This window comes from Lithobates pipiens, unplaced genomic scaffold (genome assembly GCF_037356315.1).
Source record: "Lithobates pipiens isolate NorthernLeopardFrog02 unplaced genomic scaffold, aLitPip1_a1.2 Scaffold_10, whole genome shotgun sequence".
NCBI lineage: Eukaryota > Metazoa > Chordata > Amphibia > Anura > Ranidae > Lithobates > Lithobates pipiens.
The window spans coordinates 80,433,398-80,505,486 of NW_027507686.1; the positions used below are offsets into that span (position 1 = coordinate 80,433,398).

At 44.4% G+C, this 72,089-nt stretch overlaps 1 protein-coding gene across 1 annotated transcript; it reads left to right on the plus strand.

The window, feature by feature from the left end:
* Positions 1-376: 376 nt before the first annotated feature.
* On the plus strand, positions 377-40,288 carry MRPL11 (mitochondrial ribosomal protein L11). The gene is made up of 6 exons (XM_077456177.1): positions 377-542; positions 10,776-10,900; positions 17,444-17,539; positions 17,935-18,028; positions 22,639-22,798; positions 39,932-40,288. Exons 2-6 carry the CDS (start codon positions 10,778-10,780, stop codon positions 40,035-40,037), a joined length of 579 nt encoding a protein of 192 aa, XP_077312303.1. The 5' UTR covers positions 377-542; positions 10,776-10,777; the 3' UTR covers positions 40,038-40,288.
* Positions 40,289-72,089: the final 31,801 nt, after the last annotated feature.

The following is a 72,089-nucleotide window of genomic DNA, read 5'->3' on the forward strand; positions in this document are numbered from 1 at the left end:
ATTTTGATGGTTAATGCCAATGGCAGGCTGTACGCTTCACCAGAGCTACCTCAGCAATTACGCTGAACTGACCCAGCTAGTGTGCAAAAGCCCTAATTGCTTGCTGTTAATAATACACTTCACTTTGTAAAATTCAGTAAACCCTTATGGTTCCATAAGGTTCTATACTCAAAAAAAGCTGGCTAGGCTTCGACAATATGGCGCCTCTATTGAAGACCCAAAAATACCAAACAACCTTCCCTCACATTCTCCTGTGACATCCCGTGACCAATCAACACTCTGATATGATATACCATGACTCAGAGGCTCGGCGCTAGAGGTTTAAATAATGGATGGATCATCCTATCAGAGTTAAGTGTGCGAGCCCCGCCTCCGTAAACCTTTCCTAGAGAGCGAGTGAGCCGCGTTCTCATGCTGGTTTCCGGTCCCCAGCTCCGAGCTCACTGTGCCATATGCTGGTGAAGGTCGGAGAGGTGTCAGCCTAAGTTTGGATAGGGAAGCGGCGGCGGGTACTACTCGAGACCCGGGCTTTTAGAACGAAGGTAGGTCACGTTTAGGAAAATATTGTTTTTGTTTTTTACAGCGCAGATTCGAGTCCATTGCATGAAAAGCAGTCTACAGACTCATAATGTACCAACTGTATGCAATGCTAAAAAGATGTCACCGCATCAAAGTTCCACAGGTAAAGATGATGGAAACACCCAATGAAAAATATTTAGGTGCATATTTAAAGAGTTTGGGGTTAGTCCACCTTTTATACTCCCCTATGTATTCCAGCTTCTTTTGTAGATTGAAAAGCAGATCTCCGGTATTGATTCTCAGTCTCCTCTCTGTAGCTGTTGACTTTTAATAACAGAACACTTACCTGTCCAGGGAACCAGCGCTTTCCTAATCCGGGACGGTTCACCACTGGTCTTGGGTCCCTGGTGGCGACATATTTACTTTTGGGAAGCCGGAGTTCTGGCGAACAAATGCAGATTGTTGCATAATGCCTCCGACAAATGGTGTAGTAGTGGCGTCACTCGAGCTGGTGTGCCGTCAACACTGTCCATGCACAGATTGTCGGGGACTTTATCTGATGATCAGCAAAGCGTGGAGGCAGGATCTGATAGTTGGATTCTGCCTGCTCTCTCTGCAAGTGGTGTGTTTGCTGTTTTATAAGGTCCTTGTTATTACTATTATTGTGCATATACATGATGCTGGAGGCCGATATATAATAGGACTGGTTGAGTGATGACACGTGAACCATGGCAGCCCAGTGTTGGCCTGGTTCTTTATACTTTAACCACTTTCAGACCGAACCATTTTTCTGGCTTAAGACCAGACCACTTTTTGCGATTCGGCACTGCGTTGCTTTAACTGACAATTGCGCAGTCGTGCAACGTGGTTCCCAAACAAAATTGACGACTTTTTTTTTTTTTTCCCACAAATAGAGCTTTCTTTTGGTGGTATTTGATCGCCCTAGCGGTTTTCTTATTTTTTGTGCTATTATTTTTTTACTTTTTGTTTATAATAAATATCCCCCAAAAATATATAAAAAAAAAAAGGAAAAAAATTTTCCCCTCAGTTTAGGGCGATACGTATTCTTCTACATATTTTCGGTAAAAAAAATCGCAATAAGCGATTATTGATTGGTTTGCGCAAAAGTTATAGCGTTTACAAAATAGGGGATAGTTTTATAGCATTTTTATAAATTTTTTTTTTTTTTTACTAGTAATAGCGGCAATCAGTGATTTATATAAATTTTTATTTTATTTTTTTGTGACTGCGACATTATGGCGGACACATCAGACATTTTTGACACATTTTGGGACCATTGTCATTTATACAGCAATCATTGCTATACAAATGCAGTGATTCCTGTGTAAATGACACTGGCAGTGTAGGGGTTCAGTGTTCCTAGGGGCGTTTTACTAACTGTGGGGCTTTGTGTTAGTGAACACTGATCTCTGTTTCAATCACATGGAGCAGAGATCAGCGTCACTTGTTGCTAGGCAGAATGGGGAGATGCTGTTTACAACGGCATCTCCCCGTTCAGCCACCCCGTGAGACAATCGCAGGTATCCCAGCGGCGATCGAGTTCCCGGGACCTGCAAACGGACTCACGGGGGTCCCAATCGGCATGCACGCGATGGCAGGGCGGCATCTAAAAATGGACGTACCTGTACGCTAATATGCCTGCCCGTGCCATTCTGCCAACGTACATCGGCATGCGCCGGTCGGGAACTAGTTAACCTCATGGAATTCTGTGACACATATTCACTATGCTCTGTGAGTAGGCACTGCTGTGTCACACATTTCAAAGAACCTGCCTTCTGAACTACAGAGGTGCCGATTCATTAGAAATGGAAAGGAAATGGCAGAGGAAAAGCTGCAAAGCATGCAGGGATCCCAGGGAGTTGTAGACCGAGAGCCTGCTGCCATGCAGTACTCACAGCATGGAATGAGATTTCCGATTAAGTTTATTTTGGATTGGCAAGAACAGACGTAGCGCATAGATCCTTGGTGCTCAACGTGCAGGCCACATGCCACCCACTGGCTCTCTATGTGGGGCTTGAAACCTGTTGGGCACCTTTACAGACTTTGGAAAGTGCCAGGCACTGAAACTCTCTGCATTCCTACTGTCAGACAGTTATCCCTGTTAGCTCCCATTCACAATGGTGCAACCTGTCATGTGATTTGACAGATCAGTCACATTCTATTTCTGGCTATGCAACTGTTCAAATTGGTGTGACTCCGACTGGCACTGACTATGAAAAGGTTCCTGCACTATATTTGACAATTTCATGTGCGACTTGCATTGACATCTTTGCATGAAGTCGCACAGATGTCGGTAACCTGCACGTGAAATTGCACTGACCAGTGACATTGAAATCGCACTGAAGTAGTGCGATTTCCAACCCACATTCGCACTGACCCCAATGCTGGGTATTATTGAAGTCTCTGACACCAATTCTGGGAGTTGTTGTTGCACCTAGAGGTTGACCAATATAACCGCCGATATATGGCCATTTTGGAGAAATCGGCTTTTGCCAATTATTATCCAAATTGGGCCAATATTGAATACTGGCCGTACCTCTGCCAGCAGAGTGTGGAGGAGGGACGTGGGGTTGGCAAGGTAGTGCTACGGTGTGTGTGAAACGAGAGAGGAGCTGTCAAAATTGAGGTTGGCTGTCGCGGTGGGCGGGTCTCTGTCTCTCCCCCTCTCCCCCCCCCCCCCCCTCTCTCTCATATCATCACCCCAATTTCTAAATATCAGCATTGGCCAGAGAAACCCATATCGGTCTACCTCTAGTTGCCCCACTGACGTCAATGATCACTCATTGTGCATTAGGCGTGCAATGGATCGTCACTGATCTGTGATCCGAACGGGTCACCTTGTTCGGATTGGCACACCACGCAATCTGCGGAGCGCTCCGCTGATCGCATGGCTTAGGAAAGGCCGTGGCTTCGGCTTGGCTCCAGAGTGGCGGCCATCTTGGTCTCACCTAAACTACTGCAACTTCCTCCTCCATTGGATTACCTTTTACATTGACTATCCCCCCTTCCGTCCATAATGAATGTTGCTGCAAGACTCATCCACCTTACCAAACATTCAGTGTCTTCCTCCCCTCTCTACCAATCCCTCTACTGGCTTCCACTCACCCAACTAATAAAATACAAAGTACTAACAATATTTTACAAAGCCATCCATAACTCTGCCCCAGCTACATCGCTAATCTAGTCCAAAATACCAACCAAGCTCTCTTTGGTCCTCCCAAGACCTGCTCTCTAGCTCCCTTGTCACCTCCTCCCATGCTCGCCTCCAGGATTTCTCCAGAGCGTCTCCCATCCTTTGGAACTACCTACCCCAATCTGTCAGACTGTCCCCTAATCTATCCATCTTTAGATGATCCCTGAAAACCTCTCTCTTTAAAGAAGCCTATCCTTCTTCTAACTAATACACTGTTTTACTTCCATCAACTCATCCCCCACAGCTATTACCTTTTTTGTATCAATTGACCCTACCTTTTAGATTGTAAGCTCTAATGAACAGGGCCCTCTGATTCCTCTTGTACCAAATTGTAATGTAACTGTAATGTCTGCCTTCATTTTGTTAAGTGCTGTGCAAACTGTTGGTGCTATATAAATACTGTATTACAATAATAGTAATTAGCAGGGCACATGGAGAATGTGACGGGTAGCAAATGTGTCATTTTCAGTGAGCTGCTAATCCAGTGAATGCACAGGCTGGAGCTCTCCATAGTGCTGAACTGTGTTTTTACTCTACCTGCCAATCCAATATCGGGTCTCAAACTAACACATTGGGGCAAATGCTCAGCCCTTTGTATGTTTTGATTCCTTCAAAAGTAATAACGTATTAGTGAATCTCAGATGGTATAGATTGAGGCGATGTTTAGAGCAGGAGTGCCCAACCTTTTGAAGAGACAGGGCCACTTGCGCAACTTGATAACCAGTTGGGGGCCACAATGAGCGGAGCAGGTGAATGACAGGTCCGTGTCCACTTTGCATATGCAGAGCAGATACGGACAGAGCCCACTCTACTCTTTGGGCTCTCCAATCCGCTCAGACGGAAGGGGACCGATGCCTTTCCCCTTATATTTTTGTTTTTTTTTATCGGGACTTTTAATTGAAGGTTTATAATTAATTGAGTAATTCATATTTAGTGGTTCATAGCCAGGGTATATATGGTAATAATACAAAAATTCAATTCATTAATGGCAATGATACAAAAATGAACAATATGCATGACTGAACATATAAAAATACAATATAGATAATCTAATTTGGGGCCTCTCTTAATCCCCCAAAATTTTGATTCACAAGATTATACAATAGGCAATACAGGGTCCAACGGAACACACACACTAATGCCCCATTGTGGGGCATCATAGATACTAGTTAAAACATCCCAAAAGGGATTGACCTAGACACCCATGGAACCTATTATCTGAGGTAATAAACAAGTAGTTGGAATGGATATGACGAAGTACACGGCATCTGTAGCTCAACATGTTTCATGGCTGTAGCCATGGCTTCAGGAGTGAGGCACATGAACTGGATCTTGGGTAAAAAATTATAATTTTATATTGGTTAAAAAAAAAAAAAAAAAAATTTTTTGGGGCAATACTGATGAAATGGCAACAATCGGGTGGATATGAAAAATGTAGTGTGGCACTGGAGGTCGCGAATCACCCAGAGAAAGCCATTTCTGGGGAGCTGTAGTGGCACACCAACAGATGGCCAACGCGGGACAACAATTAAGGTGGGTATAGATCAATGACAGTGGTTGGGTAGATGAGTGCAATCAGTCAATAATGGCTCCTGTGAAAAATAATATAATAGATGAAATTGTGTAGATCAAAATTGTGCAAACTGGCCCAAATGCATGGTTTGCCAGTAATACGGTAATTATTCAACAGTGACTTAAGAGCCCAACTACAAGGTTAAAAATAAAGTGGGGACCTGGACGGAGGTTCTTGAACCTACCAGGCCATTTCCTAATTTAAAGTCCCAAATTCCAATTCCTCTCTTTTCTTATAATGCTCCATAGAGGTGAATGAAGTGTTCTGATTGGGTCTGCTCGAAAAAACGGACAGGCAGACCCCATCAGACCGATCATGTGAAAGGGGCCTAAGTCTGCTTTCACGCTGATGCGCTGCTTTGGTGCGCTTTCAGAAAGCACACCAAACCTGCAGCTGATAACAGAAGTCTATGGTTTAGTGCAGGTAACCAGCAGGTGCACTAAGCTGCACCTGCGGATCAATATAAAAGCAGCCAAGTAACCACTGCAGAACAGTTATGCCCACATATATACTGATTTTTAGTAATAAACTGACTTTTTAACAGTCTTCTATTCAGGTATTGACGGCTGTTGCTGTCCCAGGCGGGAGTGCATTTAGTATCACTCCACCTGTGACTGGAGCCAGCGCTATACAGAAAGCATCAGCTTATGCAGCTCTGCTCCTTCCACAGCCATTTACTTCCTCTACCGCCAGCTCCATTCATAACACTGATACTCTGGGATGGTGGGTTGCCTACCCGCCTTCCCAGAGCCAGGAGTTTGGGGGCCACCAGTTGAGCACTCCTGGTTTAGAGTGCAGGGAAGACCAAAGACTGATTATCATCCTCTTGCAAAGCAATTTGTTAATTTTCCTAGTATAAGCAAAATACAGGTTTGTTTTAAAAAAGGATTCCAGGTATGATATTTTTTTTTAGAGTTGCATAGCTTGTTACAATTCATATACACCTGATAAAAAAAAAAAAAAAAAAAAAAACTACTGTAGGGGAATTTACTGAAACTATAGAGTGCAAAATCTGGAGCAGCTGTGCATGGTAGCCAAGCTGCTTCTAAGGCCCCTTTCACATGGACGTTCCACTTGGGACCGCCTGTCTGTTTTTCAGACGGATGCAATTGGAAATTCATTATTTTTTATGGAGCGATGGGTGTAAACAGCCTATTTTCAATATGATCTGCCAAAAAAACTGACGGGGATCTGTTCCCTTACTACCTAGCGCAGGGGTCTCCAAACTTTATAAACAAAGGGGACTTTTTTTTGTCCTTCAGACTTTGGGGGGCTGGACTGAAGGCCAGCGGGAGTGGAAATTTTCCTGTCATCAGTGGGAGTAAACATCGCCACATTTAGTATTAGGGGAAGAATAGTGCCCCATCCTTATCAGTTTCAATGGGAGAAATAGTGTATCTCTATCTCATCAGTGGATGGAATAATGCCCCAAGGGCCAGATAAAGGCAAGCAAAGAACCGCATCCGGCCCACAGTTTGGAGACAACCGGTCTAGCAGATTGGAACAGATGGCAGTTGGGTGTAAACAGACAGGTAGTCCATTTACATCTGGCCACCTATAGAGGAGAGCTGTCATCTGTCTATGTCTGTGTCTGCTCTGCATAAGCGGAGTGGCAGGAGATCTGTCATCAGCGGGCGGATCACACTCCGTGTGAAGGGGGATTTATTTCAGCTTGTTCAATTAAGATTTGACCCAAAAAAAAAAATGGAAGCTGATTGGCTTTTATGCAGAGCTGGACCAGATTTTCTTCTCCAGTTTTAGTAAATTAGCCCCTATGCATCTATCATACTTGTGTTCACAATGCTACAGGGTAGTCGCTCAGCACAGGACTCCGAAGTGAATGGAGAGCTTTGGAGTAGCGGTGTCTACTAGGGCTGCAACTAACGATTATTTTCATAATTGATTAGTTGGCCGATTTATTGTTTCGATTAATCGGTTAATAACCTTAAAAAAAAAAAGTGTGGTGTATAATTTTGTTAATTTGTAAAGTAAAAAAAATAAAATAATGGAATCCACTCTGAGAATAACAGACAGAACATATACAGTGGGGATCGAAAGTTTGGGCAACCCAAGCAAAAATGTGTATTAATGTGCATAACGAAGCCAAGGAAAGATGGAAAAATCTCCATATGGCATCAAATTACAGATTGGACATTCTTATAATATGTCAAAAAAGTTAGATTTTATTTCCATCATTTACACTTTCAAAATTACAGAAAACAAAAAAATGGCGTCTACAAAAGTTTGGGCACTCTGCAGAGTTAATATCTTGTACTACCCCCTTTGGCAAGTATCACAGCTTGTAAACGCTCTTTGTAGCCAGCCAAGAGTCTCAATTCTTGTCTGAGGTATCTTTGCCCATTCTTCCTTACAAAAGTGTTCCAGTTCTTTGAGATTTCTGGGCTGTCTGTCACGCACTGCTCTTTTAAGGTCTATACATAGATTTTTCAATAATGTTGAGGTCAGAAGATTGTGAAGGCCATGGCAAAACCTTCAGTTAACGCCTCTTCATATAATCCCATGTGGATTTTGAGGTGTGTTTAGGATCATTATCCATTTGTAGAAGCCATCCTCTCTTTAAAGCGGGGTTCCACCCTAAAGTGGAACTTCCGCTGATCGGAACCCTCCCCCCTCCGGTGTCACAATTGGCACCTTTCAGGGGGGAGGGGGGTGGAGATACCTGTCAAAGACAGGTATTTACACCCACTTCCAGGCATAGACTCCCGTGGGAGTCTACGCCATTTCCTGTCCTGCCGCGCTGTCTGCTGGGACACACACGGGTCTCAGAGACAGCGCGGACAATTCCTATTGTGCTGCGCGACTCGCGCATGCGCAGTAGGGAACCGGGAAGTGAAGCCGATGCGCTTCACTTCCTGATTCCCTCACCTAGAATGGTGGCGGCAGGAGCCGAGCGATCGATCGGCCTCGGCTTCCGGCATCGCTGGAACCCGGGACAGGTGAGTACCCATTTATTAAAAGTCAGCAGCTGTAGTATTTATAGCTGCTGGCTTTTAATATATATATTTTTTTTTTTTTTTGTAGGTGGAATCCCTCTTTAACTTCAGCTTTTTCACAGATGGCATCAAGTTACCATCCAAATTTGCTGAAATTTTATTGAATCCATTTTTCCCTCTACTCGTGAAATGTTCCCTGTGCCACTGGCTGCAATACAACCCCAAAACATGATTGATCCACCCCCATGCTTAACAGTTGGCCAGAGGTTCTTTTTCATTAAATTCTGTGCCCTTTCTTCTCCAAACGTACCTTTGCTCATTCCAGCCAAAAAGTTCTATTTTAACCTCATCGGTCCACAGAACTTGTTTCCAAAATGCCTCAGGCTTGTCTATATGTTCATTTGCAAAGTTCAAATGCTGATTTTTGTGGTGAGGACGTAGAAGAGGTTTTCTTCTGATGACTCTTCCATGAAGACCATATTTGTACAAGTATCTCTTTATAGTGGAATAGTGTACCACAACTCCAGTGTCTGCCAGATCTTTCTGGAGGGATCGTGCAGTCAAACGTGGGTTTTGAATTGCTTTTCTCACAATCCTGCGAGCTGTTCTGTCTGATTTTTCTTGGTCTTCCAGATCTTGCTTTAACTTCCACTGTTCCTGATGACTGCCATTTCTTAATTACATTCCGAACAGAGGATATTGACATCTGAAAATGCTTTGCTATCTTCTTATAGCCTTCTCCAGCTTTGTGAGTGTCAACTATTTTCAGTTTTCTAGGCAACTGCTTAGAAGAACCCATGGTGCTGATTGTTGGGGCAAGGTCAGATGAGTCTGGCCATTTAAAACCTTTGAGATTGACATCACCTGGTCTTCCCAGACGATGATTGAGAACAATGCATGACACTGGCAGGTCTCATCTTTGCAAAGGGGGCAGTGCATGCTATAAATTCTGCAGGGTGCCCAAACTTTTGCAGACGCCATTTTTTTGTTTTCTGTAATTTTGAAAGTGTAAATGATGGAAATAAAATTGAACTTTTTTGACATATTATAAGAATGTCTAATCTGTAATTTGATGCCATTTGGAGATTTTTTCCATCTTTCCTTGGCTTCGTTAATTAATTAATTCCACATTAATACACATTTTTACCTGGGGTGCCCGAACTTTCGATCCCCACTGTATATACAATTAGAGGATATATACTGTATATACTATTTAAAGGGTGAATCCGGTAAATATCATCCGATCAAATTTTTTTATTTAAAAACAAAACAATGTCTCTCCTTCAAAAAAAAAAAAATATTTTAAGAACATTTGTTCGATTTTCTAATCGTTAGTGGGGTCAAATCGACTTTCATTTTCAACCACAGTGATGGGAAAATTTGTAAATGGAAAACTTCTTGGTTAAAGGAATTTTCAGACAGTGTATGTGGTTTTCGTTCAGAAATTACATTAATTTTAAAAACAGAATGTTAAAAACAAGTGAAAATTTCAAACAACATTCTTTCATTCACTGAATGTACAACGACTTTTTGCCTGACTATTTTCTTCTGAACATTTTATCTGTGTGGCCAGCATACGGCTCGGTACACACCTATGCAGCTTCCTTTTGATCCGTTTCTGCAGTGCTTTTTGCTGTGTTACTTTTTTGCGCATGTGATTTATTTATTTATTTTTTGTGCGATTTGCGTTTTTTGCATATTTTTTTTTTTTTTACCAATTTGTTTTGCTGCAAAATTGAAGTATATTGAACCAAAAAAAGCACTGTTTTGCATTAAAAAAAAGTCCCTGACCTTTTCCAAATAGGCAGCAACTGAAAAAAGCATAGATGTGAACGTGTCCTATAGGAAACCATGTAAATGAAGTGTAGTGCGTTTCTGCAAAAAGCACCAAACACACAGGCGTGAACCAGGTCTAAGACATTTAGTAACATAATGGGGTTAAAAAAACTAAAATTAGCCCTTTTATAGTACAAAAAAAAACAGATAACTATTGTAAGGGGTTCATTTTTTTTTACTGTAGAACTGTGAGTAATATTTACAGTAGCGATTTGCTCTTTTTGTACTATAGAAAGGGCTCATTTTAGTTTTATTTTTTACCCCATTATGTTACTGATCGATTATGAAAATAGTAATCGATTATGAAATTAATCGATTCGTTATCGATTAGTTGTTTCAGCCCTAGTGTCTACAGTTATTTCCAGCTTCTAGAGCATGATCTCACAGATATGGTGTGTAACCTATTTTTTATTTCTTTAGTGAATGATAAATACAGATTTTAGATGCAGTCTTCACCTGTTTGGTCAGTGTCCCAGCATGCCAAGGGTGGGGCAGTATTTATAGCCTGCTTGCTGCCCATTACTGGTAGTGAAGGACCGTGACAAGCGACAAGTGTCAGTGATAAGCAAATGAGGTTGTCATCTGAGATTTGCATATATATTTACTAATTTAACAAGGCAGGTAACATTATAGGACATATTAGCTGACTCTTGACTCCCATTTTTGTTTATTTACATAGCCATGTCTAAGGCTTCCCGGGCTGTTAAAGGTGTGAAGAAAGTAGATGTTTCCGGTGTGATTCGAGCAGTCATAGGTGCTGGGCAGGCTGCACCAGGACCCCCTCTAGGACCAACCTTGGGACAGGTAAGTACAACTCAGATGAGAGTGGTGCAATGCATAGGTTAATTTTGTAGATAACGTCATAATTCCACCAATGGACACAATGACCGAACTTCAAATATTGATGGAAGTTCACTGTTGCATAATGTGTTTTTCTCTATCATTCATTGACGGACACAGCAGCTCTTCTTGACCTTAGGGTTATATCGCCCTTTTAGGGGAGGACTAGGCAGCAAGTGTCAAAAACAGCAACACTTGCACAGTACCGCCCAGGGAGCGGTCCTACTGGCTATAACCCCTCACACTGCATCCAGCACATCCAGCAGCTCAGTTTTTTTTTTTTTTTTTTCCCAGCATTTTTTTGATTCCTTTTGATCTTCAATCAACAGCCGGGCTGGGTGATAGGCTGGATAATATAGATTAATATAGTCTCCCCAGCCTGGCCATCGAGTGTGAGCAGGCCCTAGCTATGCGCTGGGTCGGCCACGACATGCCCCATCTATTCCAGGGGTGGCTGGTGAGCTATATGCTTCGGGGCACACATATGACCAGCTACTGCTGTCTGTGTCGGTGTGCCGTGGCTGGCAGCCACCCCGTACTGCTTGGGTGATGGGTCTGTCTGTGGCACGTGTTCAGCAGTTCCTCCAGGAGGGGTAAGTATGGTTCCACCTGTCTCGGCAGGATGGAGCAGCTGGGTATTTCCTAGGAGGTTGACTAGGGGGTCTTTCACTCTCCCTTTCTTCTCTCACTGTCCTTTCCCTCCTCCCCAAGCTGGGCCGCTGTTTGACTGACTGGGCACCGGGGGGGGGGGGGGGGTGCGGTGCAAATACCTGGCCAGGGGGCTCTGGGTCCTGGCAGGGGGCTGCACTGGGTATTGTGGGTCCACTCATCTCTTCCCCTTTTTCTGGTCTACGGTGGGTGTCTCTGCTGTGTGAGCCATGTGGGGAGGCCGCCGCCCGCTCTGTGGCCATTTTGTGGTAGCCACAGCTAGTTTTTGTTTGCCTTCAGTCATTTTCTAGTAGTTCGGCCATTTTCTAGTAGCCTCTGGTTGTTTTGCCTCTAGCACTGGGTGCTTGTTTCCTTCTAGAACAGTGGGCTTCCACACAGACACCTCGTGGATGGCACACGGGAGAGTGGACAGCAGCACAGCGCAGTACCTGGGTCAGGGTGGTGAGTCCTGCGGGGGTCCCCTCAGTCTGTGCAGCTAGGAGGGTGGACTCTTGTGTGACTTGTTTTAGGTCCCTAAGTGGTGGCAGGTGAGTGTGGGTCAAAATGGCTTTAGAAGCGGACACTTCTTCCCCAGACATCGCTGTAACTGGTTCCCCTGCACCTGTGGTGCCTATGGACGCTCTGTCGGCGGTCCTGGAGGCCTTTGTTGCCAAGGTGGAAGTGGCGTGCGGGCGCAAGGGGGGGGGGGGGGGGTAAATGCCGCCCACCGTCTTCTGGGGAAAGCTCTGATTCAGACTGGGGCCCCGCAGTGACTGGTGGCCCCTGTTCTGACGTATCGGAGGAATGCGGACCAGGACCGTTCGGACAGTGAGAATGACTCTGTGTCTGGGTCAACACAGGAAAAGATGCTTGTAGGAGCACTTATTACAGCGGTGCGGGATACCCTAAAAATGGAGGATATGGCGGGGGCATCTACAGAGGTGTCGGTCCCTTTTTGGGTCCCACATCTAAGGGGTTTCCTTACCTAACTTATTTTGATGATACGTTTATTTACACGAAATGGGGAAAACCGCAGCGGGCCTTTTCAGTCCCGAAACGCATGGCGGTGCATTACCCCCTTTGCGCAGAGTTTTCTGAAGAAATGGACATCTCCTCGGACAGTTAGTGCAGGGCCTTAAGTATGTCTGTGACGCGGCCTTAGATACGACCCCTTGCTCTCTAGAGCCTCAGTATCAGCAGTAGTGCTACGTCGCCTGATTTGGTTGAAATGCTAGTCTGCGGACCAGGCATCTAAGAAAGCACTGGCTGACTTGCCATTCCAGGGAGAGAGGCTATGTGGAGCCTTGCTGGATGACATTATTAAGAATGTTACTGGGGGTAAGAATACGTTGCTCCCACAGATATGAATAAGCGCCATGATAGGGCGTGAAATGCGTTTGCTATTTGCCCTGTTTTTACCCGATTTATGTGGTGACTGTATTTTATTATTTGATAAAATAGATGCCTTTTTTGATGTGCGGCCATACAGGACTTATTATTCTCCTCTACCTTGCTCTCACAGTCCTGGAAAGTTAAGGAGCCACGCCGTAGGCAAGGGCCCTCCTTTTCCACTGGGAAGCGGGTTTTTTGTCCACCCGGGTCGGCAGGTAAGCGTTCCCAGTCCGACAAGGTGCCTGCTGAATGACAAAAGCGTCCCTGGTTTCGCAAGCCTGTGAACAAATACGTTACCGCATGAAGGTTTGCCCCGCCTGACTCTCGAGTGAGGGGGTCGCCTTCAGGAGTTTCCAGCTCTGTGGACCTCCCCTGCATTCTGACCAGTGGGTCTGTGAACTGGTTTCCTCAGGATACAAGATATAGTTTCTTTCTTGTTCGCCAAACAGATTCCCCCCCCCTCCAATCTTCTTTTGGCTTGTCGGGAGGCAGTCTGTTTGGGGCAGTACAGGACCTGCTGCTGCACGGGGTGATAGTACCTGTACCGACACTGGAAAGGTTTCAGGTGTTCTACTCCAATCTGTTTGTAGTCCAAAAGGAGGAAGGGGTCCGTCCTGGACCTCAAGGCCCTCAACAGCTTTGTGAAAGTACAAAGGTTCAGGATGGAATCCGTTCGCTCAGTGGTCGCTGCACTCCCTCAGGGGGATTTTCTGGCATCCCTGGACATCAAGGACGCATACTTGCATGTCCCATATGCATCAAGCATCAGAGGCTTCTGCGATTTGCAGTCGGGGATGAGCACTACCAATTTGTAGCTCTCCCTTTGGGCCTGGCTTCGGCACTGAGGGTCTTCACCAAGATGCTAGCCCCAATTTTGGCTTTGCTGAGGCAGCGAGGGATCGCTATTATGGGGTACCTGGACGACCTCCTTCTGAGGGCCTCAGAATTAAGGGAGAATGTGGCAATCGCCGTGAAAAATCTTAGGGAGTTTGGGCACTGAACCTACAGAAGTCGGTGTTGCCGACTCAACGCCTGGAGTACCTGGGCTTGCTTCTGGACTCCTCCAGAGGCGAGAGTCTTTCTCCCTTCGGACAAGTTGCAGACCCTATAAGCTGTGGTAAAGTTGTTGGTGTACCACAGGTGGTCGTCGCTACGTTTTTGCATGCAAGTCCTGAGTCTCATGGTAGCCACTTTCGAGGAGGTACCGTATGCTCAATTTCACACTTGAGTCTTGCAAAAGGAGATATTGTCCAAATGGGGCAAATCTCCATCGTCCCTGGATTGTCAAATTCGGGTGAGCCAGCTAGCCAGGGATTCCCTGCTCTGGTGGCTGAGGTCGCCGGTCCTTCCTTCCTTCCTTCCTTCCTTCCTTCCTTCCTTCCTTCCTTCCTTCCTTCCTTCCTTCCTTCCTTCCTTCCTTCCTTCCTTCCTTCCTTCCTTCCTTCCTTCCTTCCTTCCTTCCTTCCTTCCTCTTCATTGGATGGTGATCACAACGGACGCAGCCTGACTGTTTGGGGGGAGGGTGAAGAGTTTAGGGTGTACAGTCAGCCCAGGGTCAGTGGACCCAGGAGGAATCCAACCTGCCGATCAATGTACTGGAGCTTTGGGCAATCAGGCGGTGCCTCTCCGCAGGGGCGTCCAGCCAGGATCCAGTCAGACAACTCTACGGCAGTGGCATATGTCAACCATCAAGGAGGAACAAGGAGCTCGGCTGCAGCACTGGAGGTCACTCATATCCTGCAGTGTGTCGGCTGTGTACATTTTGGGTGTAGAAAACTGGCAAGCAGACTACCTAATTTGTCAAATTCGGGTGAGCCAGCTAGTCGGGGATTCCCTGCTCTGGTGGCTGAGGTTGCCGGCCCTTCGGTCTAGGAAGTCGTTCCTTCCTCTTCATTGGATGGTGATCACTATGGACTAAGGGGAATGGTCGCTACATCCGGATGTTTTTCGGCTCCTTTTGCCTAAGGTGGTGCACAATGTGGATCTCCTGGCTTCTCGACTCAATCGGAAGGTACTATGTCTGCTTCGCAGAGTGAAGGCCAAGGGGATTCCGGTGATTCCGATTGCCCCAGATTGGCCTCTGTGGTACACCGACATAGTACGAATGGGGGGCGGATGTTCCTTGGTGACTGCCGATGTGAGAGGACCTGCTGTCTCAAGGTCCAATATTTCATTCTGCTTTACCGTCACTGGCTTTAACGGCGTGGCTGTTGAAAGCCAGGTGCTAAGGGATTGAGTTTGTTGGATTCTGTAATATCCACTATGTTCATCTTATCGGAAAATGTATCATTGTACGAAGGCTTACATCTCCATGTGTGTTGAGCTGGGGTGGCGTCCGCGTACGTATTCACTTTCAAGGATCGTGCTGTTTTTGTAGCGAGGAGTGGATCAGAAACTTGCATTAAGCACCATTTAACCACTTAAGGACTGCCTTCTGTACATATACGTCGGTACTTTAAAGAGGGCTATCTCGGTAACAGCAGCAGCAGCTGCTGCCACAACCGAGATATTCCTTTTTACAGGAGGCGGTCCTGTTTATGATAATGGTGGTCTCAGCAGCGGGTTCGCCGCGAGATCACCATTATTGGCGGTGGGAGAGGTGCCATCCCCCTCCCGCACCCTCCGCCGCTTACTGGAGCTGTCGGTAGCGGCGGAGGCGATCGGGTCCTGCACACTGCTGGGTATAGACACAAGTGAGGTTAAGATGACCCCCACTCATCTCTATACCATAGGAGGGCGGAAGCGACGTCCAAACATCACTTCCACCCATACCTCTTAAAGGAACTTTTATTTTTTTTTCCCCATGTCATTTTTTCAAATGACTTGCTTTGCTTAAACAAAAGTGTAAAAATAAATAAAATCAAGTAAAATGAGAAAAAAAAAATGTTTTTAAAACGCCCCGTCCCGACGAGCTCGTGCGCAGAAGCGAGCACATATGTGAGTATCGCTCACATATTAAAATGGTGTTCAAACCACACATGTGAGGTATCACCGTGATCGGTAGAGTGAAAGCAGTAATTCTAGCCCTAGACCTCCTCTGTAACGCAAAACGTGCAACGTGTAGAATTTTTTAAAATTACGCTTATGGGGATTTGAGGGTAAAAGTTTGACACCATTCCACAAGCGGGCACAATTTTGAAGCATGACATGTTGGGTATCAATTTACTTGGCGTAACATTATCCTTCACAATATTAAAAAAAATGGCCTAATTTTACTGTTTTTATTTATTTTATTCAAAAAAGTTTACTTTAATTTAATTTCTAGCAGAAAAAAACATTTTAAACATCTAAACACCGAGTCTGAAAAAAGAGGCCTGGTCCTTAAGTGGTTAATGGGCAGATATCAGCTTTGTGTTGGTTTGTGTTTGTTTGTTTTTTTTTTTTTTTTTTTTTTTTTTTATTATTTATTTATTTTTTCCAGCGGCTCATTCATTGATGAGTGCGTTTTTGTTCAGGGGGTTTGACATGTGTCCCCTCCAATTTGGCCACCACTACCTCTGTGGGCTTTGAATCTGGTGCTCTGTGCTTCAGAAATCGCTGTTTGAAAAAATTAGGGAGATTCCCTTATTGACACTCTCTCAGAAGGTGGTCTTTCTAGTGGCCTAGTGTCTTGCAAGTCTTCCTACTTTGTCTTCCACAAGGATAAGGGGGTGCTGCGTCCGCAGTCTTCATTTCTTCCAAAGGTTGTTTCAGCCTTCCATTTAAATGAGGACATTGTGCTTCCATCCTTATGTCCTCAGCCGTCACACCCTAAAGAGGTGGCTTTGCATTCCCTGGACGTGGTCTGGGCTCTGCGGGTGTATCTGTCTGCTACGGCTCCTTTTCGGAGGTCGAACTCACTGTTTGTATCGGTGGCTGGCCCGAAGAAGGGACTGGCAGTCTCATCGGCCACCATCTCTCACGGGCACCTCCCTTTCCTGTCACGGTGCATTATACCAGGGCAGTTGGTGCCTCTTGGGTTTTCCAACATCAAGCGTCTGTTTTCTCAGGTGTGTAAGGCGGAGACTTGGTCGACTGTTCACACTTTTACTAAATTTTACAAGGTTCTTATGTTAAAAAAATAAAAAATTATTTTTTACTAGGTTGATGTGAGTGCATCTTCAGATGCTTGCTTCGGCCACAAGGTTTTGTAGGCGGCTGTTTAAGGTTGCAATTCCTCCGTTGAGGAGCTCTGGTTGTTATGGGTGGAGTTGTTTGCTGTTCCAATCCCTTGTTTCTAATTTTGGTTCTCCTTTTGCTATTTGAATACAGTGTAGCAGGGATGCATGTGGCAGCTTGAGGCCTCGTTCATACTATGTGCAGAAACGTCAGTTTTTCTGCAAGGGCACAAAAACAATTAGTTTTAAAAAAAAAATAAAAAATTTGTCTCTACAAGTGAAATCTGCACATCAGTTTTAATCAGTGTGGTTTTTATTTATTTTTCAAATGTCTCTGAAACCCTTGACTTTGTATTCCTTTGTCTTCCAGAGAGGCATACCAATTGGACAGTTTTGTAAAGAGTTTAATGAGAAGACCAAAGACATCATCGAAGGAGTCCCTTTGCGTGTGAAGATCTTTGTTAATGTAAATATTTTTTGACCTACATTCCACTACTTTGCAATTGTCCTCTCCGCTCCTCACAATACCTCCTGCTCTCTAGCTAGCTATATATGTTGAGTGGGGAATTTTATTTGCTTGGGTGTAACTTTAACTTTTTTTTTCTTATTCCCCCCCTCCCCCAACACATAGGGGACATTTTGTCCCCTATGTGTTGGGTGTGTGTTGTTTTTTTTTGTTTTTTTTTATTTTTAATGACAGATTCTCTTTAATGAGACATCCAGGGTCTCCTCTTTTCTCCTCCTCAAAAAATACATTTTTGGAGGTGTAAAATCAATTTTAAGATACTTTTTGTGTGGTGTGTTTTTTTTTTTTTTTTTTTTTTTTTTTTTAATTTATTTTAAATTTATTTTTGTTTTTAGCCTGATCGAACATACCAAATGAAGATTGGGCTGCCACCTACGTCATACTTCCTCAAAGCTGCTGCTGGCATCGAAAAAGGTGCTTCACGGACAGGTTTGTAATGACTACAAATCTATAGTCATTGTAAAAAATGTAGATTAACTTGAGCCAGGAAGAGGAGTCGAGATGACTTTGATAAGGTTTCTTCATATAGAATTAAATCTGCATTCAAATAATTTTTTTTTTCTTTTTCTCCTGGGAGTAGAGAAATTTCCGTTTAAAAAAAAAAAAAAAAAAAATATGAATTTTTTTTTTTTGGTCTTTTCCATACTGCCTGCACACTTGCTAGTGTGGGCAGCATCCATTTAGGCTACAGTGAGCCTTGATGAGGGGGTGGTGTGAAGTGCTTTTTACTACTTTTTATTCATGTCATTGCGCAGCAGCTCGGTGCATTGCGCTGCTGTGTTGTGACTTGCGGTGCCTTCCTGTGCGCTGTGATAAAATGCCACATATCTGTATGTGTGTGGGGTGTTTTTTATTTTTTTGGCTGAATTACCTCATTTGGACAGAATCTTAAAGCATTTGTTAACCCAAAATAATAAAAATAAAGTTCCTGTTCCTTTTTTAAAGCATGTTATACAGTACAGTGCTTGTTCTTTGTATTTTGGCTTCCTGTGTCACCTAAAATACCTGGCTTATCCTGCCAGTTTCTACCCTCCCTCTGTGCGCTGACTTGGCTATATTGGGGATGCTGAGCCTGACACAGTTTCCTGCGTAAGTGCCGCTGTCATACGCTGCTATCTGCAGCTCTCCACTGTCTCCCTCTGTCTTCTTTCTCCCCCCCCCCCCCCCTCACTATTGCTGATCCTCTCCTCTTCCCTGCTACTTCAAATATAACTGATCTGTATATCATCCCCTTTGTCAGATAAAAAGCTGTGTCCTAGTGCCTATGCTTTATAAACAAACAAACGATTTCTACCTGTTTTAACAGCTTCTCCCAGCGATCACATGTATCCAGGCTCTCTGCTCCTCTCTACCCCGCATGACTGACTAACGTCAGCAGGGGAATCTTGGCCCTGCCCACTAGAGATATCACGTGGGGAGAGCCTGGAGTCGTGTGATCGCTGGAAGAAGCTGTTGCTGTTTAAACGGTAGAATTTGTGGGTGCTTTTTTTTTTTTTTTTTTTTTTTTTTCTCTGCTCATGCGATTGACTCACTGCTGTTCTCAGCAGTTTTCTTTCAGTGCAACGCTGAGACTTGGGGGTTGATTTAGGCAAATCTGCTGTGCACTGCACTACAAGTGCACTTGAAAGTGAAGTTGCTGTAGAACTGAGGGGAAGCGCTGCTGATTTCTAACATCCAATCATGTGCAAGCAAAAATGCTGTTTATTTTCTTTGCATGTCCCCCTCAGATCTACAGCGACTGCACTCGCATTGCACTTGTAGTGCACAGTGGATTTGCCTTTAGTAATTGAACCCCTTGATGTAGAAGGAAGACCCTTCTACTCCGAAATCAGGAAGTAGAAAGTTGGAAGTAAGTGGAGTTCATACGGAAGTTAGTACACAAAATATCTAACAAGTGAATTCACACTTTCCCAAGTCATCGTATAGGATAGCACATAAGTGAAAGAGCACTAATCTGTTATTGTGTTTCCTCCATCTGGAGGAGACCTGCTACTTGGAAACTTGTGGAAGGAGGCGCCGTTCAGGGCTCTCCATCTGTATTTCTCCACCTACCACCCTTTGTATTTGGGCCCCCTAGGTGGACGTGCCTGATGCAGGCTTCTGGGTTTGTCAATTCTCCTGGAGCTAATCTTCTAAGGCACTAAAGGGATGTCCCTTTTTGGGGACATGCCGGGCACCAAATTCAAGTGGGGTTATTCCACTTCCTGAGCACTGTAGTTCCTGGTTCTGATGCTGTGCAAGGGGAAGAGAAAACTCTTTTCCAGCCCAGTGCCTTGGACAGGCTGAGGACTGGTATGCCTGTTGGGAATAATGGCAGTCTTGGTCTTCATTTCAGCACTTGTGCCAGGTTAGATGTTACTATTTTCTATGGCCATTAAACTATTTTAGCTTTGACAGCTTGTGCATGCAATACGCTTTTAGGGCTCCTGCCCACAGGACGTTTTTTTACAGCTGCTGTTAGGGGCGTCTAGAGACACTTACATTTTTTTTTTTTTTTTTTTTTTTTTAAACACCGCTCCATGTTTAGCCTATGTGTCCATGTACGCATAAACTTTCTGAGGTTTTGGAGGCAGTAGAAAAAAAGTCAGCCTGTGCATCCAGAAGCAGAGGCTGTTGAGCTGTAAAAACAAAATGCTGTAACAAGCATTTAGTTGCGTTTGGCATTTTATAGGCGTTTTTACATTATACGGAGTGTTTACTGAAAAAAAGCATATAAAACGCTGATCAAAAACGCGGCTAACTGTGTGTTTTTAACGCTGCTTTTTCCTGGCTGCGGCAGGGGAGAACAGGCTGCATTCGTTTTTGAAAGTAGTAAATATATTCTTTAGAGATCTAGTTGACAGGTGATTCCTGTTTTTGACCTGCGTTTTAGAGTGCATATCAAATATGGGTCTGCAGAATCCCACTGACCTTTATGTAAGCAACACACAGGACAGGTCAGAGGCCGAGTTTCATCCTCTTTATGTTGTGCTATGTTTCAATGGAAAACGCAGCATATGACTAGAACATCTTTCAATGCAAACCCTTTGATTTACATTCCAGTGAAATGTGTTTGACAGACACAGGGTTATTTCCCTAAAGTAGGGTTAGATTTGCCAGTCTTTTATTGCTGTATGTCACCCAAATCCGGAGATTTCCCTAACTTTGTCTTGGTGTTGTATGTAAAACGGATGGGAAATGAAGTGAAATCTTTCTAGTGCTGCAAAAATGTCTTCAATGAAAATATAAATTGGGAATCTTGCCAGCTTTTTTCTGTCTTTGTCCCACTGATGTCTGATTCCTGTATTTCTTGTCATAGCATCAAAGGGACGGGGAATAAGAAATCTTTGAAATGTGGTTACAGAAGGTTGTGCTAGAGATTCTGAGTTTTCACTGGCATTTTAATCCACACCATTTAATAGCACATTGGCTGCCATGGTGTTTTAGAGAAGGGATTGTACTTCTTCCAAGCTGTTGACAATTTTTTAGATCTTAACCACTAATAAAAAATAAAATGTTTTATGGTAATGGGAAATCAAGGGGTAGACTTGCAACCTACAGGGGAAATGGACACTAGGCACATAGAAACTGAAGGCCAGTCCCCTAGAGTCTATGACCTCTCATACCTGCTGAGTTTCGCTTGGTGTCCTCGGGAGACTGGATTTGATTTCTTCAGCTCTGCTTGTTTCTGTTAGGCTGGCCATACATTATACAATTTTCTTCTGTAACTTTCCTTTTTAGATTTACCAAAACCATATAATATAATATGAGGGCAAACTTAAGCACTTTCAATTTTGTATGCAGTCAGGCAGGCACTTGTACTACATAGTTGAAGGTAAATCCTAAAGCAAATTGAACGAGAAAATTGTATAATGAATAACCAGCTTAAATTTTGGAAGATTTTGCAACCGATCGACAACTGCTGGTAGATTCATGCTGAATTGGAAAAATGCTGTAAGTCTCTCCTGTCGGCCAACAATCACAGGTTTTTCCAATCCATTACTACTGGTGTCTCGCTCTGGAAAGGCCCTGAGTTCTTTGATTCTCCATTCAGTTTGGAAGTGCAGGTTTTCCAGTTCTCTAGTATACTGTGGTCTTTCAGTGATTGTCCTGTTGTCAGCGGTGACTATCTGTGTTGTGATTAGACTCCACAGTACAGGGATTCCTTATGGAGCTATCAGGACTAGAGCTGAGACTTTTTTTTTTTTCGTTTTTTTTTTATTTTTTTTCTGGGATGCATAGAAATTTCGGCCACCGAAACATATCATCCGAAAATGGCCCTTCGGGCAAAAAGCTGAAAGAGAATTTTTGCAGATGCTGGTGCTGAAAATGGGGCTGGGCTTGGCCCTGCCCCCGGTGCCGCCCATCACTGGGGTGTCATTCCATTTTTACTCTCTCCTCCTCCCTCCTCACCCATGCTGCAGTCAGCTCGTGGGGTTTCGCTGTAAAGTCCCCCTTTCCACAGCGGTGGCTGCATATGGCTCCTCAGCCGATGTATAAATCGGCTGTGCAGGAGCTTGAGCACGCCGTTTACTATGAAAGTGAAAGCAAAGGAGAGGCATCTAGCAGTGTGTGCTGTGCTCTCTGCCTCCCCCTAGAGTGCAGTACCCAGCATGGAGAGCTGCAGCTGCCAATTTTTAAAAAGACTGTATGTGTGTGTGTGTATGTTTATATGCGCTGGTGAGGCACAGGCAGGCTACATGACGGGCACAGTGAGGCTGCATTGATCTCCTGTAGCATGCCCGCAGTCTCTGACCAGCTCCTGTATAATATTTTTTTTAAAATAGTCAATTTCGGTATCGGTGCTGTTTCGGTTTTCGGTATCGGTTTCGACACCAAAAAACCCATTCAGTGCATCCCTACTTTTTTTTTTTTCCTCGCCCAATCTCTGAAGCCTCATTGTTGCAAGAATACATAGAAGACCTTTGCTAGGTTGAGGTTTCCCCTGTTTTAGTACTTGGGCTACATGTTGTTATTGCTGCTTTAAACAGGTACTGGCATTGTGAAGGATTTTTCAGCGAGTACAGAAATGTAATTATTTTCTTCTCCTGTGTCATTAGGTCATGAAGTTGCAGGGATGTTGACTTTGAAGCAGTTATATGAAATAGCACTGGTGAAATCTAAAGAGGAATCCTTTATTCTCCGGGATATGCCACTGGTGGAAGTGGTAAAGTGTATCCATGGCAGTGCCCGTTCACTGGGAATCAAAGTTGTCAGGGAGTAAGTATATTCTCTATGAACAAATAATGGAGAGGTAGACGGTGGCATTTTCTGTTCCCTGTGTGTGTGCGCTCTTTTTAATATATACATACGTTCTGTTCCCTGTAGTTGTGTGTGTGTGTGTGTGTGTGTGTGTGTGTGTGTGTGTGTGTGTGTGTGTGTATAGAGATATATAATTTTTTTTTTTTTTTTTTTTTTTATAATTTTCCCCATGCATTGTACATCTGCACAACTAGCAACATGAAAACGTAAGAGTATACAAGTACCAGATACTAATTAAAGATGTTAGTAGCCAGCTAGTTTACCCTGGTTTGCAAAACACAATAAAAAGTCACGTATGTCGGTGCACTGCATGGTATGTTTTATGAAAGAACACCGAATGTTGGTGCACTGCACATGCGGCGCAGGAAAACTGCACTGCATAAGTGTGAAAGGGGCCCTTTACCTAATAAGTATAATTTCACAATCCATCAAGGGTGATTTTATCTACTCAAGTTTGTTTTTCAAGATTTTTTTGAAGGCATACATCCTTCTAATACATGGGTGCTTTTAACACCTACTTGGCGTCATATTAATTTAAATCCTATCCCTCCCTTATCCTTCATTCAGTGTATGCCTCCTGACATTATGAGTTTGGTAGGGCCCTCTATGTCCTCCAAGATGTGAAGCCTAAGGCCTCTTTCACATGGACGATCCGTTCAGGCTAAAAAACTGACAGACAGACCTGAACGGATGCTCCATAGAGGTGTATGGAGCGTCAGATGTCAGCAGTGACATGTCCGCTGACATCCGACCCGCTCGGATGTGAAAAAGTGTGACGGAGGAAAAACCTACTTTTCCAATCCGTCATTGGATCGGGTGACGACGAACACTGCACTCTGACAGGTCCGTCCCTGCAGTGTGCAGACACAGACCTGTCATCTTCCTTCTCAGCGGGGATCGACGGAGCGATCCCCACTGAGCATGCGGATGTCCACGGGGCAGATCATCACGGATCTGCCCCGTGTGAAAGAGCCCTAAGAAATGCTCTTTCTTCCCCATAATCCCTGAAAGCAGGCTGCATCTTATTGTGTGATACTTCCAGGTTGTGACTTTTTGCATTTGGCACTTTAGCATAACTTACAAGCTGACAGACATCAGAAGCAATGTACTATATCATAAAGTGCAAAAGAAAAATGGGCAGATGATCAAAAAAAGCTGAATTCAGGTAGAATCATATTACAGGCATAAAGTCAATGTATATCTGTCAGGAGAAGCATACAAAGCCTGTTGTTGCTAAACACCTTCTGCAAATACTAGAGGGCAGTGTCTAGCTTCTGGTCATGGTCACAAAACCATATGCAACAAAAGTTGGAATTCAACAGATCTTTGCTTGTTCAGTGTCAGTGACTCGAAGTTGTGAAAGCAAAAATCTGACCATGACAGCCAAGCAAGTACCATTTTAAGGAGATGTTGGCAATTTTTAACCTATATTTTGGACACAAAAGATTTGCTTTAAAGGCCAAGTTCTTTCTCTTCTTTCTCTTCTTTCTCTTCTTTCTCTTCTTTCTCTTCTTTCTCTTCTTTCTCTTCTTTCTCTTCTTTCTCTTCTTTCTCTTCTTTCTCTTCTTTCTCTTCTTTCTCTTCTTTCTCTTCTTTCTCTTCTTTCTCTTCTTTCTCTTCTTTCTCTTCTTTCTCTTCTTTCTCTTCTTTCTCTTCTTTCTCTTCTCGCCTTTCAGGACAACCCCGGAGAGAGTGTAGCTCCACCTTGTCATTAGGAAACGCATGCCCACTTTAAAAACACCTCCTCTTCCTCCATGGCTTCAGTTATTGTGTTTCCTCCTTGGAGGAAGCATGTGCCTGAACCAGGGAGAGCTACACTCTCTGCAGGGGAGTAAGGCTTACCTTAGCTACAGGTTGTTTTTTTCTTTGACCCCCCCCCCAGCAGCATCTCCAGTGGGGGAGGACTCCTGGAGCTCCTGGTCCCGCCGTCTCACGGGAGTAAGGACCCTCGGAGTGCCGGCGTCGGGTGCCCGGTGTCCGCTGATTTAGCACAGGGAGGGCTCTGTCGCTGGCGGAGGTCACTGCAGGTCAGCGGCGTGGCTCCGTTTTCGGCGCCGGGTCCCGCGCGGACGGCGTCGTTTACGGTGACGCGCGGGCGCTCTGAGGGGGCGTGGTGTCGTGGTTTAAGCGCCTGGAACGCAGGGATCATGGGGCGGGTCAGGTGACCGTGTGCTTCCGGCCGGCCCTGATGACGCGACGGCCGGGAAAATTTAAAAAATGACGGAGCTGTTTGTGATAGCTGCCTTACTCAGCGATGGAGGAGTGTAAGCCAGCTATGGCGGAGACAGGCGCCCCTAGCACCGGTCCAGCCCAGGTACGTAAGGTGCACTGGCACCCTCTGTCTTTGTCTGTTCCCCCCTCTTGGGGGCCTGTCGCTGCAGGTCAGAGGTGACTTCGCTCTGACCTTTTGCAGCCTAGTTCTGGGGTCTCACTAGTGGTCTGTTTGGTGGGTCTCTGCACTGGCTTGGTGTTAAGCGACTGGTTGTTGAGAGCTTTTAGTGAGTTAAGCCTGCATGTCGTTTCAGGAAAAATCACTAGGAAAAGCTAGACCAGGTCAGAGAAAATGTCCTTCTTGCAAGACCCCCCTCAGAGATTCGTGGCAGAAGGCAATGTGCAGAAATTGTATCAGAGAATTGGTGGAAGAGGAAACATCCCAGCAATATAAGGATTTGTTTTCTTCGGTTAAAGAGCTGACAAACTCCTTGAGTTCAGTCAGGTCCATCCTGATACAAAACCCTCCCGCACTGACCGAGCCTCAGAACTTGCCGCCCAGCCCCAGGGCGTCGTCGTCCAGACAGGTGGATACCGAGGATTCTGGAGACGAAGGGGGTAGTACACTCATCTCCTTCAGGGATTCTGAGGAGGAGGAAGAGGAAGAAGATAGCAGGGGCTCTAAATGCAAGCTATCACTAGAGGAAGTAGATGACATTCTTAAAGCAATCTACACTACTCTAGAAATTCAAGAAGAAAAAGTACAACTGTCAATTCATGACAAAATGTACCAGGGGTTGGACGAAACAAAACGGAGAGTTTTTCCAGTCCACAGGGTTCTCTCAGATTCAGTGAGAAAAGAGTGGAAGGACCCAGAAAAAGCCCCTTTCTTCTCTAAAGCTCTCAAGAGAAGGTTTCCCTTCGAAGATAAAGACTCACAGGTTTGGAACAAAAAACCCAGAGTCGATGCAGCTTTCTCGCAGGTATCCAGACGAACGGATCTAGCCTTTGAGGATATGGGGATCCTTAAAGACCCAATGGACAAAAAAGCTGACTCCATCCTTAAAAAGGCTTGGGATGCTGCGTCAGTCAGTCTAAAACCAGCTATGGCAGCTACGGTAGTGGCCAGGAATCTGGAATGTTGGGTAGAGAGGCTGAGGAGCCATATTGAGGCGGGGACACCCCGCAAGGATCTCTTAGAGTCCTTTCCACTGATCCTGAATGCAGTCAAATATATGGCGGATGCATCAGCAGAATCGGTTAAACTGGCCGCCAGGTCTTCGGCTCTTGTAAATTCAGCCAGGAGAGCAGTTTGGCTGAAAACATGGTCTGGGGACACTGCTTCTAAGGTCAAGCTGTGTGGTCTGCCCTTCTCGGGTGACTTGCCCTTTGGACCCGATTTTGGAGTCTGTGCTGGATAGGACAGCCGATAAAAAGGCTTTTCCAGCTAAGAAAAAGCAGGTTGCCAAAAAAGAATTTTTCGTGCTTTTCAGCAGTCCCATAAAAAAGACCAGGATCGCAAGAGCAGATGGGGTTCACAGAAGGGCAAAGGCAAGGGTGGAGTCCTCTTTAGATCTCCCCCAGAGCAGTCCCCTAAGAGCAAGTGACAATATCTCCCCAGTGGGGGGGAGACTGTCAGCTTTTCGCGAACAATGGGACAGGCTGTCTCCAAATCTGTTCGTGAAGAGTATTGTCGATCAGGGGTACAGGTTGGAATTTTCAGAACCACCCCAGAGCAGGTTTTATGTGACAACATTGCCAAGGGATCAGGAGAAGGCCTCTGCAATGAAGCTTTTGTTACAGGAGCTGATACAGCAAGAGGTTCTGATTCAAGTCCCAGTAAACCAGCAGGGCAGGGGTTTTTATTCACATTTTTCTGGTGAAAAAACCCTCAGGGAAGTACCGTTTAATCCTGAATCTGAAAGTTCTGAACAGGTTCATTCGGTACAAACATTTCAGGATGGATACAATTTTTTCCATCACAAAGTTGTTGACCCCAGAATGCTTCATGGCATCCCTGGATCTAAGGGATGCCTACCTTCATATACCCATTCATCAGGCATTGCAGCAGTTCCTGCGCCTGGCATTGAAGGTGGGGAGTTCGGTATGGCACCTCCAATTCAGGGCTCTGCCATTCGGACTCTCGTCCTCTCCCAGGGTCTTTACGAAGATTATGGCAGAGGCTTTGGAGCCCCTGAAGTTGAAGGGGATTCCAGTCGTCCCTTATCTGGACGACCTTTCGTTTTTTGCGGACTCCAGGGAGCAGGTCCTAGTCAATCTCCAGAGGGCCCAGTCTCACCTCGAGGGCCTGGGGTGGCTTCTAAATCTAGAGAAGTCGAACCTGACCCCTTCACAGGAAATGAAATTTCTGGGGTATACGTTAAACTCGATTCTCCAGAAAGTTTTCCTGCCGCTGGAAAAACAGGAAAAGTTGCAGCTAGCTGTACAGCGGATACAGAGCAACCAGGCAGTCTCAGTCAGGACGGCTATGGCAGTTCTGGGCCTGCTTACAGCGGCAATCCCGGCTGTTCAGTGGGCCAGGTTCCATTCCAGACCCCTTCAGAGGGAGGTTCTGTCAAGCTGGTCCTATCAGGATCCTTTGGAAAAGCAGTTAAAAATTTCGTCAAGGACGAAAAGGGCTCTTTGGTGGTGGAGAGACCAGGCAAACCTCTCAAGGGGCCTGGTGTGGACCTTTCCTGTGGACAAGCGTCTTACCACAGACGCAAGTGCCTGGGGCTGGGGGGCCCACCTGGATGGTCAGACATCTCAGGGGGTCTGGTCCAAGCAGGAAGCTCAAAGATCATCCAACTAGAGGGAGTTGAAGGCGATCTTTCTGGGTTTGGTGGCCTTTCAGCAGAATTTGAGAGGTCACCATGTCCAGGTGTTGTCAGACAACACAACAGCGGTTACCTACATTATGAAGCAAGGGGGGAACCAGGAGCAGGAGCTTGATGGAGTTGGCCAATCTGTTGTTAGCCTGGGCAGAGCAGAACACAGCCTCACTATCGGCAGTGCATCTGAAGGGCTCTCAGAATTTGTTTGCGGACCTCCTAAGCAGGCGCAAATTGCTAGAGGCAGAATGGAGTCTGAATCAGGAAGTGTTCCTGATGATCTCCGAGGCTTGGGGGGTTCCACAGGTAGACCTTTTTGCCAGCCAGCAGAACTCAAAGGTGGACAGATTCTTTTCTCTTCACCGAGGAGATGCAGCAGTAGGGTTGGATGCATTTGCTCACCCCTGGCACTACCAGCTGTGCTACGCCTTTCCCCCCCTTTCCTCTAATTCCACTAGTGCTGAGGAAATTCAGGGAAGAAGGGACAGACTTAATACTAGTGACTCGTTTTTGGCCAAAAAGGCCTTGGTTCACGGGTCTTCGAAACCTAGCCTCGAAGCCCCCATGGAGGTTACCACTCAGAAAAGATTTGTTATCCCAGGGGACAGTAAATCATCCAGAGGTGGAACTTCTACAGCTAACCGTCTGGTTTCTGAGGAGGACCTATTAAAAGCCAAAGGTCTCTCAGATAAAGTAGTAAAGACCCTGCTGTCTAGCAGGAAGGCAGTTACACAGGCAATTTACATGAAAGTCTGGAAATTTAAGTTCAACTCCTGGTGTAGTTCTAGAGAGCTCAAGGTCAAGAGCACGGTGTCCGTCTTGGAGTTTCTCCATGAGGGAATGGAGAAGGGTCTCGCAGCCAGTACCCTAAAGACTCAGGTGGCTGCCTTATCAGTTTTCTTTGAAAAGACTTTATCTAAAGAAACTTTTTAATTTCTAGATTTTTTAGGGCTCTTGCTCGAGGTAGACCAGTAGCTCTTAAAGACTTTCCCAGTTGGGATTTGTCTACAGTTTTACAGGGTCTCTCGGGAGCACCGTTTGAACCCTTACAAGAAGCTTCTTTACAGAAGGTGGTTTTAAAAACAATCTTTTTGGTGGCCATCACCTCGGCCAGGAGAGTCAGCGAGCTCCAAGCTCTAGCTATTACAGAACCCTTCCTTAGAGTTTATCAGGACAGGGTGGTACTGAGGACGGATCCAGCATTCCTACCGAAAGTATCCTCAGCTTTTCATCGATCGCAGGAAATAGTGTTACCTACATTCTCTGCAACCCTAGCGACTGCAGGAGAGGAAGTTTTTCACACATTGGATGTGAGAAGGTGTCTATTACAGTTTCTGAAAATGACTAAAGATTTTAGAAAATCAAACGCCCCTTTTTGTGATATTTTCTGGATCACGCAAGGGGGAGAAAGCTTCTAAAAGTACGCTGGGTAGGTGGCTTAAGTTGGCTATAACAGAAGCCTATAATGCAAAAGGAGAAATACCTCCCTCAGGTATTGCTGCTCACTCTACTAGATCCACGGCAGTTTCCTGGGCTGAAAGGGCCGGTGCAACGCCTGAACAAATCTGCAAGGCTGCCACTTGGTCCAGTTATTCGACATTTCTCCGGCACTACCGGTTAGATCTACTGTCTGAGGCAGATCAGGCCTTTGGCAGAAAGGTACTGCAGGCAGTAGTCCCGCCCTAGGGTAAGTTTCTCGGTTATCCTCTCCGGGGTTGTCCTGAAAGGCGATTTGAGAAAGACTAAGTTAGACTTACCGGTGACGGTATTTCTAAGAGCCTTTCAGGACAACCGTTACTTCCCTCCCTAGGTTATGCTTAGTAAATGTATTAAGTTCTACCATGGTGTTGTGCTTTGTTTTCCAGTGTCGGAAGGCCACAATAACTGAAGCCATGGAGGAAGAGGAGGTGTTTTTAAAGTGGGCATGTGTTTCCTAATGACAAGGTGGAGCTACACTCTCTCCGGGGTTGTCCTGAAAGGCTCTTAGAAATACCGTCACCGGTTTCTCTTCTTTCTTTCTCTCTCTTCTTTCTTTCTCTCTCTCTCTTCTTTCTTTCTCTCTCTCTCTTCTTTCTTTCTCTCTCTCTTCTTTCTTTCTCTCTCTCTTCTTTCTTTCTCTCTCTCTTCTTTCTTTCTCTCTCTCTTCTTTCTTTCTCTCTCTCTTCTTTCTTTCTCTCTCTCTCTCTCTTCTTTCTTTCTCTGTCTTCTCTTCTCTTCTCTTCTCTTCCTTCTCTTCTCTTCCTTCTTTCCAGCTCCCCTATGCACCAATATAGCATTCATGTACCTTTTTTGCAAAAAATTATTAAAGCTTTCCATAAAATCTAAGGACACGTACCTTAATGTCCTCCATCCATGGTTCCAAATGTATTGCTTCTGTCTTATGTCCTTACAGACTGTAAATCATGACACGGGAAGGAGTTGGCCATCTGACCTCTTTAGCACACACCCTGCATCATCCACCCTCCCACTCCCAGCTGCATGTTTTTTAAATGAAATTCAATCAATCGGTCACCCTTCTCACTAAGTATACTATCAGTTTGCATAGTGTATGACCATCTTTATACAAGTACATAGAAGGAAGTGGACAAACTCTCGGCTGTCAAGCCCCATTCAAATCTCTGCTTAGCGGGAACTCTTTCTTGCATTTTTTTTTTATTATTATTTATTTTATTTTTTTTTTTTTTTAAAGCGAGGTGGGGCGGTGTTTTGGAAAATTTTCACTCATCACACACAGGGCTGCCCATCCACCTGAATGTGCTGCCCAACACATGGCAATCTCCCCAAAGAAGCTTCAGATATTATTTTTTTTATTTATTAATTTTTTTTTTGGTGCAGCGTGTTTTTGAAATGCACGGAAACTCAGATGTGAATGGAGCCTTCTTATTCTTGTTTTATCACACCAATTTCACTTTCAGGTCCCATTCACATCTAGCATAGTGGGGAGCATGCATTTTTGTGGATTGTTTTTCCTGTGACACGCATAGGGCAGCCTGCTGATTTAAATGGGCTGTGCTTATGTGGCTTATGGGACACGTTAGCGTTTTGTGGGTTGCGTGTTTTTTACTGTGCGTTTTGCCATTCGTCTTTTTTAACATGCCAAAATGTGTTTGCTTCTGTGATTGGTGAGTTGTTGCCAATTAATGCCACTGAAAGCGCAAGTCGTAATTTTAGGTGTATAAAGGTGACCATACTCTATACAGTCTGATTGTACAATCTCCTTTAGAACACACATTTTGCCAAGTGAAAAAACAAATGTCAAATGTTGCAAAATGCACAGTAAATAACGCAATCCACAAAACGCCAACATGTCCCATAAGCCACATGGGCTGCAACTACTCTGCTTGTAATGGAGGAGTCTGAAGGGTTTTGCTCCCCCAGTGGATTTGTATGATGGATCAGTCATAGCTGTGCCAGTGATGCCCAAATCAACATCAAAGGCATTCACATCACCTGAGACAGCTTGCCTTGCCTTGCCTTTGCTGCAGTCTGTGAGTGATGCCCCTGGCCGATTTCCCTTGTTCCATGGCTGCCCTTTCCTGGGTCACTTGAGCAGGTGCAGGCGGTCAACAGGATGTAGGGATGATGACTCGAGATTTATCCATTCTAACGGCTACTTCTCTCATGGTCCCCTCTACCACTGGAGCCAACATGCCATGATGTCTCCCAAGGTCCAATTTTTTATTTTTTATTTTTTTTTTAAATCCTGCTTTAGTCACTGGCTCACGGCATGACTGTGGAAAGCTAGGTACTACAGTTCCGAGACCTATCTTGGCTGTCTTTTGCACTGCAATTCGAGCTGAGGATCAATAACCCTCTATTTATTACTGTACTTGAAAGACCTATTTCTTTTACTGAAATGTTATTGAAAGTTTTCAATATGACAAGAGAGGTAAAACTGATACCAAAACAATGTGTAAATGTATAGTCTAGATATTTGTGTATAAAAAAAAAAAAAAAAAAATATAAAAAAAAAAACATTGCTCCCCAAATATAACATGAGAGCGGCAACACTCTCGTACCATAATAAAGCATGGAAAAGGCAAGATTTATAGACTGAAAGACCTATTTCATCTGGTGCGAATTGGTTGTTTTTCCTCACCTCAGGTTTTGCACAGCTCTGCTTTTAGATTTCCTCCAATGGAGAATGTACCGACAGATGGGCCTCTGTCCTTTTGCCCTATCTGTGCTCTTCCAATATGCCTTGGTCCATACCTTTTATCAAAATACACTAACAAATTGAAGCAAAACTCCAGCTAGCACTTTATAATCAGTTACAGCAAACAGGTTTTTTTTTCTTTTGAGATAAAGAAATTACATGAATAAAAGTTGACCATTGTAAACACCCCTGTCAGTAGTAAATGGGTTGTCTCAGCCCTGTAACTGCTACATCTGCAGGATAATTTGTTCTTTTGCCAGTATGGACCACATGGATTCTGATTGGTCAGCGCTGTCCATATGACGATGCTGACCAATTAGAATTCCTCTGGTCTGTACTGGCAGGGAGGAGATGAGGCATAAAGGATTTCAAATTCCGGTTGGAGTGGCTTGCACGAGTCTTGACCACTCAGGATCTCAAGAGGTAGGTACAACTGGGATTGAGTGTGCGTAGGGGGTCTGATGCTAGGTCACCTTTACAGATTTTCTGTAAAGGTAAACACTTATAAAGCTAAATTGCAGGTATTTTTTTTTTTTTTTCACGTATTTTCTATTGGTCCAGTGGTAAGTATAAATATTCCACACCTATCTGATGCCCATGGAAGCAGAGAACCACTATAGTAGCCCCTGCTACTACAGTGATTCTCAGTCTCCTGGGTTCTGTGATGAGTTCAAGCTGAACCAAAATAACTATGTAGGAACTATGTAGGAAAAAAAAAAATCTTGGCATTCAGCTTTAAATTTAATCTTATTTGTTAAAGAACAAAAAATGGTTGCTCTAAGTGTCAGAAAATATGATCATATAAATGACTAAATAGTGATCGCTGCACTCACTATATATCCACACACGTGTATAATAAACAAATATAAATAAAAACTTCAAGAACAGAACCTTGGTGGACCCTGACAGAAAGTTGGAGGAGATGAGGAAGTAGAAGTGTAGGTAATGCTAAAGATGTGGTTGGATAAGTTCGGTAGTAAGAGAATCCGCAAAGATTACAGTCAGTGACCAAAGGTGTGGAGTGGGTTGTCAAACTGTATCAAAGGTAGCACAAAGGTGTAGGAGTACAGAATAATGTCTCTATAAAATAACTTTCCATGGATGTTTGATTTACATTTATTTATTTGCACGTCTGTTTAAAGCGGAGTTATGGCGAAAAAATATAAAAATGTCAGCAGGTACAAATACTGCAGCTGCTGACTTTTAAAAACCGGGACACTTGCCTGTCACGGGAGCCCACGCGATGTCCTCACCCGAAGCCGACCTGTCCCTTGGCTCCGGGATGGAGGCACCGGCATCTTCAGTAAAGGAATCAAAGTGAAGCCTTGCGGCTTCGCAGCCTGGTTCCTACCGCACATGCGCGAGTCGTGCTGTGCATTCTGAGTGGTCCCTGCTGTCTTCTGGGACCAGCATGGGGGACTGAGGAGGGGCTGGACATGGCTTAGATCGCAACGCCGTGGGACAGGTGTCAAATGTGACACTGGAAGGGGGGCGGGGAGGAATCCGGACAGCGGAAGTTCTATTTCTCTTATATTCACCGACCGACACATCTCCTCTTAGCCATTGGGTTGTTTGCCCTATTACTAGGAGATACTAGGCATTAGATGTAACGCAACACTCAGAATTCTTAGTTCCGCCCAGGGGGTGGTCCCTAGGGCAACAACCCTCCAGTCTGCCAGACAGACCTCCGTTTTATTTTGCCTAGTGAAGAAGGACCTAGGAACCCTGCAGGCCCATCGGTCCGTGTTTTTTATTTTTATTTTATTTTTTTTTTTTTTAAATGCAGAAGCGTGATTTTTGCGCAAGATGAATGATCCTGTGATCTACTATCAACAGCCGGCTGGGTGACAGGCTGGATACCCTTATCCTTGTAACCTCCCCAGCCTGGCCATCAAGCGTGTGCAGACCAGAGCTCCGTGCTGGGTCGGCCACGACAAAACCTCAGCTCCAGAGGTGGTCGGTGAGCTTTTATGCTCCGGGGCACACATATGACTGGGCTACTGATGTCTGCCTCAGTGTGCCGAGGCCAGCAGCCACCCTGTACTGATCAGAGAGTGGGTCTGTAATGGAATGTCTCCCAGCTCTTGAGGACTGTTAAGTACAGCTCTCCCTGCCTCAGTGGGGCTGAGCAGCTGGGCATTCCCTGGGAGGTCGATTCGGGGTCCCTCACCTCCCTCTCTTCTCTCCATGTCCCTATCTTCCCTCCCTGTGGGGGATGCTGTGTGCGTGTGCCTATACAGGGGCTCTCACCTGGGTTGGGGGGCTGCACTGCCTAGCGGTGTCCTGGGTCCTCTTCTTCATGCCCCTGGAAAGTGTCTGTGAGGTTTTTGTGATGTCTTGTACGGCGCTGTGTTCATTGCCATTGTTTTCTTCCTGTACCTCATGGAGCTGCTGGCGGACATTTTAGGTGTGGGCAAGGGCAGCATGCTTTCCTGGGCTTCAGCAGCCATTTTCCTAGTGATCTATACAGAACACTGGCGGCCATTTTCTGGAAGCCTGAACACGATTTTTTTTTCAGTGTTTCTCTAGCAGCAGCATGTGTTCTCACAGCCATTTTCCCTGTGTTTTATGCCTTTGTACTGGGCAGCCATTTTATTGAAACCTGAGCACATTTAAGAGCGGTTTGGCGCTATTTTAAGCGGCTGCCACCGACACAGCTTTTGTTTCCTCTGCACCTGGGAGCCCACAGGGACTACAGGCACTGCTTGTGGGATATCGCAGAACGTCCTCTGGGGAGAACTGACGCAGACTCGGGTCCTGCTGAGGCTGGTGACCCCTGCTCTGTCTTGTCAGATGACGCTGACCAGGACCATTTTGGACAGTGAGGATGAGTCTGGGCGCGACAAATCAGTTGTTGGAGCACTTATCACAGCTGTGCTTGATACCCTGAAGATTCAGGAGCCAGCAGATCCCTCTGCTGATGTACCGGTCCCTTTTGGGTCCAGCACGTTCACCTAAGGTGTTCCCGTATCTGACTGACTTATTTTGACAAGTTCATTTACAAATGGGGTCGCCCGCAACGGACCTTTTCGGTCCTCAAATACATGGCGGTGCATTACCCTTTTGAGGAGAGCCTTCTCAAAAAATGGTTGGCTCCTCTGGTCGTGGACCCCCCCCCACCCCCCCCCCCCCAGTATCCAGGTTAAAGTAACCACAATCCCAGTTGAGAAGACTCCTGTATTCAAGGATCCCACGGACAGGAAGGCCGAGGCAGTGGCTCGTTCCTTGTTTATGGTTGTGGGGTCAGCCGTGCAACCAGTACTGGCATCTGCGCTTGTGTCGCAGACGCAGACTAAGTGGGCAAAACTTTTGCACCGCAAATTGGGAGAGCAACAGGCTTCTCCTGTCTGCGTGGAACTAGCAGACCAACTAGTGCAAGGCCTTAAGTACGTCTGTGACGCGGCCCTGGATACTCTTCCTCTGTTATCCAGGGCTTCAGTGTCAGCTGTGGTGCTGAGGCGCCTGATTTGGCTAAAATGCTGGTCTGCTGACCAGGCATCCAAAAAAGCCCTGACGGATCTTCCCTTCCTTGGCGACCGGCTCTTTGGAGCCTCCTTGGATGACCTTATTAAAAATGCCACCGGCGGTAAGAGTACCCTACTCCCACAGGCCAGGAAGGCTAAGGAGCCACGGCGTAGGCAAAGGCCCTCTTTTTCCGCTCACAAACGGCTTTTTCGTCCGCCTGGAGCTTCGACAAAACTTCCTCAGCCCGACAGGATGACCACAGATGGTCAAAAATGTCCCTGGAACCACAAGCCTGCGAATAAAAGTGCTACCGCATGAAGGTTTGCCTCCACCCATGTCTCGGGTGGGGGGTCGCCTTTGGGAGTTTGCAGCCCGGTGGTCCTCTCGGTTATCCGACCAATGGGTCTGCGATCTAATTTCCACAGGCTACAAGATATCTTCTCTTGACCGCCAAACAGATTCATCCCCTCCAGCATACCCATATCCCTAGCTCGCTGGGGGGCCCTCTTGGGGGCAGTAAGGGACCTGTTGAATTGCAGGGTGGATGTACTGGTTCTGGAAGCGGTTCCAGGGATTCTACTCAAATCTGTTTGTGGTTCCCAAGAAGGAAGGCGTACATCCAATCTTGGACCTAAAAGCCCTCAATCACTTTGTAAAAGTGCAGAGGTTCAGAATGGAATCGGTTTGCTCAGTAGTTGCTGCACTCCATCAAGGGGACTCCCTGGCGTCCTTAGACATCCAGGATGCGTACCTGCACATACCCATATGCCTTCGGCATCAAAACTTTCTGCGGTTTGCAGTCGGGGAAGCCCACTACCAGTTTGTGGCTCTTCCTTTTGGTCTGGCATCGGCCCCCTGAGTCTTTACCAAGGTATTGGCTCCAGTTTTGGCGTTGCTATGGCAACATGGGATCGCGATCGTGGGATACCTAGACCATCTCCTCCTGAAGGCATCTTCCACCTTGGAATTAGAGGAGGATGTGGCGATTACCATGCAGACCCTGTAAGAATTTGGGTGGCTGTTGAGCCTAAAGAAGTCGGTGATTTTACCGACCCAGCGTCTGGAGTACCTTGGCTTGCTGCTGGACTCCATGGAATTTTGACAAAATAGGACAAATCTCAGTTGTCCCCAGATCGACAGATCCAGGTGAGCCAGTCAGACTCGCTGATCTGGTGGCTGAGGTCCCCGGTGGTTCAGTCTGGAAAATCGTTTCCACCTCTGAAGTGGACAGTGATCACAATGGACGCCAGTCTATCCGGCTGGGGTGGAGGTTCAGTCGGCTCAGGGCCTCTGGTCAACGGAAGAATTCAAGTTGCTCATCAATCTGCTCGAATTGAAAGCTATCAGGCTGTGCCTCTCCACATGGTCTATGAGACTGCAAGGGTGTCCGATCATGGATTCAGTCAGACAAAGCCACTGCGGTGGCATACGTCAATCGTCAAGGGGGAACAAGAAGCTCAGCCACTGCGCAGGAGGTCGCTCACATACTTCGGTGGGCAGAGCGACACGTACCGGCCCTGTTGGCCATTTACATCCTGGGAGTGGAGAACTGGCAGGCGGACTATCTGAGTCGACAGATGCTGGACCCAGGAGAATGGGCATTGCATCCGGAGATATTCAGGTTACTGTGCCTGAAGTGGGGCACACCAGACGTGGATCTTCTGGCTTCCAGTCTCTCACAAGGTGCCAAGATTTGTCTCTAGGACAAGAGATCCATGGGCAGACGAGTCAGACGCGCTGGTGGCTCCATGGGATCAGTACCGGCTGATCTACGCCTTTCCTCCACTGAAACTGTTACCACGCCTGCTTCGCAGAGTGGAAGCTGAGGGGATCCCAATGATACTGGTTGCCCCAGATTGGCCTCAGTGTCCTTGGTATGCAGACCTGGTGCGTCTGGTGGCAGATGCTCCCTGGCAACTGCCATTGCAAGAGGACCTTCTGTCTCAAGGTCCAATTCTTCATCCTGTTTTACTATCGCTGGCTTTAACGTTATGTCTATTGAGAGCCAGGTGTTGAGGAACTGGGGTCTGTCGTACTCGTACAACTATGTTAAGAGCAGAACGTCCCAATGGCTAAGAGAGGAGCTGTGTCGGTCGGTGAATAGAAAATACATTTTTCGTATTATTTTTTTTTTTTTTTTGTACTCACCGTAAAAAAAAAAAATAAAAAAAAAAATCATTTTCTCTGTAATTCACTGACCGACACAGCACCCGCCCCTCCCATTTCTCTTTACGTTATACTGCTTGTTGATGTACTGAGGTCTGTCTGGCAGACTGGAGGGTTGTTGCCCAAGGGACCACCCCCTGGGCGGAACTAAGTTCTGAGTGTTGTGTTACAACTAATGCCTAGTATCTCCTAGTAATAGGGCAAACAACCCAATGGCTAAGAGAGGAGCTGTGCCGGTCGGTGAATTACAGAGAAAATTATTTCACGTTGAGTACAAAAATCCTGTTTTTTGGGGTGAAACTCCTCTTTAACCACTTGCTTACTGGGCACTTAAACCCCCCTCAGTCCCAGACCAATTTTCAGCTTTCAGCGCTGATGCACTTTGAGTGACAATTACGCGGTCATACAACACTGTACCCAAATGAAATTTTTATCATTTTTTTCCCACAAATAGAGCTTTCTTTTGGTGGTATTTAGTTACAGCTCGGAGTTTTATTTTTTGCTAAACAAACAAAAAAAGATGCAAAAAAAAAAAAATCATGTTTTAATAGTTTGTTATAAAATTTTGCAAACGGGTCATTTTTCTCCTTCATTGAAGTGCGCTGATTAGGCGGCACTGATAGGCTGCATTGGTGGGCACTGATGGGCTGCATTGGTGGGCACTGATGGGCTGCATTGGTGGGCACTAATAGGCACAGATAAGGCGGCACTGATGGGCAAAGATGGGCACAGATAAGATGGCACGGATAGATGGGACTGATGGGCACTGATAGGTGGCTCTGATAGGTGGCACTGCTGGGCGGCACTGCTGGGCACTGATGGGCGGCACTGTGGGCACTATGGGCACTGCTGGGTGGCACTGACAGGGGGCACTTACTTTATTTCAGGATGGCACTGCGGGTGGCAGGTGGGCACTGGCAGGGGGCAGGTGTCCGCTTGATCTGCTGGCCGTGATCGGGACTGATGTCCCGAACACGGCCGCCGGCGATCGGCTTTTTTTTTTTCTCCTCGCGCTGTCAGCGCGAGGAGGAGTACTAGCCGATTACCGGCTCAGTTTTATCACATGATCAGCTGTCATTGGCTGACAGCTGATCACGTGATAAGGGGTCGGGATCGACCCCTTACACGGATCGGTGATCAGGCGAGTCTCACGGACTCGCCGATCACAGAGCGCGCCGCGCGCGCCCCTCAGGGGGCGCGCAGGCCGCTCGTAACCGGGACGACGTCAATAGACGTAGTCCCGGCAATCTAGGTCCGCGCTAATGCCGTCATTCGGCAATAGCGCGGATCCCAAGTGGTTAAGCACTGTATTTTGTTTTACTGTATCATCTAATTACTTGCCATTTAAAAAAAAAAGATTGATACACTAGCACTTTATCTTGCTAGCGCAACACGTTTTTATTTGTTAATCTCATTTTGTTTAAAAGAAGAAGAAAAAACTTTCAGAGAAACATGAAGGCTGTTATTGCTTGCCTTTCCTTTAAAAAATTCTAGGTGCCTGCCACACTTAAAGTGGAAGTAAAGCCTTCTATCCTTTTCAGTCAGGGAAGCCGCCATCTTGGCCTCTAATAATTCTTCAACTGCCATAATGCTGCACATGTGATAAGTTATGACACCAGCCATTGGATGGTTTGAAAGTTTGGTTGAGAGCACAACCAATGTGAACGTTAGCATTTCCGGCATGCCGGGAATGTAAGTGTTTAAAAAAAAAAAAACTGGGTTTACTCCCGCTTTAAGCCTCGTACACACGATCAGATTGTTGGCCAACCGAGCGTCTGATTTTTGTCCAAAGGGTGTGTGCCAGGAACTTGTCTTGCCTACTAATGGTACACAATTGTCGGCCAACAAACACAAAGGTAGTGACGTACTACAAGGAATTTCAGCTCTTGAGCGCCACCCTTTGGGCCCCTTCTGCTAATTTTGTGTTTGAGCATTGATTCCGAGCATGCGTGTTTCTACTTTCATCTTTTATGTGTCAGACTCGTACTGAAGATACGAAAATCGGACAATAGACCATTGCCTGCTGAAATTTTACTAGCCTGTCATCTAACATTTGTTGGCCGAAAGTTTGACAATTGTCAGAAGGAGCGTACTAACGGTCAGATTTTAGGACAACAGTCTGTCAACAGACAATCCCCTGCCAACAATCTGATCATGTGTACGAGGCTTTAGACTTGCTTCAATACTTTTAATCTGAAACAAGTATGCAAAATATTATTCAGACCTTTACATCAGCCTTTCATTTGGTGTTTTCCTCCACAGCCAGTGCCCAGAAGAGTATGGAAAGTTTCTAGAGGAGCGTCGAGCTGTCCTTCAAGCTGCTGCAGAAGCTCGACTAGCAGAAGCTGTGGCAACAAAGAAGAAGTGATGTGACCAGAGAAGTTGAACTCAAGTACTGTGTTATGTCACAGAATGCCATATTCCCTGGTGCTGTGAATAATGTTGTACAAATTGCAGCCTAGGGACTGTACAGCATTATATTGTAAAGAAGATTGCATGGAACCAGTATCAATACTTAATTTCTAGTGTAATAAAGAGAGGTATTATATGCTGTGAACATTTGCTATGTTCTAAAAATTGTTACTTGTGCCATTTTTAATAAAGGTAAACTGAAACCAATAGTATAGTAACTGCAAGAGGCTGGTTGGTGTTCACAAGATCATGTACCGTATATACTCGAGTATAAGCCGAGATTTTCAGCCTCTTTTTTGAGGCTGAAAGTGCCCCCCTCGGCTTATACCCGAGTCATCGCTGTCTGCCCGCTCGATCAGCGTGTCGAGCAGACAGACAGCGGCCATTCTATGATTCAAAAGCTGCGCCTCCGGCTCCGCCTTCGCCTGTGATAGGCGGAACACTGAATTTCCCAGCAGCCTGTGTTCCGCCTATCACGGACGTCGTATCATCCTCGTACTACGGACGAGGATGATACGACGTCCGTGATAGGCGGAACACAGGCTGCTGGGAAATTCAGTGTTCCGCCTATCACAGGCGAAGGAGGAGGCGCGGCTTTTGAATTTTACAATGGCTGCCGACGAAGAGGGCACGGGACGGAGGCAAGGCACGGGACGGGACGGGACGAAGGCAAGGCACGACTCGGGACAAAGGCTCGGGACACAGGTAGGCTGGACACACACACACACACACACACACACACACACACACACACACACACACACACACACACACACACACACACACACACACACACACACACACACACACACAGACACACACACACAGGGATGGATGGATGGAGACACACACAGGGATGGATGGATGGATGGAGACACACACACACAGGGATGGATGGACGGACACACAGGGATGGACGGACACACAGGGATGGACGGACACACACACAGGGATGGACAGGCATGTCTCACCCTCGGCTTATACACGAGTCAATAAGTTTGCCAGTTTTTTTGGGGGTAAATTGGGGGCCTCGGCTTATATTCGGGTCGGCCTATACTCGAGTATATACGGTAAGCCTGTTTAGCTAAAACCTGTCATATATATATATATAAAAAATTTTTTTTTACCACTTCAATACAGGGCACTTATACACCTTCCTGCCCAGACAAATGTTCAGCTTTCAAAGCTATCACATTTTGAATGACAATTGTGCGTTTTTTTTTTTTTTACGCTACAAATAAAAATAGACCAATTGTGTTTTGTTTTGTTTTTTTTCTTAATTTTGTTACAAAACTTTGTAAATACGTTTTCTCCTTCACTGATCAGGAGGCGCTGGTAGACATTACGGATGGGTACAGAGTGCCATCCCTATTGGGCCTTGATTGGCATCCCTGGTGGGCAGGGGGGCTGCACTGATAATCAGTGCAGACCCCTCTGTCAGGAGAGCAGCTGATTGGCTCTCTACTTGCACTATATCATTGGTAGGTAACCCCTGGCACTGGTGCCGCAAGTGGCACGTGAAGCTTCTTTTTCCGCCACTCGACTCCCTCCCCGTCAGCAGAGCAACACAGGGAAGTGTCAGTGAGACACTAATGCATTCCAATTTCAGAATTCCCCACGCTGCACCTGCACTGAGGGGGAAGCACTGTGTCCCCGCACATTGTAAAGATAGGGAACCAAAAAATGTTTCCCAACTTTGGTGTAGCTATAATCGTCAGCTTTTGTGATGGGGAAGAGCTTGGGTGCAGTTCTGCTGGGGGCGGTCCCTGTTTCGAGGAGGAGGACTGTCATTGGCCACTGCTAAAACCAATCAGTCCTGCTAGCCCTGCCCACCATCTCAAAGAAGGGATTTCACTGTAATTGAGAACCACAATCAGGTGACAGTTTGTGGAATTACTGTTGAGCTTCTAGGAACTTTATTGAAATTATTCCTGAACCTTTGCATCACTTACTACTGAACCCCTGCACTCTGTGTTCCTTTAAGCCACAGCCAATATTCAGCAAAATAAAATACACACCCAACTTTTGCTGCGCCACACTCAGCTGCAGGGGCCCAATGTATGGTTCTGCACACAGGCCCACTGATTTCAGAAAATGACCCTCACCTGATCCCCTCATTGCGCATCCATTCCAGATGCTTGTATGTGACATTACATAGAAGCATGTGGGCTGGATGCAAGAGGTGGATCAGCAGGATGAGTGTGCCAGGACAGGTAAATGTGTCTCATCTCTGCTTTCTTTCACCACTCTGCATATCATAGATGAGAAGGAGGGTATAGCGGTGGGGAAAAGGAGCAGGAGGGGTTCAGAGGTGGAACAGAAGAGCAGGAGGGTACAGCGTTGGGGCAGATGTGCAGGGAGGTACAATGGTGAAAGAGATGGGCGGGGGGGTACAGTGTTGGGGCAGAAAAGCAGTGGGAAGGAGGTGTATTGGTGGGATAGATGAGCAGGAGGCTACAGAGGTGAGACAGATTTGATGGAGGTACATTGGTGGGGCAGATGAGAAAGTGGGTTACAGTGTTGCGGCAGATGGGTTCCGCATTAGGACAGATGAGAAGGTGATTCAGTAGTGAGACAGAAGGGCATGTGGCTACAGCGGTGGAGCAGATGTGCAGGGAGGTACAGTGGTGGGACAGATGAGAAAAGGGGTACATTGATGGGGCAGATGAGCAGGGGGCTTACAGTGGTGGGACAGAAGAGCAAGGGGGTACAGTGGTGTGGCAGATGTGCACGAGGTTCAGCGGTGGCACAGAAAAGCAAGGGGTTACAGTGGTGGGACAGATGAGCAGGGGGGGTTTAGTGTTGGAGCAGGGGGTACAGAGATTGGACAGATGTACTTCCTTTCTCCTTTGCACATTTGCCCAACCTCTGTACCCCCTGCTCCTCTGCCCCACCAATGTACCTCCTTTCTCCTCTGCCCCACCACTGTAACCCCCTTTCTCATCTGTCCCACCTCTGTTCCACCTGCTCTTCTGCCCCACCACTGTGACCCACCTGCTCATATGTTCCACTGATGTACTTAATTTCTCCTCTGCACATCAGTGGAACACATGAGCAGGTGGGTCACAGTGGTGGGGCAGAAGAGCAGGTGGGACAGATGAGAAAGGGGGTGGGGCAGATGAGCAGACAAGTTCAGTGTTGGGACAGATGAGAAGATGGTTCAGTGGTGGAGCAGATGTGCATGGAGGTACAGTGGTGGGGCAGATGAGACAGGGGTTACAGTGGTTGGGCAGATGGGTTCAGTGTTAGGACAGATGAGAAGGTTATTCAGTAGTGAAACAGAAGAGCATGGGGATACAGTGGTAGAGCAGATGAGCGGGGGGGGGGGGGGGGGGGTTACAGTGGTGGGGCAGATGAGAAAAGGGGTACATTGATGGGGCGGATGAGCGGGGGGGGGGTTACAGTGGTGGGACAGAAGAGCGGGGGGTTTAGTGTTGGGGGAGAGGAGAAAGGAGGTACATTGGTGGGACAGATGAGCAGGCGGTTACAGTGGTGGTGCAGGGGGTACAGAGCAGATAAGTTTAGTGTTAGGAGAGATGAGAAGATTGTTCAGTGGTGGGGCAGATGAGAAAGGGGGGAACATTTGTGGGCAGATGAGCAGAGGTTACAGTGAAGGGGCAGATTTTCAGGGGGTACAGTGGTGGGGCAGATGAGCAAATAAGTTCAGTGTTAGGACAGATGAGAAGATTGTTCAGTGGTGGAGCAGATGTGCATGGAGGTACAGTGGTGAGGCAGATGAGAAAGGGGGTACATTGGTGGGGCAGATGTAAAGGGGGGTACAGTGGTGGGGCAGGGGGTTGCAGTGCTGGGGCAGATGAGCAGGGGGTTACAGTGGTGAAACAGATTATCAGGGTGGACAGTGATCTGAGGTATGAAGGTTCATGAATTGGGGCTCACCTGAGGTGGGGCATTGCAGGAACTGCGCCTTATCTAAGGCGCGATAGTTCAGGATCTTAATTTCTCACTACTAGTAGTAGTTTACAGTATTTATAAAAAATCATTTTAAAGTTTGAGAGTGTGAAGTTGAATTTTTTTTTATATATATATATATATATATATATATATATATATATATATATATATATAAATCTGCACGCTCCCTTTCTTTGAAAACATTTTTTGGCACACTGTGCTCAAAAGGTTGTCTATCCCTCCACTATATATTGATTAAGTATACACTATACTTATAAATACTGTAATTCCAACTAAACATAAAACAACAAATATAACCACCAACGGTTGTCCACACCAGACCGCAACCTGTAATAATCCCCTTAGACATATTACTTAGATAACCCCCAATATACAGTATTACTATGAATTAAGATTACTCAAACTATTAGTAGTATTAGCTTTGTTGTACCATTCCGTAAATTTAAATATTGACATAAATTGTTGCATCTCCTCTAAATCTAGAGTCTAATCTATAAATTGTTTCTACTTCTAAACTAAATACTAAAAATAAATGTTTAACTTGAAAATAATTGGAAAGTTCCACGCATAATTTTCAGTATAGAAGTTTTTTTTTTTTTTTTTTCATATCTGTTATTAAATTGGAGACTGTAGGGTAGACACTAAAAATCTACCTCATAATACAGTAGCTCTCTGAGCTTTATATATATATATATATATATATGTATGTGTGTGTGTGTGTGTGTGTATATATATATATATAAAAAAATTATTTTTTTTTCCTCTCCAATACCTGCTCCCAAAACATTAACATTTTCAGACACTGCCACAATCGATGTGCTAATGTAGATCTATAAATTTGACATGTTGAACATATTCCTACATTCATAGAAGAGGGGTTTATTAGTAAAAGAATATATGCTCTATCTGCAATATTAAACTTCCTTTCTCTCCATCTCTCTATTGTATCCCTCCAATAATTTTTTCACAATATTTTCATGGGGAAATGGAGCACTCAAATCTTTGAAACTTGTGTTTTCCGATAATTTAGCAAAATTGTCGCTGATGACTCCAAAGACATGCAGGTACGTTAATTGGCTTCTGTCCAAAATTGGCCCTAGTATATGAATGGGGACCTTGGATTGTGGGCTCCTTGAGGGTAGGGACCGATGTGAGTGTGCGATGTACAGGGATAGGGACAATTGTAGACACTCACTCAGGCTAAACTGGATGTACTGGTGTCTTTATTCAACCTTACTTACTCTGTAACTGTATTTCAGATATAGGGGTTGATTTACTAACACTGGAGAGTACAAAATCTGGTGCAGCTGTGCATGGATGGTAGCCAATGGGGATGTGCAAATGGTTCGGCCCGAGCATAAGTTCAGGCAGAACTTTCGTTGTTTGGACGTTCGACAAAGCATTGCGCCGCGCTGAACAGTGCATTGCACGCCCTGATTGGCTGAAGCAGTGAAAGCTTCAGCCAATCAGGGCACAGAGCACTGTCAGTCATGATTGGGCACTGTCATCATGACTTCCAATCATCCAATAATGCTCATTTGCGCCCCATAGTATAAAAGTGATACTGGACTCTGTTCAGTGCTATTAGTGTGCTATTTTGATTCAATTGTCAGTGTAAAATATTTGTTTAGTGTCAGTCTAGGGATAGTGTGAGTGTAGTGAGGAGGATTCAGTTTTGCATAGTGTACAGCTAGAGTAGGGAGAGCTCAGATAGTTTCACCGTAGTGTAGTTAGACCATGTCATTCATACATACATTAGTGTAGAGTAGGGACAGCTGAGATAGTTTCAGTGTAGTGAGACCATGTCAATAATCTTTACATTAGTGTATAGCTAGCGTAGGGACCGTTAAGGTAGCGTCAGTGTAGTGATGGTTGAACACAGTCTATTTGATTGCGTTACTGCCAGTTTAACGCCATTTACTTCTGTGTGCGTTACTGGGCTGAACTTTTGCTGTGTTCGAAAAGTTCTGGTGCAAACCGAACAGGTGTTCCCACTTATGAATGGTGGGTAGTTCCAAGTATACAATGAGGATGAAATATGACGGAGTATTTTGTACCCAATTTCTATAAGGTATAGATGTAATTAGGAAAACTTTACTTTTTTTTGTAGAATGTATACTGTGATGGGAAAATTAATAAATTATTTGTGAATAGTACAGTTTTAATCTATATTTTTCCTATTTTTTCCCCCTTTAGAGAATAGAGATGTTGATATCTAGATGGGGGTTCAATAGCAATGTAAAAATGAAAGAGAAGAATTGAGGAAAGTGGCAGTGGGGTCCGTTTTAGATACGACACCTCATCCCAAAAGATAGTATACAGGATTGGATAGTTGGGAAAAGGGAGATTATTATGGTGCCAGAAACAATAAGATAGATAGTAAGTTATTCTATATACATTTTATTACAATATAATTTCAACAAAAAAGATTTATACAATAACGACAGATACAAAAAGTCAATTAAAACCAGGGGAGCACAGCCGATATTGTGTAGGGCCAGAATGGTAGTGGCCTTGATATGCTGCTGGGTCAAATCTTCCCTACATGTTTCACCATTACAATGGCTTCCTCAGGGGAAATTAGACTTGACCAATGATATAAAAAGCCCAACTCCTACCCCTGTTTGCGGCGAGCAACGTGTACGCCCAATGGGTGGCACCTCAATTGATAACCACCATAGTGTGACTGCAGGGGTCAAAGGGCAACCACTAAAACCAATCAAAGATAGAAGCAGGCACAAATGTAAGAGTGCTGAAGAGGCAAAAAATCACGTATACAAACAGAGTAGGTTGTAACAACAAATTCTGGTTGGATATAAATAGCTTGTTACTTCTAGCATAAGGACCAGTACAGGGTTAAATCAATCAGATTCGCCCCAATGCAAAAAAGTGCCTGGCTACCAACTGGCTGCTTACAAGCACAGGCACTTTTTTGCGTTGGGGCAAATCTGTTCTTCAGACATTAGGGGGGCCAGACCATGGCCATTGGGAGTAGAAAATGTCCCGGCATCAGTGGGAGTAAACAATGCCCTGTCTTTGGTGTCAGTGAGAGGAACTGTGCCACATCAATGGTGTCATTGGGCCCCATAGTTGGTGTCATTGGGAGAAATTGCACTCCTCAGTTGGTGTCAGTGGATGAAATAGTGCCCCAAGGGCCAGGTGTAAGCAAGCAAAGGGCCACAGTTTGGAGATCACTGCTCTAACTGATCTTGTGAATATTGTGAGGTATAATACTTTTCTAGAATATGCATTTATTATTTGTTTCCAGTGTAATTGCTTAATTTAACCTACTTTGAGCTTCTTGTAATTAAAACTGGATTCTTTCAAATTTTTCCTATATTCTGTCACTTGTGAAATAATTCTGCTTTTCCTACTTCCCAAAATAAGTTAGGATTATCCATATGAGCTACATTACAGTGTTTCTAGTCTGACCATTAATAAATAATGTCACCATGTGTCAGGGCTGGGCTCAGCCCTTCCTTCCTCTGAGCTGGCGGCTAATTGCCAGCTCCTATCTCTCCACAGTGACTCACCTGTTGATGATATCCTGCTCATCAGTCCTGCCTACTTAAGCTGTCCAGCCCAGATGATCCCTGCCTTCGCCTTGGTCAACATCACAGAGATTATCTCCTGTCTTCCTCTTAAAGACTTGCTTGGCTGACATTCCTTCTGGCTTCAGATCTTGCTTTCTGTTCCACTACACTGAACACTGGCTTCCTGACTTTCTGGCTTGTCTGACTATCCGTTGCTGAACTTTGGCTATGTTTTGAACATTACAGTTCTGCTAGGGCTGCTTTACCTCCTGCAGACCCTTCTGGTGGCTGTGGCGCAATGCTTCCTACGAGCAACAAATTTGAAATTGATTTATTTTCTTTGGGGCAACAAAACTAAGCGGATATCATACCGACTGTTAGCCTTGCCAAAGAAGAGAGTGGGCATTGGCTTCCTGAACCCCTTTAAATAATACGACAATGTTTTATAAGAAGATCAGGAACAGAAAGTTAAAAAGAAGAAAACATTTGTTAGAGATCTAGAGGACTATAAAAACTATTTAGTCTTTAAGTGACAAATTAAGAGGTCTGCTCCCAACAATGGGGTTACCAATCAGAGATTTTTACCAACTAATCTTAATATGAATTGTACCATTTTTATCAAATCAAAAGCAAAAGGGTGGTATAGGTACCCCTGGGAGAGAGTGGAAGAAAGCATCCACTAGACTTTTTTGTCCTAAATATCCCCAACATTCGGGAGGTACCTCAGTGAATAATGGGTTTCCTACTGAGAATGCCTGGAGAGGAAAAGTTCAGACTAACCACCATTATCCCGCATATACAGAAAATATTCCTGTGTATAACCCTTATGAACCTCTAAGGAGGGAACATGATGATTATTGGGAGGAACCAGATAATAGGTATATTACCCAACACCCTTCCTATTATACCCCAAGACTATATTGCCCAGAATAACGACCATCCCAGTGGGACAGCCTAGTCCATCAACCTCCTGGAAGACTTCATCAACCTGTCAATGGTCCATCGCAACCATCTTTTTTTCCCAAAGGCCCCCAAAAAAACAAAAGAAGTGGGGAACCCAAAGAGGGACCAGGGGGGAGGAGGCACAGACAAAAAAAGGAGAAGAGTATAAAAGAAGTGGGTATTTTTAATCATAGTAAGAGTGAACTTAGTGATAAAGAAAAATCTGTGTTGAATCACGGTCTAAAATTTGCTCTGGATAAACCCCTGATAAATAAATTCAGTGCATTTATCGACGTGCAGAAATACATAAGAAAGATAAATATCAAAAGATATCTTCTTTCTAAATCACCTTGATTAATTAATTTATAGGATGTGGGTATTAGGCATTTCGGACTATCTAATTCTTCTCTTTTTAATCCCTGGGTTTGAGGGGGGAGGGTGAACCAGAATTACATTGGGCAGACAGGTCATTTAGGGGTCAGACATTAATGGAGGGTGGAATGGGGATATATGGGGGGTGGGATATGGCAGGTGACAAGAAATGTCCCATGTTGCAAACAGCCATTGAAAACTATAGGGCAATTTGTACTACTAAAAATATGAAAAACACCAGAGCAAAATGTAATAATGCATTAAAGTGTTTGTACACCAATGCCAGAAGTCTGCCAAGCAAAATAGGTGAGTTGGAAGCTGTGGTGCATGAGGAGAGCTATGATGTAATCGGTATTGCTGAAACTTGGCTTCAATCCTCACATGACTGGGCTATTAATATTCCTGGCTATGCACTCTTTCGGAGAGACAGGGTAAAAAGGAAAGGTGGCGGGGTCTGTCTCTATGTGAGAAGTGATCTCAAAGTAAGTGTCAAAGAGGACCTGGTGGATGGAGAGTGTGATGAGTCTGAAGCATTATGGGTGGAACTGCATTTAGATGGGTGTAGTTCAAAGTTAATCGTTGGAGTTTGTTATAGACCACCCAATGTTAATGAGGAGGTGGAGACTCAGCTCCTTGCACAGATGGAAAGGGCTGCAAGGGCTGGGACAGTGATAATAATGGGGGATTTTAACTACCCAGAAATTGACTGGAGTAATGGCACTGCTGGGACAGTTAAAGGGAAAAAAATGATAAACCTATTACATGACAATTTTATGGTCCAGTTTATTGAGGCCCCAACTAGGAATGAAGCTCTGTTGGACCTGGTAATCTCAAACCATGCAGAGCTTATTACTAATGTCCAGATAAAGGAACCCCTGGGTAGCAGTGATCATAACATGATTTCCTTTGATGTTAGCGCTAAACAAGAAATACATATGGGTAAGATAAAAACACTTAACTTCAAGAGAGCAAATTTTCCAAGGATGAGGGCTGCTCTCCAGGACTTAGACTGGGAGAGAATATTTGCTTCAATGGGCACAGAACAGAAATGGGAATTCTTCAAAAAGACTATTTGGGACCTCACTGCAAAGTATATTCCCATGGGCAATAAGTTTAAAAGGCTAAAAACAAAACCTATGTGGCTCACAGCCAAAGTTAAAAAAGCTATAAATTATAAGAGAAGAGCTTTTAAAAAATATAAAAATGAAGGATCACTAGTGACATTTAAATGTTACAAAGAATTTAACAGAATATGTAAAAAGGAAATCAAGGATGCAAAAATTCAAAACGAACGACAGATTGCAAAAGATAGTAGGACAAACCCCAAAAAATTCTTCAAATATATTAATAGTAAAAAGGTCAAGTCTGAGCATGTAGGCCCTTTACAAAATAATCTAGAGTGGGTGACTGGGGACAAAGAGAAGGCTAATTTATTAAATACTTTCTTCAGCTCTGTGTACACAAAAGAGCATGGGGGAGCGCATGTCCATAATGGGGGTGATAGTGACACAGCCCCAAATGATCCACAATGGCTCAAAAGTGATATGGTCCAGAAATATTTAGACAGAATAAAGGTGGATAAAGCACCTGGCCCTGATGGCATCCACCCACGGATCCTAAAAGAATTGAGCTCTGTAATTTCAGAGCCATTGTATCTAATTTTTAGGGACTCATTAATGATGGGAATAGTCCCACTGGATTGGCGCAGGGCGAACGTGGTGCCTATATTTAAAAAGGGATCAAAGTCTTTACCAAGTAACTATAGACCTGTTAGCTTAACTTCTATAGCTGGGAAGATACTGGAGCGTTTAATAAAAGACCACATCGACGAGTTCTTGCTGAACAAAAACACTTTAAGCAACAGACAACATGGATTCATGAAAGACAGAAGTTGTCAGACAAATCTGATTTCTTTTTATGAGGAGGTAAGTAAAACCTTGGACAGAGGGGTGGACGTGGTATACTTGGATTTTGCAAAAGCGTTCGATACAGTTCCCCACACACGGCTCATGTGTAAGTAAAGTCTACAGGTTTGGAAATATCAGTTTGTAAATGGATAGAAAATTGGCTAAAAGACAGAATTCAGAGAGTAGTAATTAATGATTCTTACTCTGAATGGTCTAAGGTTATCAGTGGTGTACCCCAAGGTTCAGTGCTGGGACCCTTACTTTTTACCATCTTTATAAATGATAATGGGTCTGGGATCAAAAGTAACATTTCTGTCTTTGCAGATGACACCAAGATATGCAGTGGAATAACGTCCTTACAGGATGTCTCCAATTTACAAGCCGACCTCAATACACTGTCTATTTGGGCGACTATGTGGCAGATGAGGTTTAATGTTGATAAATGTAAAGTTATGCACTTGGAGGCTAAGAATATGCATGCATCATACATGCTAGGGGGAGTACAACTGGGGGGATTCATAGTGGAGAAGGATCTGGGGGTTTTGGTAGATCATAAGCTCAATAATAGCATGCAATGCCAAGCTGCTGTTTCCAAAGCGAGCAAAGTCCTTTCTTGTATTAAGAGAGGTATGGACTCCAGAGAGAGAGATATCATTTTGCCCCTGTTCAAATCATTAGTAAGACCTCACCTGGAATATGCAGTTCAGTTTTGGGCACCAGTTCTCAAAAAGGATATCGGGGAACTGGAGAAAGTGCAGAGAAGGGCAACCAAACTGATAAGAGGCATGAAGGAACTCAGCTATGAGGAAAGATTAGAGGAACTGAATTTATTCACTCTTGAGAAGAGGAGAATAAGGGGGGATATGATCAACATGTTCAAATATATTAGGGGTCCATATAGTGAACTTGGTGTTGAGTTGTTCTCTGTACGGTCAACCCAGAGGACAAGGGGGCACTCTTTACGTCTAGAGGAAAAGAGATTTCATCTTCAAGTACGGAAAGGTTTCTTCACAGTTAGAGCTGTGAAAATGTGGAATAGACTCCCGCCAGAGGTGGTTCTGGCCAGCTCAGTAGATTGCTTTAAGAAAGGCCTGGATACTTTCCTGAATGTACATAATATAACTGGGTACTAACATAGGTAAAGTTGATCCAGGGAAAATCCGATCGCCTCTTGCGGGATCAGGAAGGAATTTTTTTCCCCTGCTGTAGCAAATTGGAGCATGCTCTGCTGGGGTTTTTTTTCGCCTTCCTCTGGATCAATTGTGGGCATAAAATTGGGTATTTGGATTGTACGATTATTTTTTATTTTATTTATTTGTTTTTAAGGTTGAACTGGATGGACTTGTGTCTTTTTTCAACCTGACTAACTATGTAATTATGTAACTATGTAATCCACCTGGTAATGAAGCTCTATCTATTTCAGTATTCAAGGAATTGGTGCTGAAGGATATTGAGCAATTAAAAATCAAAAAGAGTTACAATAATATGAAATTCAGAGAAGGGTTGGAGTCTCCTAAAAATAGAAATGATATCATTGTCCGCCCCTCTGATAAAGGGGACAGCATTGTTGCACTGGATAAATCTGCATATGTAGGGGTGATTTCTTAAACGGATACATATGTACATCTTTTGAATATTCCGACCACTAAGTATAAGAAAGAATTAAGTAAACTTATTGATTTAGGTTTTGAGGAGAAGCTACGCACTAAAAAAAGAAAAATCTTCCCTCTTACCAATGGCACCTGGGGTGCCAGTTTTCTATAACAAGTCCATAAGGATTCATTGAATCCACCATTATTAGTGGATTGGACTCTGTTACATTGAGAATTGGGAAGTATATTGATGGATATCTCCAGCCCTTTGTATCTCAGACACCTTCTTTTTGAGGGATTCTACATAGGTGATTCAATTACTTGGAGATATTGGAAGGACAGCTATCTGTTGGCGACTGCAGATGTCGCTTCTCTTTATACGATCATGTCCCATCAACATGGTTATTATGCAGTGGATATGTTTTTAAGAAGGAAAATTACCCTACTTAGCTCCCAGAATTTTGTGTTGAAGCTTTTGTCCCATAATTATTTTTGGTTTGGGGGTTCTTTTTACCTCCAAAACCGAGGCTTTGCCATGGGGGCTCAATTCGCCCCGAGCATGGCAAATCTATTTATGGCGCAATGGGAGGAGGATGTCGTCTATACTAATCAGAGGCTAGAATTGGTCCTCTGGGGTAGATATATAGGCAACGTCCTCCTCCTATGGGATAGGGACCAGACATCATCATGTTCCTTTTTTGATCAGTTGAACAACAACGCTTTGGGAATATCACTACAATATAAAATGAGTTCCTCTAAAATACATTTTTTGGAGTATAGAGGTTAGAGAAGGCTCTCTGGTGACCTCCACTTACTTTAAAACCACTGACTGGAAAAGTTTTATCGGTCAATGGAGTTGTCATCATCCCTCCTGGTTGAAAGGTGTTCCTAAAAGTAAATTCATCCATCTAAGGGGGAATTGTATGGTCTATGATGACTATATTAAACAATCCATGGTCTTAAGAGCGAGATTTATAGAGAAAGGTTATGCATCTGATGAGCTGGATAAGATCATCACGGATGTAGGAACTATTGATAGGGCCACCTTTTTGAGGGCAGGTAATGCGAGAAAAGTGATAGATAGGGGCGTCAATTTTTCCTTTCTTACCACATTCTCGAGACAATACTTGGATATTAAAAAGATTATGTCCAAGCATTGGAAAATCTTTAAGAACGATTGTGTATTGAGGTCTGTTTTTCCTTATTCCCCGGATGTCATTTTCAGGGGTGCCCCCCTCTAAAACTTCAAGTAGCACCAAATGTTTTGGACACCCCTAATAGGGTCTCTTTTTTTCAGAAACTCAAGGGTTATTTCCCATGTTGTAAATGTAGTGTCTGTTGCCTTAATAAAAATAAAGCTAGGTGGATTAGTTCATTTGAGTCATCAGCTACATTAAAATCTTATGATATAGACACTTTTATTACATTTACCTTAATGTTGTCTACGTGTTGATCTGTCCGTGTGGCCTTCAATATGTTGGCTGCACTCATCAGAGCCATGAATGTTAGCATTAATGAACATGTGGACAACATAAAGAGAGGCTTTCCCAAACAAAGCGTCTCGAGACACTACTTGGAAAGTCACAACAAAAATCCAACTGGCACCACTTTTATCTCCATAGACAGGTTTACCCCTCTCTAGGGTAGCTTTGTCAGATGATAAATGTCCAGGTTAGTAGCACGCTGGATCTATGAGATAAAGAGTTATATTGTGTATGGACTCAATGTTGATTGAGACGTTAATTGTTTTATCAACAATAGTTTATGAGCCTTTTGTCATTTTTATTATTCTTTTCATGTAAAATGGTTTTATTTCATAATATTGTTTTCAATTTTGATATGTGACATGTTATTCATGTTTTTGTCCACTAGATGACAGCACTTTTTACCTACTATGTGTAGCACTTACCCCGAAGGATGTAGCACTTACCCCCGAAGGAGCTGCTGAATTTTTCTGGGCTTACCGACTACTTCCTCCAACTCGTACTCGTTGTCCTTGTCTAGGGGTTCCCAGGGTTTATAACCCAGTAACTGTAGAGACCGACACTTGAATTCCTTGTCAGGATTTTGATTTTGCATAAAACGATTGAACATGCTCAGTCACTAATTCGAAATTAAGATGGAGGGATTGAATAAAAAGGATACCACGTCCCAAAATTGCATATAGAAACAAAACAGAAAAGGGCCAAAACGGGCTGGGGAATACCAGCCCCGGGACTTTTACCAGTATCAGATCAATAAAATCAGCGATTAAGTATCAATTACTAAGGATAATTTTATTTATTACAATATACATAAATAATACACAAAAACATCACTATATAACCATAAAAAATTATCATAAAAGGTACAATGTGGAACAACCACAAAATTACCCAGATTTTATACATAAAAACGAGAAGGCTGAGCTGCGATTTTCAACATGTTTCGCTCAAAGTTCGAGCTTCTTCAGGAAATAACACAGCTACTGATCATAGCTAAAATAATAAAATAAAAACAGAGTATGTTTAGTTCTTAGCCCTTGTACACACCGAGATTCCGACAACCAAATGCCTTGGATTTTGTCCGAAACTGTTGTATTTCTTTATACACTGTAAGTGCAATTTAACTTTTTTGGGTTTTTAGTAATAAAAGGTTTTACACTATTTGGAGTTCTATTTCTCTTCCATGGTTTTGGTATACCTATCCTGAGTCCCTCTGAATTTATGAGAAAGATTTTTTGGGAGCGTTTTCTACAATCCTTATATTGGAGTGGTGGCGCAAGGAGAGTATCGAGGACCCCTCTGGATTGGGAGACAACTATATATTCATATGCCTTTTGTGACCCTCTATAGTGGGGGGTCATGATTTTCTGGTAAGCGGCAAATTTAATTATTTGGTGGAGGATCAAGCACTACTTAATCGCATACAGCAGCGATTTATGGTTCATTTGTAGAGGACTTTATTCACATTCTTTATTACACAAAGAACTTTTTCTGATTTACACATACAGACTTGATCCATACACTGGGTGTATTTAGAATTTGTACTATCATATTTAGGGGCATGCGGCTTGGTCCTATACTGTAAGGAATAGGCGATTCGCATGGTCTGAGTTTGTAATATTTATATGTATTTATCACTTATGGTTTGATCTCATATTAATTTATGTTTAGAGGCTGGGAACAGTCCATAATTCATTGTCACTTTATTTATGTATACACATTTTGATGTTTGTGGGATTTAGCGCAGCTTATATATTTATCTTTCATTTTTTTCCATAATGCCTGATTGATTAACAGGGCCAGAACAGTAGTTTCCCCGGGGCACCCGTACAGACCATTTTATTAAAGGAGAAGCGTCATATTTTTTCATCTATGGCAAAAAATAAATAAATAGAAAAAAAAAACTTTTATATATTGTAGTACTAAATTGAGAAATAATACACGGGGAATTCTGGCGACTATGGTGAAGAAAAAAAAAAATTCACTTCTAACCCAAATTTATGTTGTCGAAAATAGTTTACAAAAATGGCTTGAAGCTAAAAGCTTCATTTAAGCTGGGCGACTCAGTTGCCTTAAGATCAAAAATCCACGAGCTTCTCGCTGTAACAGGATTTGATTATAGTCACCCCCTCTGTCCCCTGGTGCCACGTGTTCCAGTGCAAAGAAATGCATTTGGCTATCGTCCAAATTATGAAAAAGTCCAAAATGGCGATGATGCAGTGAAAAATGGACATTTATTTTTTCCTACATAATAGGCATTACATTGACAAATCATAATATAAACAATTCCCACAGATTGGCATGTTTGGTAGCAGAATTGAGTCAGAGGAGAAAATATGTCTGCAGAACTTGCATTTATGACAAGGTCTTGAACCCTGTTGTTGTTTAGTGATTTGATAGGTTTCAGCAGTGTGGTGACTTCTAACTAGGGCATCCTTCAAAGATCGCGATCTCCTGAAGGTAATCTCTGGATATTCTTTTACATGTTTAGATACCTTTGGGTCCCCCTTTAGAAAGTACCAGTATTTGTTCAAAACATTGCGCACATGAGAGTGCTGGCCACAGAAACGTGTTATTAATCTAACACCTTCATTTGATTTCGGGGGTCTTTGACTATGTATAAGAGCAGACCTATTCTATTTTTTTGCCCTTAAATAGGATATCTTTAGGCATTTATTGCTGTATCCACGGTGGCGCAAGCGTGTTTGTAGTTTTTTTGCTTCAAGCTCAAAGTCAGCTTCATTACTGCAATTTCTCCTTAGGCGGAGATTTTGCCCATATGGAATGCTAGCAATCAGTGGTGCAGGATGCAAACTAGATGCATGCAACACCGTGTTTGCTGCTAGGGGTTTTCTGAATAAAGTAGATCCAATTTCACCCTCTGGATTGACAAAGATTTGGATATCCAGAAAGGTTAAACAAGTAAGACTTTTTTCCATAGTGAACTTAAGGTTGTATGTGTTTACCTTCAATAGGTCAATGAAAGTAGATAAACCATCCTCGTTCCCAGGCCAGATGAAGAAGATATCATCTATGTACCTTCTCCATACTGGAATGAGATTGCAAAATGGAGATAATGGAAAAATGTGACGCTCCCATACCCCCAGGTAAAGGTTGGCATAGGAGGGGGCACATTTGGTCCCCATAGCCACACCCTGCACCTGGAGGAAATGGGAGCGCCCGAACAAAAAAATATTGTTGGTCAAGATAAAGTAAAGTAATTGCAAAATGAATTGGTTATAGCCGACTCGAGCTTCACCCGCCTCGGAAAGGAATCCCTCCACAACTCAAACACCCAAATCATGGGGTATGGAGTTGTAGAGGGATTCCACATCGAGGGTAACGAGCCAGGCGTTTTCAGGAATGCACATTCCGTCTAGTATCCGCAAGAGGTCTCTAGTATCTTGTAAATAAGAAGTGAGGCCTTCAACATAGGGACGGAAAAAATCGTCCACTAGGGCACTTGCTTGTTCAGTAAGGCAGCCCCTGCCAGACACTATCGGACGGCGGGGGGATCAGAGGCATGTTTATGGATTTTAGGCAGTGCTTATAACATGGGTGTTTTAGGATTTTCAACATTATGATAGTGCCAGGTTTGTTTATTAATTAGTCCATGATGGTAAGCTGAACTAATGAGTTTCCTATATTGGACGATAGTATAACTCACATGGCTTTCGGGAATTTTTCTATACTATTCTTTATTCTGTAGTAGCTTCTCAACCATCAACTCATATTGGACACTGTCCATAACAACCAGGTTACCTCCTTTGTCTGAAGATTTGATGACAGTACGTGTTTCCTTATGTAAGGAAACCAAAGCTGCTCTTTGTTGGGCAGTTAGGTTGGATTTCTTTGAACCCTGCCATTGTGTTTGACAAATCTCATGAGTTACTTGTTGAACAAAGGCCCAGACGTTTGGGTTACCTTGTAAGGCCGGGAATTTGGACGACATGAGTTTGTATCCTTTTGAAGTAGGGGGGGGGAGGGGCAGAGCGACAGAGAATGGATCTGCCATGAGAAAGTGCTTCAGCTTCCTCCAGATCTGTTTCATTGATGTGACCCTCATCCCACAGCTCCATAAGCTCCTCCATCGCTTTCATTTCTTTTAGACTCAATCCTGAAGGGGAAGGAGGCCCAGCTGGTTGTCGTGAACCATGGGTCACAGATTGAGACTGATCACACAGAACACGAAAGGTCAATTTGCGAGCAAAAAGATTCAAATCTTTGACCAATTCAAATTTGTCAACTGATTGAGTGGGACAGAAAGTCAGTCCGAATTGTAAAACAGAGATCTGAGCTTCTGTGAGTGTGATTGAAGATAAGTTAATTATTTTGAACTTGTCTTGTGTTGTTTCGGAATAGCGTCTATTGCATTCAATATCATTTTGTTGTGATCGGGTACAGGCTGGGTAAAAATTGGAGCGGTGCGAAAAGATGGTTTGGTGGAGGCCGCAACCCGACTCGAAATGCTTTCAGGTGGGGTTGCGGACAACACAGAATCAGATGTGCCAATTTGTGCAGTGATATCCAATTGGCCATGTGTTTTGGCAATACTGGCTGATTTGGCCAATGCAGCGCGAGTGTTTATAGGGGTGCGATTGTGATTCATAGAGTGCTTGGGCTTACCACTAGTTTCTTTACCAGTGCCTTGAGTGCGCTTGTGAGTAAATTGTTGCCGAGAAGAAGAAGCTTGATCTACAACCTGTGAAGAAGAAATAGGAACAGAAGAATGTGATGATGTGTCAGAATCTGAGTATTCAGAGGTAGTAGTCCTAGGGTTAGATGTGCTTTTAGGAAAGTTTGCATCCTGCACCACTGATTGCTAGCATTCCATATGGGCAATATCTCCTCCTAAGGAGAAATTGCAGTAATGAAGCTGACTTTGAGCTTGAAGCAAAAAAACTACAAACACGCTTGCGCCACTGTGGATAAAGCAATAATTGCCTAAAGAGATCCTATTTAAGGGAAAAAAAACAGAATAGGTCTGCTCTTATACATAGTCAAAGACCCCCGAAATCAAATGAAGGTGTTAGATTAATAACACGTTTCTGTAGCCAGCACTCTCATGTGCGCAATGTTTTGAACAAATACTGGTACTTTCTAAAGGGGGATCCAAAGGTATCTAAACATGTAAAAGAATATCCAGAGATTACCTTCAGGAGATCGCGATCTCTGAAGGATACCCTAGTTAGAAGTCACCACACTTCTCAAACCTATCAAATCACTAAACAACAATGGAGTTCAAGACCTTGTCATAAATGCAAGTTCTGCAGACATATTTTGTCCTCTGACTCAATTCTGCTACCAAACAAACGTATTTACAGACCTAAATTTTCGGTAATATGCCAATCCGTGGGAATTGTTTATATTATGATTTGTCAATGTAATGCCTATTATGTGGGAAAAACTAAACGTCCATTTTTTCACCGCATCAGGGACCATGTATCCCTGGTGCGGGCTAAAAAAATGGAAACTCCCATCAGTCGCCATTTTGGACTTTTTCATAATTTTGACGATAGCCAAATGCATTTCTTTAAACTGGAACACGTGGCACCAGGGGACAGAGGGGGTGACTATAATCAAATCCTGGTACAGCAAGAAGCTCGCTGGATTTTTGATCTTAAGGCAACTGAGTCGCCCGGCTTAAATGGAGCTTTTAGCTTCAAGCCATTTTTGTAAACTATTTTCGACAACGTAAATTTGGGTTAGAAGGGAATTTTTTTTTTCTTCACCATAGTCATTGAGAAAAACTTCCTAACACTACAAAAACGTTGTTAAGCACCTGAGCATTTAAAGGTGGTGGAATGGGGAAGGAAAGGGAAAGAGGGAAAGCTAATAACAAATATAAGATTTTCTTCACAGTACCACCCAATCCTATCTATCTACACCACCCATTCTCCGGCAGCTTGACAGACGATCTCAGTGAATCCTGAAAAAGAAACACAACAGCAACAGAAACACAACAGCAATACAACACATTACACTATTTGTTAGAAAGCAGAATTCTATCCCAGACTCAATAGAATTCTCTTCTCTAAGTCTAAAACTTTTTCTTTTTACTAAAACAACTAAGTGTTAAAATTAGCTTTTTCCTAAAACTACTAAGAACCACTGTGTTTTATGCCAACCCACACCACCTAGTGGTCAGAGCCGCTGTAACTACAATTCCTTTTCTTTAAGATAAGTACTGTGACCCAGCTGGTAATCTTGACACGCAGCCCTCTCTCTAGCTGCCCTGCCTAAAATACCCACAGTTCTTATACTTTTTAAGAAGAATGCAAGGAAGAGGGAGAATAACTATTTTTGCAATCAAAGGCTCAGTCCAAAAAATGGTTCACCAGTAAAACCGGGGATCTGGCAAAACTAAGTCTTTTCCATGTTCATCCACAGTAGTGATAAAGTGCACGGCACTGTCTTTATCTGGCCTGCAAATGACCACTTTGGCCCACATAAATGTGCCGACCATAGCTCCAGTGTTGCAGACATCCAAGAAAACGTTCATACATTTCCCGGCAGAATGCCTTCTTACGAAGTGGCTTTGGAACTTTAAGGTAGTTCCAGACATCTTCTGCATACCACTTCTCACGATTTATCTCTATAATGTCCATGATTTCCCTGGGCACATAAGGAAATTTAAGTCCATTCTCTGTTGCCACCCCTTGTTCAAAATTCTCTGAGACCTGGCAAGTCTCGTCATTAACGGGCAGTTCTTTTTATATATATTTTTTCTTAGGAAACACTATTCCATCAAGAGTAACAAACACTCATGGTAACCAAGGCTCAAAGTACTCGTCATCTCCCGCCTCAGAATTGGAGTCTATGTGCGAGTCTGTTAACTCCTCTGCCGCTCACAGCTCTCCAGTGTTTCTCCGTGGCAACCATTTTCCACTTGTTGGGTCCAGCCAGACTTGGGGGAGGCCTGCCACCTCGTTGGAAAGGAGTCTTCTGCTTTACTCCCTTTTCTGGACCAGGCAGAACTGTAGTAGCAGTGTCCATGGCTGAGGTCGTCTCTACGACCTCCGGGGTGGACCTCCGGATTTTGCGAGGAGGCAAGGTCCTCAGTACAGGCATCATCAACTACGGTGGATGGGGCTGGAACAGTAGGCCTCACCGCCGGAGCATAGACGATAGCCTCCTCGGTTGCCACACCTGTGGCCCAGTCCATATGGTAGGCCTGAGGCGATTCAGTAGGCTGCCCCACTTTAAAATCATAGTCCCCGTATCTTTGACAGCGAGCAAACGGCTGAGGACTGGCAATCAGGCCGTCACAACCTCCATAAAGTATACTGAGGGCCTTAACATCCCCGGTGGTACAAACCATGAACCGCCCCTGCGGCAGCAGGTGGATTCCCGTGTCCGACAATACGGTGGCAGGCATCTGTATACTGGTAGGACCTCTAACAGATGGCATCCTAGGTCCTGGAACAGATGGCACACCAGTGACATGAAACAGCAACCGTGACCAACTCCACTCTCTTCCTGCGACACACCCTTCCCTCGTGATGGAAGACGAAACAGGCGAAGACTCCTCCCACTAGTTCGTCCGATTGCGCAATTTTGTGGGCTTTCTGTAGAGCTCCTCCCACGCTTGCACACCACAATGAAAGTCTTTGCCTTAGTAAAGATAGCGCAGTTCAAAACTTCACCCTCTATTCCATTAAAGTCACATTGTCAGGAAATGTTCCATCCGCTGATAATATCTGTCTTTTGGCATGCAGTAGTGAGGTCCACCAACAGGTGTCTCCTGGTAGTTTGGAACTGTCAGGAGAGCTTTTCCCTGCTGATGTTCTGTCATCTTTGGGCTGCAGTACTGGCGTCCACCAGCACCTCCTGCAATCAGGTGTCACTTGGGGCCAATCACAGGCCTATAAATAGCCGGCAAGCACTCACATGTTTGCCTTGATTTTGTCCTTGAGCCCTGACCTGCATCCTGTTACCCTGATCCTGAACCTTCAGTCCTGCATCCTGATCCTGTTGTTCCTGATCCTGTCCATTCCTGCATCACTGGAACCCTGTCTTGCTACCTGATCCCTTTCTCCTTGTCCCCCCATCTGCTGACCTCCTGTTTATGACCCTGGCCTGGCTTGACTATGATTCTGGAATCCCCTTTTTGATATATATACTGGGTAGTTGTCATTGTTATTCGGTTTTCTCACTGTTTGGTATTGGGGGTGTATTCACATTATATGCATTTATCTTAATAAAACCACTTACTTTCACATCCGGTTTATGACACACATGTAACAAACTCACATGTATGTCTTTCTCACATGTATGTCTTACCGACTACCTCCTCCAGCTCGTATGCGTTGTCCTTGTCTAGGGGTTCCCAGGGTTGACAACCCAGTAACTGTAGAGACCGACACTTGAATTCTTTGTCAGGATTTTTATTTTGCATAAAACAATTGAACAAACTCAGTCTCTAAGTTGGGAATAGAGGGTATCAGGGTAGAGTTTAGCTCAGGTGTTTGGAACTGCTGACTTCAATAAAAGTCTCTCTCTATGTACACAATCCAGGGAACAGCCACTTTGCAACTGGACTCTTTAACTGTTGGAGTTGTAAGTTTTGGGCTTAGCAGCCAACAAGTAATTCTAGCTTTTCAAAGTCTCTCACGCAGACTTGGTTGGAAACTTGGAAACTTAGTTACAACTCGAAGGGTAGAAGTAGGAACTTTTCTTACTGTACCAGAATCTTTCAGCCAGTCTGGCGATACCGTAAGAATTGTGTATTCAATCAATGTCCATGGCAGCTCAGCTTCCAGGCTCTTACCGAGCAGCCAACCTTGTGCGTGGCTCTCCCACTAAAGAGTCCTCCCCTGGTCGCGTGTAGAGTTGCTGGGCTTCTCCAAAACCTGTGACGGCACCGGAACAACTTAGAATCTTCCTTCCAGTTACTGTGCCTTGAACTAGCCGATTCTGAGGCTCGGAAGCGGATGGATCTGCACCCCAGGCCATGAGGGCCCCTGGGGGCTGGTCAGGAGGACCAGGACCACGGAGTCAGCAACAACTTCTGGATCGGAACCACGTGACTTCGGCACCTTAAGTACCCCTTCCCGGATTATGCAGTGAGACAAACGTGTCCACTGATTGGTTCCGAGACAGAGATTGGTACCCAATGCGTCCAACCAGACTGTGTTCTATAGCCTCCCACAGGTGTACAACCCCACCTATGACCAGGCAGAACTTCTTTTTTTTTTATAACTTTATTTATTTCTTTTTTCATCCATATAAAAAAAATAATCAGTAGTACATTCAACTCCTTTACAAACATTTCATACTATTTTCTTAATTTATTTTGTTTTATACAGATTTCCTCTAAACCTTAAATACCCTTCTATCTTCCCACACCCACCTCCCGCGCCACCCCCCTCCCCTTCCTGGCTAGTTTCTCATGGGGTTCCAATTTAATTATTATTTATTTGTTTATTTATATCTCACAGGGGTTACTTTTCCTTATTGCTGCTGTGTTATTTCCTCCACATATCGCCAAGATTTTTTAAATTTTTCCCAGGGTTCCCATTTCCCAACCCTAACCTCCTTTGCGGATAGTTCCTCTCCCCCTTCCTCATAACATTCCAGATGTTGTATTTCGGTTACTCGGGAGATCCACTCCTGTATTTTAGGGCTCTCCATCTCTCGCCATTTTTTCGGGATTAAGCTTTTTGCAGTATCAAGTAATATGGGAACTAACGTGGATCTATATTGTTTTATTGTCTCATCTGTCCCATGGAATAAAACAATCCATGGGTCTTCTCTTATTTCTTTTTCTGTTACCACTTTTATTATATCAATAATCCTCTTCCAATATTCTTTAATAATGGGACAGTCCCACCATATGTGACCCATACTCCCAATTTTCTTACATCCCCGCCAACAATCCGAGGATTGTTCAATTCCGAACTTGCTTCGTTTATCAGGGGTGGCATACCACCTTGCTATGCATTTATAATTCGTCTCTATCAATTTATTCCCTCCCCCCGCGTAGTGAATTAGTTTAAATATTTTCTTTCTAATTAGAGTGCTACATTGTGCCCCCAACTCTTTTTCCCATTTTTTGATAAATGCCGGGTCCTCCCGCTCGTCCCCCTCTGAGAGTATTTTATAGATTAGGCCTATATTTTTTTTTTTATTTACTTTCTGAAAAAGCTGTTCAATAGGTCTAAGCTCTTCTTTGCTTCGTATTGGTTGGGGCAATTTTGCAACAAACTGACGTAGCTGGAGGAACCGCCATGCATCAATCCTCATAAGCTCTGTGTCCTCCCTTAGTGCTTGATACGTGCTTAATTTATCCTTTACTAAAATATCTTTTAATTGTGCGTTATTTTTTATTATCCAATTTCCCCCTATTACTTGTTGTCCCGGTGGAAAATATTCATTTTCTTTTAAAAAAATCAAAGGTGAGTTATACCCCCATTTATTTTGTGTATTGTGGTATTGGGGTGTTTAGCTCAATTGGTAGATGCATTTTTTAGTCCACATCAGGCAGGCGTTGATGGTTAAGGGCCTGGTAGCCCACGTTTATTATAAGAAAAACAAAATATTAGTCCATCCAGTAATCCCACACAGGGGTCCAAGCTTAAATTAAATACAGAAAAATCCAAACGAAAATGCTAGCCCACCTGGCTACTCTTCAGCAGTAGTGCTGATATAGGTACTTGCCCCTCAAACGAGCTGCTTGGATACACACGGGTCTTAGGCTCCTTGGACGCACACAGCTTCAAGCCCTTTAACACACAGTTTTGGACTCCTTGGACGCACACAGCTTCAACCCTTCAACGCACACAGCTTTGGGCTCTTTGGACGCACACAGCTTCAACCCTTCAACGCACACAGCTTTGGGCTCTTTGGACATGCACAGCAGCAAGCTACTCCACTCCACCATCCCTCACCAACAGCCCTTCATTATATGGCCTGTGTGCAGCTGGGCACACACCCTGCTCGTTATCACCAAGACCTGGACACAGGGTTGGAGATCCCTCTTTCCTCCAATTTCACAAGGACAGAGCCTCGCTCTGTCACATATCCCCCCCCCTTTGTTTCGATCCGGAGGGAGGAACACCAGCACCCATCATGATGGTTGGGACACCTCTGTGCTCGCTGTCAGCCACGTAGGCCCAACCTTTTTCCGGGTGTGCTTCCAGGAACATTCCCCCCCTTTGTTTCGACCCAGAGGGCGGAACCCCCAAGTTACTTTTGGCACCTCTGTGCCAGATACCATTTACAGAAGTACACTCCTGTTCAACCTCGCTTCTCCTAACGGGGAACTCTACCCAATGCCTCCTTTGGTGTCTCCCTCTAAGCCTTACTGTCACTCTGCTATGAGCTTTGATGCAACCTTCCCAACTTTTCTTCCGAGTGCATTTCCATAAGCACTTCCTCTCCTGAAATCTTAATGGGTTCCCGTTGGTCTTTCTATCAACCCTTCTGCCTCCACGCTTCAGGTTCCCAGGTTTCCCCAAAACTTTCTCAGCAGTACTGTTCTGAGACTGTAGGGGGCCTATTTCTATAGTGTTTAGAACGGAAACCCACCTCTTATTTCTGGTACCTGACTCAGCAGTCACTAATTGATTACCAGGTTTACCTGTACCTTTGGGCACCCCATTATCATGTACCATTAACACATTATTTGGTTCATCATTGACAGACATATTCAAACCAACATTAGACCTCTCAATGTTGCACATGTCACCAATGCCTTTTTTTTCAAAATTTGCTAGGGCAGAGTCTGCAGAGGGCACACATACCAGAGGGTTGCCATCACCCACAGGAACCTCACAGGACGCCACCACCCCTGGGTTCACCCACTCTGCAGGCAGCTGTCCTACCACTTGACCCGTTCTGATGCCATCTGTATTTTTATCCACCGGAACAGGCAAGCTCTCGTCTGATCCACATACAATTTTTACCACGCTCCTTGCCCATTCCCCTGTCCCGGGGACCTTATTAGGTTTGTCACCCAAACCAACCACTGGACTGGGGACCCCAGTCTCTTTAACCACCTTTGTTTGAGCCCTGGTCAGGATCTCTGCTGCTTTCAGGTCCACACCTGGCCCTTCCACCTCATGTGGTTTTTCTACTGGTGCAGTATACACGCCCTTCACCAACTGACCAGCACCACACTGGACCATAGCAGCAGAAATGCTTCCCATCTGGCTGTTAGGAGGTGTAACCACAGGCAATTTAGGCTTATTTTCAACTTCTCCAACATCTGTCTCAAATATTTCTTCTGGATCTAATCTAGCAGCATACGTAGCGGCAACTTTTAACAAAAGTAGCAAATTTAGGAATAAACCATTCCTGTCCTGTTTTGCTTTGCTCTGTACAGCCTGCCATACAGTGCTCCACCTAGTGGTACTCCGCAATACCAGACCATCAGACTGTGGAGGAGACACACTAGTATAGATTGGCTGTACATCCCAAAGTTCAAGCATCTCTTTTAATGCTTCGGTTATAAACCAGGCCCTTGACTCCAGACCTAAGTCCTTCCTGGGGATTTTCATGACACTGGGGATGCAGAGAGACTCACTTGCTGAGACTTGAAAAGTTGCGACGGTTAACGGAACCTTCTCGCAGCTGGAGGTAAACACGGCCTGGTGCTCCACCAGAGCGCTGCCAGGTGCTGGACTCATACCCAACTTCTCAGGCTCAGCATCAGTGAACTGCTCCAGAACATTACCAGTGACGTCACGTTGACACTTCATGCCAACCTCAGTTTTGTGGGTCACGGACAATGTCTCTGCTGTGCCCTTATTTGGTTCATCCTGCTCACCAGGGTTAACCCCTGCAGCAGCCACCGCGCCCTCAGGTACAGGCTGTTCTGCAGCCCCTCCTGCTGGCCCAGCAGAAACCGTGTCCACCTTATTTTTGTGCATAAAAGCCTTATCTATCAGGGAGATAAGATTTTCACCCCAACTATTCCAATCTATTGTATGTGAGCTCCCTTCTGCGGTACTCCTCAGCACCGATCCTTCTGCCCAAGGAGACACATAAGAACAGACTGGCTTAGTTGCAGACTCATTACACCAGTCATTGTAAATCATGTCAGACTGTGGTAGCACAGGTTGCAATACACCATATTCACCACCTTTCTCTGCTTGCATTTCATAACCCTCACACACTTTTGCATTTTTCACAGGTTGTGTTAATCCACCATTTACCTGCACATTTTTAGTACTAGCAGCTTGCACTAACACTAACACATTACCATTACACAGTACAGTTCCATTCTGTCCCACCAGAGTGACATCGCAGTTGTCCAGGGCAACTTCTGACTCCAACACATGAAGTTCCCTGGAGATTCCTGTGGACAACTGTGCTGTCTTACCACCAGTTGCTACAGGCAACGGCCCATTTTTGATAACCACAGGTTCTTTCAGAGCAAAAGTTTTCCCAACAGCATTAAACTTTTCATTAACAGTAACACTTATAGCATTTTTCGCACTTGTAGGCTGTCCTAGCCCATGGTCAACTTGAGCCTGATAGTCATTACACACAACACTTTTAGTCATCAACACAGGTTCTATTTGGATTTTAACCCTTGCATTCCCACTATATAGGGAAAAGTCATTCTCAAGTGCACATTCAGTGGCCCCACCAACTGGGGTCACTCTCACATCATCATGGACAGTCTCGTAACCAGTCCTTTTATACATGAAATCAGCAGTTCCAGCCATCATTTCATTAAAGACAGTCTTACCCACCGCAGTAGTTGGGGTCACCATCTTCATTTGAGTACGTCGTCTTATGCACCAGTCCTCTGCTGCACTTTTACTGGCCAACTCCTCCTGGTGGCCATGGGATGAAACTACAGCAGGCATCTCCCACCCTTTAGCACCCCCTGCAGGCACAACAGGAAACTTCTTGTTGCTAGGGGTGACTGCAAACATATTTTCACCGGAATCTGGGCCTACAGACAAAACTTTCTCAGCAACATTATCTCCAGCCGTATTCCACAATCTAGGGCAAGAAAACATGCCATGCCCCAGCTGGCCACATTCCAGGCATGGTACTGGACGATTTTTTCCCAAAGCGATTCTCTCCTGGTGATTCCCAGCTGGCCGGAATGCACAGGCCTCTTTGTGGGGACGCTGAACCAAACCTCTACTGCAGCTCCTTTCAGGCATAAATTTGCCATGGGAGACCGCACTCTCCCAGAAGAACTTTGCTGGCTCTCTCCAACATGATAAATTGGCTCCTCCTTAAGCCACTTTCCACGATCCTTATTAGACATAGCCCATGGTACAGAGACAGCCCGACTGGCTTCCTCTGCGTTGCTATGGGCAACCACTCTCATCCTCAGCCTTTGATCAGCCTCGCTCCTTGCATATAGCATGGGCTTCTCTCTACTGGATCCCGTCTCATGCTGTGACACATTCACATCTTTCACAATAGCTGTTTTAACTGCATCAGCTTTGCCAGGGGCAACAACAGCCCTCTTCCAGTTATGGACATCCAGCGGCTTTCCCCTTGCACTGAGGGTTGGCTTCCTTTCCTCTGTAGCTTGGTTCAGTGCTGCTAAATGCCGCTTGCACCAATCCACTGCAGATTCAAATGCTGGTGGACTCTCCATAATAGCAGTCACCTGTGCACTCATTGCACCAGTGTTGCTAGGGACAACCCCAGCCCTTTTTCTCCTTGATACACTCTGATCAGGTATGTATGGGGCTCGTTCGGGTGGTAACAACCCCTCCAACCACAGAGCTCTGTCTCTCATTTCAGCAAACCTTGCCTCTTTTAGGAGCTTTGACCGCCCCATACTTAGAGACTCCAGAACAACTTTAAACAGTCCAGGAAAATGAAAGTGTCTCTTTTAAAGCAAGTTGCTTTTCTCTTCATGCAAGCTTTCCTCACCTGCACATTGCACACACTGATTGTGCTGTCTCATGCACACAAACACAGTTCATAGCAAGAAAAAAAAAATTTGACTTTTCATTCACAGGTACACCACCTGCAACACGCAATGCCTTTTGCCTGGCTGCACTTCCACACACAGCCAATAGTTCCTGTCTTGAACTTACTGTAGAGCAAGGACCCGGATTCCACCGTCTTGTGCCCGCATTCGAACACCACTTGTGGTATTGGGGTGTTTAGCTCAATTGGTAGATGCATTTTTTAGTCCACATCAGGCAGGCGTTGATGGTTAAGGGCCTGGTAGCCCACGTTTATTATAAGAAAAACAAAATATTAGTCCATCCAGTAATCCCACGCAGGGGTCCAAGCTTAAATTAAATACAGAAAAATCCAAACGAAAATGCTAGCCCACTTGGCTACTCTTCAGCAGTAGTGCTGATATAGGTACTTGCCCCTCAAACGAGCTGCTTGGATACACACAGTCTTAGGCTCCTTGGACGCACACAGCTTCAAGCCCTTTAACACACAGTTTTGGACTCCTTGGACGCACACAGCTTCAACCCTTCAACGCACACAGCTTTGGGCTCTTTGGACGCACACAGCTTCAACCCTTCAACGCACACAGCTTTGGGCTCTTTGGACATGCACAGCAGCAAGCTACTCCACTCCACCATCCCTCACCAACAGCCCTTCATTATATGGCCTGTGTGCAGCTGGGCACACACCCTGCTCGTTATCACCAAGACCTGGACACAGGGTTGGAGATCCCTCTTTCCTCCAATTTCACAGGGACAGAGCCTCGCTCTGTCACAGTATGTAATCGATCCCAAATTTTAAATACGTGTCGTGTTATTTCATGTGTGTTAGGACCCAATGTCCTATATTGTGGCGGATTCCATATTAATCTCCCTAATTGTGCTTGACATAATGTGTTTTCTAAACTAACCCATCTCTTATCGTTTACTTCTTTCGCCCATTCCACCACCCGTGAGAGAACCACTGCATTGTAATATCTTTTCAAGTCCGGAGCTGCCAGTCCCCCTTGTTTTTTCCCCCTCCTTAATACCGCAAACGCAATTCTCGGCTTTTTATATTGCCATATAAACTTCGAGATTAATTTCCTTAATATTACGAAGAAGGCCGCAGGGAGTGCGATGGGTATCATTTGAAACGTATAAATGATCTTCGGGACCAAAATCATTTTGACCACGTTTATCCGTCCTAACCACGAGAGGGGGCTAGATGAGATTTTTTTAATTTCTCTCTTTATTTCCTCTAACAAAGGGATGTAATTTTTCAAATATATTTTCCTAATAGTATTCGAGAGAAGGATTCCCAAATATTTAATCTCCTTACGCCAGGGGAAATGAAATTCTGCTCGTAGTCTCTCTTCTTCCTGATTACTAATGTTAATATTTAAAACTTCAGATTTACCAAGATTAATCTTCAGATTTGATATTTGACCAAATTTTTCTAACATCCTTAGCAAGTTCGGAATCGTTATCCGGGGGTTTGTGATGAAGAAGAGCACGTCATCTGCGTATGCTGCGAGTTTGTGCTCTTCCTCTCCCACCCGAATCCCCTTAATATCTGGGTTGTTTCGGATCGAGGCCAACAATGGTTCAAGAGAGATCGCAAACAGCAGGGGCGATAAAGGGCACCCCTGTCTGGTGCCATTTCCCATTTGGAGCAGTGTAGATGATTCTCTGTTAACCCTTACCGTCGCTTGTGGATTGTTATATAAAGCTTTGATCCAGTGGATCATCCTCGGACCCACCCCCATCACTTCTAGAGTTTCTAGCATGAGTCCCCAGTCTACCCTGTCAAAGGCTTTCTCAGCGTCCATTGACAGGAATAGACCTGGGGACTCATTATTTTTTAATGCCTGGATAAGGAGCATTGCCCTTACCCCATTATCCCTTCCCTCTCTCTCGGGTATGAATCCAACTTGGTCCGGGTGTATCAGTTCTATAATTTTTTCTTTTAATCTGGCTGCTAATACTTTGGCGTATAACTTTAAATCTGTGTTTAGTAAGGCTATCGGCCTGTAATTGGTGCAGAGTGTATGATCTTTGTCCTCTTTCGGGATCAACGTTATTGCAGCTCGCAATGCTTCTCCCCCCATATCATATTTTGTTCCTATTCCATTTATATATTTGCAAAATTGGGGGACTAAAATTTCCTTAAATTTTTTATAATAAGAAATCACGAACCCATCTGGGCCCGGACTTTTCCCTGAAGCCATTTCTTTCAGAGCCTTATGAATTTCTTCTTCTGAAATGGGTCTATCCATATTCTCCCTATCCCAATCTGGTATTCGTGGTAATTTAGCTTTGTGCAAGAATTCTTTAATTTTCTCCTTTTTCCCTTTACCTTGTTCCCCTTTCTGTCCTACATTGTACAAAGCTTCATAATATTGTTTAAATACTTCCGCCATTTCCCTAGAAGTATGGACCATTTTCCCATTCTTATCCTGTATTTTATCAATGAAATTAATCCCTCTCTTACTTGTCACCTGTCTCGCTAAGCATTTTCCTATTTTATTTTCCCCGTAGTATCTCTCTCTGGCTCTCCCCTCTAGTACCCTTCTTGCTTCCTGGTCATATATGTCTTTAAGCTCCTCCCTCTTATTAATCAGTTGATGAAAGAGGTCTTGTTGTCGACCCCCTTGCTTTTTATGCTCCTGTTCCAATCTATAGACCTCTCTCATCAAATTCTCCCTTTCCTCTGCTCTTTCCTTTTTTTTTCCTGTCCCTATGGCGATGAGGATACCTCTAACATAGGCTTTATGGCCCTCCCACAGGGCAGCGCCCGACACTTCACCTGTATCATTTATCATGAAATAAAATTCTATTTCTTTCCGTATCGTATCTGCGATTTTATTGTCCCATAATAGGTCCTCATTTAACCGCCAGGTGAACGGGTGTCTCTGTGTCCCAGGTATCCTCAGCTTCATTGTCACCGGGGAGTGATCTGACAAGGATGCTATTTCTATCTTTGTTTCCATTACAGTCTCTAATAATCTATGTTCAACCAGTATATAGTCCAGCCTGGAGTACGTCCCGTGCACTGGGGAGAAAAAAGTATAATCTTTTATTTTTTCATTCTGTATCCTCCATACGTCTATCAATTGGCTTTGTCTCAGTCGGAGTTTAATTGTTTTTAAACTCTTCCCACTCCTCCCCTTTGCACTAGACGTACTGTCATATACTGGGTCCATACAAAAATTAATATCCCCTGCCAATATTACATCTCCTATTTTAAACTCCGCAAGTCTTCTCAAAATTTGTTTCATGTATCTTACTGGGTTTTTATTTGGACTGTATACATTTACTAGAGTGAGGGTTCTATCCCCGAGTTTCCCTTTCAGGAACAAATATCTACCCTCTGGGTCG

Bases quoted from the DNA above. Each gene is read 5' to 3' on its own strand.
- MRPL11 (XM_077456177.1), top strand. From the start codon at position 10,778: ATGTCTAAGGCTTCCCGGGCTGTTAAAGGTGTGAAGAAAGTAGATGTT. The intron at 17,540-17,934 runs GTAAATATTTTT...TTTTGTTTTTAG, and splicing joins GTGTGAAGATCTTTGTTAAT to CCTGATCGAACATACCAAAT. The intron at 22,799-39,931 runs GTAAGTATATTC...TTTCCTCCACAG, and splicing joins GGAATCAAAGTTGTCAGGGA to CCAGTGCCCAGAAGAGTATG.